This window comes from Octopus bimaculoides, chromosome 2 (assembly GCF_046866305.1).
Source record: "Octopus bimaculoides isolate indiv1 chromosome 2, ASM4686630v1, whole genome shotgun sequence".
NCBI lineage: Eukaryota > Metazoa > Mollusca > Cephalopoda > Octopoda > Octopodidae > Octopus > Octopus bimaculoides.
In genome coordinates this window covers 93,519,096-93,589,368 of record NC_142929.1, presented here as the reverse complement: position 1 = coordinate 93,589,368, position 70,273 = coordinate 93,519,096, and the positions used below count along the sequence as shown (strand labels likewise).

General features: G+C 35.1%; 2 protein-coding genes across 16 annotated transcripts in view; both read right to left on the bottom strand.

Annotated features, from left to right (window-relative positions):
- Positions 1-9,623: 9,623 nt before the first annotated feature.
- On the bottom strand, positions 9,624-49,680 carry LOC106872167 (putative inhibitor of apoptosis). Of its 9 annotated transcripts, none has more exons than XR_016240677.1 (9): positions 49,619-49,680; positions 33,460-33,575; positions 31,766-32,796; positions 28,239-28,420; positions 23,893-23,995; positions 20,565-20,766; positions 19,528-19,662; positions 18,349-18,486; positions 9,624-9,984 (listed from the first exon to the last, which is right to left on the bottom strand). XR_016240677.1 is itself a non-coding variant. In XM_014919062.3 (8 exons), exons 3-8 carry the CDS (start codon positions 32,772-32,774, stop codon positions 9,794-9,796), a joined length of 1,758 nt encoding a protein of 585 aa, XP_014774548.1. In that variant the 5' UTR covers positions 32,775-32,796; positions 33,460-33,575; positions 49,619-49,680; the 3' UTR covers positions 9,624-9,793. The 9 variants fall into 9 exon arrangements, 3 of the variants coding, with proteins under 3 accessions (XP_014774548.1, XP_014774555.1, XP_014774540.1); XR_016240675.1 differs by lacking the exons at positions 33,460-33,575; positions 49,619-49,680 and adding exons at positions 12,039-12,117; positions 47,745-48,344; XR_016240676.1 differs by lacking the exon at positions 33,460-33,575.
- Positions 49,681-57,928: 8,248 nt separating this feature from the next.
- The window catches only part of LOC106872120 (baculoviral IAP repeat-containing protein 7), an 84,042-nt gene continuing 71,697 nt past the window's right edge, over positions 57,929-70,273 (bottom strand). For all 7 annotated transcript variants that reach the window (XM_089347168.1, XM_014919010.3, XM_014919017.3 and 4 more), the window contains exons 6-7: positions 69,235-69,345; positions 57,929-59,652 (exon numbers count right to left, since the gene is read on the bottom strand). In XM_089347168.1, the coding sequence (XP_089203294.1) occupies positions 59,462-59,652; positions 69,235-69,345 (302 nt within the window). In that variant the 3' untranslated portion in view covers positions 57,929-59,461. The remainder of the gene's footprint in view (positions 59,653-69,234; positions 69,346-70,273) is intronic.

Here is a 70,273-nt window from a genome sequence, read left to right as displayed (position 1 = left end):
AACCCAATTGTGTTTATTCTAAATTAGTATGAAATCAGTTAAGTCCAGCAAAGTGTGAATTTGCTGGTGGCTTCTTGCTCAATATCAACAGGGTTAAAGCTCCCAATATTCACAACAGAGTGAATTGTTTATTATTTGTTTTCAAAGTACTACAGTTGTGCCTGATTGGCTTGATTAGATGGTGGGGTTTTGTTGGTGCAAATGCATTGTCTTTACAGTTGAACAGCCATCCTCCTATTAATTATTCAACTGTGAAGTTAAGTGTGGCTCCCCACTCTACTTCAGCAAACAAATTGCAAGAGCACATTAAACTTTTCCTGACTTACTTCTGAAGCCAGACAGAAATATAAACAAGGAAAATGTAGTAAAATACAAGATCCCTTCAAGCGATTCAATAACACCAAATATTCCACCTTTTTTAGTGATGCTGCTCAGTGTCAATGAAATTTCAAAGCAAAATATCCTTATTGCAAAGAACACTGTTTATTGTTTTTGCTGATTTGATTTCATCAGCAAAACAGGTTTCATGTTCATTTAGAAGATTGGTTGTTTCCAGAATTATTTGAAATAGTTACTCTGTTCCACACTCTATCTCACTTATGGATTAGAAAAAAAAAATTGTTTCCAATCAAAAAGGTGAAATAGGGCTGCATTTAGGAATGTGGGTTTTTTTTTTTAATCTTCTCTCTCCTAATCTTATATGACTTCAGAAGATCTGAGAAGTATCCCCTTGAACTAGAAGCAACTTGAAAAAAATTAAGCCCACCAGTTTTTGATACATTGCTACAGTTGCTCAGCAGTGAATTATCAGCTTTAAAGGCCTCCCTAAGTTAAGATTCACCAAGAACCAGGAAAGGATCAATATCAAAGGTTTGGATAAGAACATCTCTTTCTAGTATTTTTATTAGTGGCCTAACTACAACAAGAAATTTTTTCTAGAGTCTGGGTTGAACAAACATATTAATAACTTTGGCAAATCTCTTGCAGAAGTGCTAAGTGGATTCTATATTGACCATCAACATGAAGGGGTATCAGACATGCATAATCAGACTTTAAACCCAGACACTTGATGAATGTGTTGCCTTAAGTTATTTCAACACTCTTGCTTCTGTGGAATATTGAGAATCTCCTAAACAACCTGTGTGGCCGTGGTATACACATTCTGTGTAAAGTCATGGCAAAAATAAAGATGCTTAATTACTTAATACTTGCAGCTTTATTTATCATCTGTCATGAACTTAAGAACAACTGGCACACATGCTCTTGATTAGAAGGATATTTGATATTGTGACATATGATGAGCCTGCATGCTGATCCTGTAAGAACAGATACAATAGTGAGAGATCAGTCACAGCTTTGACACAAGACAATTATTGACTGAATTGATGAAAGTGTTTGAAAATCTCATTATTACAAATATCTGAGAATTCACTCTAAAGGAATAAGAAGGAAAAAGCAAAAATACAAAGGGAAATTGAAACTCCAAAGCAAACAAGGACTGAGTGAAAGCAAATATTGATCACCAAGGAAATAAAGGCAAAGTTCTTTACCACAAACAAAATAATACAGACACACGAAGGACCTTAGCAAAAATAGGAAGGTTTTTGTAGTTTGTCATTTCAGATTAGAAAACAGTAGATTACTAACAATTCTAATTGATAACAAAATCAAGTATTGTTATGAAACAAAGTATTACCACCAAAGGGCTTTCACTTGACTTGAACCAATTCACTAGTAGAGTGACCATGTTAGATGAAAGTTTCCAGTAGGAAGTCAAGAGTACAAAAAGCAGTTTCAGCAGACACAAAATAAAAGATACACAATGGAATATGGAATGAATGTCTTTTGTATGAAACACTAAAGATGACTGAAGTGATACAAAAGAATGTGGTTTGAACATCAAAGGAACAAGTGAAGGCTATTATAATTGAAGTTGTTTCTCAAATAAATGATTGTGAATACCAAGTATATAGTTAGTGAGGAAAATAATAGAACATTAACAAATTCAGACTAAAAACAGAGAAGGGGATGGAAATATATATATTCAAGGGATATACTCTAGAACAGAATTACTTTAGATGGAGAAAGAGAGATGAAGCAGTACTAGAGCAACATGTTACCTAATGGCTAGAGGAGTGCCTATGCCAGTTACAGAAGTACCTATGCCAGTTACAGATTGTTTCTGAATTCCAAGCTTTAGTCTTTTTTATTATTATTATTATGCTAGTGCATGCTAATTTAGTTAACAGGTATTTTACATTGAGGTTTGGCGAAAACAGATCTCCTCAAATCTGAAGAATCTTCCTTAGGATTCTGGCAGAATATAGGTTGGTATTTTTCTGCAGGTTGACAATGGGAGTTTCAATTCCATCTCCTTTCAGTCTTTTAGCATTTTGGATGTTGTCAAGTGCACCAATTACTACAAGAATAATTGTTGTCTTGATCATTCACTGTCTCCGCAGCCTTCTTGCTAGTTCCTGATATTTCTCAATTTTTTCACTTTCTTTGGTATCAACTCTGCTATCATAGGGAATTGCAAAACCTATGATCTTACACTGTTTGTTTATTTTGTTCTCTATTATCATTTCTGGTCTTCTTGCTTCAACAGCATGGACAGTCTTTATAAAGAAATCCCTCAAGATCTTGTAATTCTCATATTCTATCACAGCCTCTGGTTCGTGTTCATACTTTTCTGTTGTTTTGAAGCTATACACTTGGCTAACATCCCAATGCACTCTTTTACCTACAGTCATGTTTGTGTTTATACTCCTTTTGTGTTAGTATACTGCACTCATTTAAAAGGTGATTGATACTTTTGTCTCCTAATAACTATCCTTCACTTGGAAAGGTAACAGTCTAACAATAATTAAGTTGCATATCAAGCTCAACTGATCCATGACTAACAAAATTAATCCATTCTCCAGTTACTTTTGGTTGATAAAAGGCATGAAAAATGATACTTACACTACCATTATCTGTATTTTCAAAAGCATAATTTGCAATGACCTCTTGCTAGATATATAAAGATAGCAAATAGCAAAAAAATATGAAGAAATTGCAAAATCCTTTTGGTTTAGGAAAGCATAATATTGAAAACATTAAGAATATGTATGGAAATGACTAATCTAATGTTTTAATAAAAGCTAAAACACTAAAACATATGTTATACATTTACAAAAATAGAGAATAAAATTGTAATGACAAAGTATCAAGCATGAGTGGAAGTCTCCATGACAACTGATCAAAATAGAAATGATATGAAATCTTCGGAGTTGAAAGAGTTTTATTGCTAGTATTAAACTAAAATTGCTGAGAAGATAACTCTTTGTCACTCGTGTCAGTATCTCCAGAGAACTGGAAAGATATACATGCTATGAAGAACCAAGAAGTTTTAGATGTGTCTTATGCCTAATTTTTGAATCAATAGAGAAGGCGATGAAGTTGACAAAACACTTACTCAACAATGGTACAATACTAGGCAGTATTCTTTTAGATTTAGCTGCATGAATGTATTTCAACTGATCTCATTTACTTAGATTTCACCAAAGCTCAAAGCAGTGTCATCAGCTAGACATAGATATGACCACTGAGCAACTTCAAAGTGGCCTCCTTTAGCTGGTCAACAAGATAGCAGAAAGACAGCTGTAGCTGGTTAGGCATTGTTTGAGACAGGCCATATTATCTAGGAACTGACCCATGGGAGGATGAAATGTGGGTATCCTTTCAAAACAATGATGAAGACTAACACAGGAAAGTGGTGCTGATGAACTTAGAATACTGAGGATGGAATGGGATTTGTTGTGTATCATTGTGCTCAATGCAGGGGAAAGTTGTAGTTGATAGATGAAAATAATGATCACCAAAGCCTTTCATTTTGAAACACATGGAAGACTGGAAAAAAAAAATCAGTACAGAGGGACAAACAGGAAACTCTGTATTTTCAAATATGGACTCAAAAGAATCACATTAACAGCTATAGTCAGAGAAATAACAACTTTAGCTTAGTTTGAGAAAATTGAAGGAGTGACACAACATTAAATTTTACTGGTTAAACTAACATTGCAAATAACAAACAACAAAAAATACCTTGAAATGAACATAGATTTTTAACAAAAATGTTCTCACTATCCAGGTAAACAATAAGACTGAAAAGATTTTGGTCCAGATATTCTGAACTTATTTAGATAAGGACACATTGTGGCATTAGTTTATCTCAACTATTGCAATACAGGTTAGCAAATTAAAAAAAAAATTACAAAGACTGATCAAATCAGTTTTGAGTAGGGGAACAAAACTATCCCTACCCATAAAAGCAAAATATTAACTTCCTGAATGTGAGTTCCAGGATGACAAGATAGAATAATCAAAGAACAAACAATAGTGTGTATAATGCATGCCTATGAATGCTCCATCTCAATGAGGATAAAATCAAAAGAGGTCAAAAGAAGCTCATTCATAAAAAATAACAACAACAAAAAGTGAGTACATTTCTTACATTTTGCACTGATTATTAACGTATTTCATAGAAGGGTGTTAGCTGGCAAAACTGACAGAGTATCAAGCTAAATGCCTAATAATGTATACTTTTTGTTTCCCTATATTTAAGTTCAAATTCTACTGATATCAAATTCTTACCTCTTAGTGGGGTCAATAAAATAAGTACTAGTAGTATACTGGTATTGATATCACCAACTTAACTTTCTTATATGCAAAAGGTGAACTTGTACCTTATCTAAGGAAAGCATTATTATATTTTATAAAGAATATAAAGAATTCAGTGTGAAATGAAAGAAATTTTAAGAAAATATTCTCTGTGTGTGTGTATATATATATATATATATATATAAATGCATATATATATATAATACACACACACACACACATGAGGTGTCCAGTAGGAAAAGTGCAAAGTTTATTAACATGTTCTATTTTAACTGATTAATTAAAATTTTTTTTACCATGCTACAACTCAACAATTTTCAACACCATATAATTGTTATACTTGAGATGAAGCATTCCCCCTTGGTTATAAAAAAATGCAAGAGATTTTACCAAAAATTTTTTTGTAAAATAAACTAGCATAAAATTTAATCATGTGGTATTGAAGTTATGAAAGTGTAAAGAAGCAAACAAGTGGCACACTCAATTTTCAAAAAGTGGACTATTACAGTAGAATGCTATACTTTCAATAGTAGTTATTCTCCAATAAATTCTCCTAAGAAAACAGATTCTAATCAATGTCAGACTGCACAGCAGTTGGAAATATTTAAAGGAAGAGTCCAATATCATCAGTGAATTCTCCTTTAAATGCTATTGTAAAAGTGAGTTGTTATGTATAAACAGCTGCACATTAACAGACTTGAAAGCTGATGGCCAAAGATGTTTTCCATCATTTTCAGATTAAACATTATTGGAAAGAGAGCTGGTTTTTCTGAAAGCACCATTATACAAGCAGACTATAGGTTAGTCAAAACTCAAAACAGAAATGGATTTTCATGATCTCAAAGAGGCAGATACTAAACCTTCCATTATTTGCTATGGCACTATTAACACATACGACAAAACAAATTTGTTCTTCATTGAAGAACAGGCTATAATGACTCAAAAGCAATTCCATTGTACAAAAGGAAAAAGACAATTGTTAACCAATATGTTTATAAATTTAATCCCTGATGTTTCTGATTATTAACTGCGTAATGGATGGAGAAAAGGTGCACCTGCAAAATAATTCCCCAGAGTTTATCGAGCCCAATGTTTGGCCAGCTAAGAGTTTAACATCAAATATGATGGATTATTGCATCTGGAACTTTCTGCGATTTATATTGCAGACACAATGTGCAGAAATAACAGTTGTTAAGACTCTGAAAGTTCTCTAACTGTGAGTAATTCCATCTTACTTGAGGTGATTAGGAAGACAACCAGAGTCTGGATAGCAAACTTGCAGAAGTGAATGAAAAATACATTAAATAAATTTAATTTCTTGCTTGATTCTAAATACATGTTTTGGAAAAATCTGCAGTCATTTGTTGGTGTGGAGAGCATCCTATGTGTGAATGAGTGTAATAGGAACAATAGATTTTGCATTACTGAGTCTGAGAGACAAAAAGAAAATATTCCAGTTACATTTCCAGCATAAAATACAGCAAAAAGTGATGAATTCATCCATTCTAGCTGTACCAGCAACAGGAACTAGAGAAAAGTGGTTATAACAGCACTACACAAAATATTTCCAAAAATAAATATTTGTCATTTCAAGACAAACATGTTTACAAAATAGGTATGGCTTCTATTGCTACAAAGAGAATCTAGCTAGCACACCACTATCTTAAGTAAACATTTGTAGATCTATCCAAAATATGTGAAAAATATAAAAACCTTGTGCATTGCAGTGCGAGAAAACAGATGTCACATTGATAGCAGGAAGTGTGCAGAAGATCTTGCTACCAAATTGGCATCTGTACTTCTGGAATGTGAAATTGAACTTTTGATCTTTTAGAGTAGATTGTCATCATAGCTGATAGGGTAAATGATAAAGCAGTAAAGTATTCAAAGACTCTGTATTATAATGATATGGTAAATTTATGAAATGAATGATCTGTAACTGAGTAAGAGAAAACAAAATTGCTGGTAGATTTTACCAAAATAATTATTAATTATCATAACTATGTAATGTAACAGCATTGAAAAAAAAACAAACATGATAATTCATCAAGCAACATCAAGAAACAGATGACATCTCAATGACTTTTGATAACGTTGGTCACCAAACTGTAGATATCTTGCTGAAGTAAGATCCTGTATTATCAGTGATTAACAACAACCCTGTCATTGCTTATTAAGATGGAAATGGTGCAAGAAAGCTGTCATTTGTAAGGACCTGTGGTGAGTATAGCCAAAATATGTAAATTTTAAATTGAAATTTATGTTTCTGTATTTTCTTTATTGGGAATAAGTGGGATGACAGTCTCACCCTTTTTTATGAGTTAAACTATTATAGAATAGTTGTATTTTGCATTTGGTGAGAAGTGTGAATATTAAATGAGAAAGGATGACATCTGAAAAACTGATAAATGCAAAAAGTCTTTCAGAGTACTAGACTGTTTTACACAGACTCATGTCACATGATCATTTACTGAAGCTCAGTATTAAATTAATTTATTCACCTGAGTTTAGGAGAGAAAACCTATATAGATACTACATATGAATGAATAGGTTTGCTATCAAAACCTGTAAGTTAGTAGCTTAGAAACATTGCATAAGACTACACATGTCCTGAGATCAAACTACAAAAATTAAGGCAGTAATTAATTACTGATATATCAGTAGAAAGAGAAGAGAGCAACCTAGCACAGAAATGTAAAATAAGTCTAGAGAGTATTTAGTGAAAATGATGATATTAATGGTACAGCTGACTCCAACATCAAATGCTTAAAATAGATTAACAAATTGATAGCATAATCGATTCATTTGAAAAACCTAATTAGCATTTAAAATAATAGATAAGTTAAGAGATATAATTCTTGCTAATTAGAGGGCAAACAGTTAAGGTACTATAGTTATGAAACTATGAAACATATTGCATTTGTCCATTCTGATGACCAACAAAGTTGGTTGTATAATATTTATATTAGAAATATTATTTTGCCAAGTAGGATAATATACAAGCAAATAACTGAAATTAAGAATGCTAGATAAAATAGAAATCCATAGAAGAAATGGATAGAGAAAATTGAGCAAGTAAGCTGTAGCTGTAGATAGGTGTTTGGAACTGTAACCGAAAAAGGCAGATTTGACTAAATAAGGCATGAAATAGTGAATGCTAATTAAATATATGGGGTTGGAAGCAAAATATCTCTGAAACCAATCAACCCAATCAAAGCATTTGAAGAAAGAAAGATATTAAAACAGAGATGCTGATGTAAGCATGAGTTTATAAACACATTCACACATACACCTATATTAGTTGAGAATATTTTGTAGAATATTGTCTTCAACAAAAATCTGTGTAATTTATCGGAAACTTCCACAACACTACCCTAATTTCATTTTTCTAACATTTCAGAGTTATCAAGATAACTGAAGGGAAGCAGATGAGTGAAATAAAAATATTCAAAACAAAAAAAAAAATCATTCCCAATTCTGCAGAATTCTTCAGTAGACAACACAGCCTCTTGTTTAATGTGGTTTGAAAGCTTTAAAATCTGTATAGCTTTAAAACTGAGAATTTGCTTACCTATTTAAGAAGTTTGTTTTCAATAATTTAAAACTAGAAATATTTCTGTTGGTTGCACTTAATGCTTCAATTGCTGAAATAAATAGGCTCAATAGATATTTTTAATAACAGAAAGAAAAAAAAAAAAAAACTAATAAGGATGATAGTGATGATAGAATAAAAGTAATTTTCTAAATTAGATTTAGCAAATTTAGAAGGCAAGTTGAGTTAAGTGTCTTGCCTAAAGATACAACATAAATGTGTACAAAGATATGAACTCATGACTCTAAGCCAAGAATTCAATATTGTCTTGTCTGTTGTATCGCTCAATAATAATAATAATAATAATAGCTTCTGATTTAGGCACAAGGCCAACAATTTTGAAGAAAGGAGATTAATTAATATCATTGACACCAGTATTAGGCTGGTACTTTTATTTTTATCAACCCTGAATGGATGAAAGACCAAGTTGACTTTAGCAGAGGAACTTTTTCTTTTATCCTTTCGGGAGTCAATAAAATGCATGAATGGATGAATAAATAAATAAATAAATAAAATAAATTCTAACATAGGCACAAGACCACACATTTTGGAGCAGGAGAATATATTGATTTAGTCAACTCCAATAGATAACTGGTACTTATTTTATTGACCCTGGAAGGATGAAAGGCAAAGTAAACCTTGATAGGATTTGAATTTAGAACATAAGAGGTGTAGTACTAAATATTGCAAGGCATTTAATCTGTCACTCCATAGATTCTGCCATCCACCGACCTCAATAATTATGATAATAAATAATGGTAATTACAATTATATTTATGTAATTGGAAACTGTTTGGGAGTCATATTTAATTGTTCTTATCAGTGGATCTTATGGAGTTTTGGCTGAAAGCAACTAAAGATAGATGAGAACACTGTTTTCTTAGTCAAACAAAATGCTTGCAAATGTCTGAAAATATGCTAATCATAGTTAATTGTTGAGTAACTTGTGTCTCTTGTTCAATAATACCAAAATTCAGTAAGGTTTCAATTAGCAATGAGATTAAGAAATATTAAGAAAAAAAAAACAAAAAACTGACGTGGTCACATATGAAATGGCAGTTAAAGATTTGATAGCTTCTAGGTTATGTATTATACATAGACAGAGGGAGAAAGGTTGTTTAGAATATTTAAACCACACACAAAAAAAAAAAAAAAAATGTTTATCAGAAGAAAATTCAACATAAACTACTCCTTAATTCAATGCATGATGAAAATTTTCTCCCATATGAGATCAAGTTGAAAAAATAATTAAAAAAATAATCATTCAAGTTAGTGTGTACAGATTTAGAGAGCAGTAAACAAATGTTAAAACTTTCTAATACAAAATATGGTTGGTGAATTAAATATGTCATAAACTTTACAAAAAAAGTAATTGTACATAGTTTTATTGAGAATGAGTAAGCAGAAATTTCTTGAAAAGTTTTCAATAGAGGATATATTCTCTATATAATGAAGTTCTGTACTTTTTTTTTCATCAAATTAGGAGAGATTTGCATCAGAAATATGTGCAACCATCAGCAATAAATATCTAGTCATACCTCAGAAAAATGTCTTAACCATTCCATGAACCTTTTGTCGACACACAGGACAGTTACTGAGAGCAGGTGCACATGATGCACAACTGACCAAATGGCCACATGGTAAAAATACCACACTCAATTCTTCATCTAAACAGATTTTACAAAGCTTCAGTTCTTTCAGCATATTATTCTCTTTAACTAGATCAGCGTCTGATGAAGGAAAAAGAAAAAAAATGAATACATGGAAGAATGAATATACATTGTTGAAATATAAAAAAATGCAACAAATAGTCATACATTTTGAATATTAAAAACAATATCAACAGTTCATCTTTTATCTTTTATTGCTTCAGTCATTGAACTGTGGCCATGCTGAAGGGGTTTTAGTCACACAAATGAACCCCAGTACTTCTTTTCAAACCTGGTACTTATTCTATTGGTCTCTTTGCTGAAGTGCTAGGTTATGGGGGACACAAACAAGTCAAGTGGTGGTGGTGGCGGGACAAACAACACATGCACATAATGAGCTTCTTCACAGTTTCTGTCTACTTAATTCACTCAAAACTGTATGTAGACATGTTACCTATCAACCTCTAAATATTACAGCTGTGTATACAAACTTATTCTTGTGTTCTAAACAGATTGTTATTCTAATAAACAATATACCATCATCATTATTATATATACTAGCAAATCTACCCATCTACAATAAAATGGAGGCATAAAATGAGGGAGGGAAGTCATAACAGCAGTATGTATTGAGAAATGTGTAAATGGACTTGATAGATATACTTTTATTTTAGTTGTTTACACTATTTTAAGCTTATTTATACTCTTATACATTTAAAGTTCACAAATTTCCTTATTTAAATTATGAATTGTATTCCGTTCGATAATACCAATATGATTACAAAACTTCTTTGTAGATGATATTTTCCGTTTGATCGACACTAATTTTCAAATAACTGGAGTCCGTTGCTCTACTCATAGTGACATATAACTGTCCATGTGTAAACATTGGAGTGGGTAAAAGTACAGCTACATGATCTAAAGTCTGGCCCTGTGTCTTGTTTGCTGCGAATGCATGAGCGGAATCTTTGGAGTTGCAAAAAATCAAACTAAGACTTACCTCTCACTGTTCTATGCAAATAATGTCAGGATGTTCTGGTATCATGGGTTATTTTGATTGACAAAACTGAGACATAAACAACAGTGGCTTCGATTAGCCATTTCGAATCCACTAAATAATCACACACACTTTTTTTCATTTTATTTTTGCTATTAACCGTCCTCATGATCCCCTTCATATCTACGATGGGGCCATGGACTATATGATGAAAATCCAGACTTACTCATGGTCAGTGAATTTTTAATAAAAATGCAAAGGTTGTTTATCAATTCAAAAATAGATATCCACGAAATAATCATATTTTCTGATTCTTTAGTGCTAAAAACCTTCCTGGTGACTGTCTTTGTAATCCCCCAAAATATCGTAACCGTTGATCTAAACGTCTGGCTGTGAAAAGGGAACAGACATTATGTCCATTATAGTAAGATAGCAAATCTGCCCATCTACGATGGGCAATAAAGGGATAGTATCGCAAATCTAAATCCTCTAAATTCACGAACTATACGGGGGAAATCCAGAGTTAATCCTCGTCACCGGAATTTTAACATAAAAAAACCAAAAAAAAACCAAAAAGACAAAGGTGATTTATTAATGCAAAACTAATATCCACTAAATAATCATACTTTTTTAACATTTTTTCGCTAAAAACCTTCCTGATTACCTCCTTCATAATCCCCAAAAGACATCATGACCATTGGTCCAGCCGTTTGACCATGAAGAGGGAACAGACGGACAGACAGACAGATGGACATAACACCCATTATGATGTGTTTGTGTGCGTGTATGTGTATATATATATATATATATATATATGGCACAAGCAGGCTGTGCCACATGGTTCCAGATTCACTGTGTGGCACCTTGGGTTAGTGCCTTCTACTATAGCCTCGGGCCGACCAAAGCCCATCGTATATGTGTGTGTGTGTGTGTATATGTATGTATGTATATATATATATGTATATATATATGTATATATATATATATGTGTGTGTGTGTATATATATATCTATATATGTGTGTCTTTGTGTCTGTGTTTGTCACCCCACCATCGCTTGATGACCGATGTTGGGGAGTTTATGTCCCTGTAACTTAGCGGTTTGGCAAAAGTGACCAATAGAATAAGTACTAGGCTTACAAAGAATAAGTCCTGGGGTTGATTTCTTCGACTAAAAAGCTGTTTAAAGCGGTGCTCCAGCATGGCCACAGTCAAATGACTGAAACAAGTAAAAGAATAAAAGAATATATAATGTTGATATACATATAATGATGATATATTGTTTATTAAAAACAACCTTTGTGTAGTAAAATATCAAAGGCTGCCTTCGAAATCTCTCCAAAGAGTTTCTTAACCCAATATTTACAGGCTATTATTCATAGCTTTACCAGCTTTGTTCCAAAAAAAGTATTTTATGTTCTCTTGAAGCTTCTAAATCCTTATGATGTCAACGACAAATAATGTTTGATTTTATGCCAAGCTAATACAAAAACAATTTAACATTAAACTGAAGAATTGCTCAATACTTTTCTGTAGAGTACATGTTTATTATACTTTATAAAATGTTTCGGTCAACTAGTCTTCCTTGAATATTGGATGAAGGCTAGCAGACTGAAACTTTAAAGTCACTGTCATTCATCTTCTGGTAAAAGTATAATATTTAATATATATATATATATATATATATATATAGATATATATATATATATATATCATCATCATCATTTCACGTCCGCTTTCCATGGTAGCATGGGTTGGACGATTTGACTGGGGATTAGCGAACCAGATGGCTACACCAGACTCCAATCTGATCTGGCAGAGTTTCTACAGCTGGATGCTCTTCCTAACGCCAACCACTCCGAGAGTGTAGTGGGTGCTTTTTATGTGCCACCAGCACGATGGCCAGTCCGACGGTACTGGCAATGGCCACGCTCAAATGGTGTTTATTACGTGCCACCTGCACAGGAGTCAGTCCAATGTTTTGTTCACATGCCACCGGCACAAAGGCAGTAAGGCGAAGCTAGAAACGATCGTGCTCAGGTCTTCGCAAGCTGAGTTTAGTGTCCAATGAAGGAAGGTTGGCATGGGTGCCAGTCATCGAATTTGGTTCGATTTTGATTTCACTTGCCTCAACAGGTCTTCGCAAGTAGGGTTTTGCATCCAAAGAAAGAAAGGTACGCATAAGTGGGCTGGCTACACCCTTGGTAAAGGCCACGGGTTATGGTCTCACTTGTCTTGCCGGGTCTTCTCAAGCACAGCATATTTCCAAAGTCTCCGTCACTAGTCATTGCCTCGGTGAGGCCCAATGTGCGAAGGTCGTGCTTCACCACCTCATCCCAGGTCTTCCTGGGTCTACCTCTTCCACAGGTACCCTCAACTGCTAGGCTGTGGCACTTTTTTACACAGCTATCCTCATCCATTCTCGCCAAATGACCATACCAGCGCAATTGTCGCTCTTGGACACCACGACTGATGCTTCTTAGGTTCAACTTTCCTCTCAAGGTACTTACACTCTGTCAAGTAGGCACACTGACATTACACATCCATCAGAGCATACTGGCTTCATTCCTTTCGAGCTTACGCATGTCCTCAGCAGTCACTGCCCATGTTTCACTGCCATGTAGCATGGCTGTTCGTAGACATGTGTCATACAGTCTGCCTTTTACTCTAAGCTAGAGGCCCTTTATCACCAGCAGAGGTAAGAGCTCTCTGAACTTTGCCCAGGCTATTCTTATTCTAGCAGCTACACTTTCAGCGCATCCTCCCCTGCTACTGACTTGGTCACCTAGGTAACAGAAGCTATCAACTACTTCTAGTTTTCCTCCTTGGAATGTGGCAGAAGTTGTTCTCTGTACATTTTCAGTGCTTATTGCTCCTGAGCATCTGCCACATATAAAACTATTTTCCCAGTTAGCCCTTCCATTGATATTGCTGCACCTCTTATGTGTCCATAACTTACACTGGGTACAGAGTTTCTACCTATGCCTTTTCTACACATCGAGCAGGGCCATCTACCTGAAGGGGTTTGTGGTTTGTCTACCTTCCTACTTATTCGGACTTTGGTTTTAGCTAGGTTGACTCTAAGGCCCTTCGATTCTAATACTTGCTTCCACATCTGAAACTTCTCCTCAAGATATATAATACAATTAAGATTCGGCTGAATTAGGTACTTAATTGAGACACCTTGTTAGGTTGTAATAATATGCACATCCAAACAATATTAAGTGAATATCAGACTTGGTGCAGAAGTGCCATTCTTGCAGTGTATGCAGATAATGTGACTCAGCTAAGTGAAGAGATCCACTCTTCACTATTCAGACGTGAATATCAAAATACCTTCTTTATATTAAATACCTTCTTTAATATTTCCAAAGTGTAGATTCCAAGACAGGTGAATAAAATATAAATGTGTAACATAGAGGTACAGGTGTCAATTCATTATGGCCCTTTCAAGCGATTCCTTTAATTGATTAATGAGAACATTACATCATTGCAAAGAAACTGTTGTTGTTAAATGACTTCATGAATTTCGAACATAAAGGACAATTTGACTGATTAAACATAGTCACAACTCCACAGAGCCTAAATATTTACACTGGTTCTGCAGCTATTTCATTGGCATTTTATATCTTGTAAGAAGAAATAGAATTTAGAGGACAGTAGAGGTTATAGTAGGGGGAAGGAGTAATTGAAATCAGTGACCCAGTTACCTATACCTCAAAACAAAAGGGGGGAGGATTGTCTTTAATGGTCTAGATTTAAGTCTTAGGGGTGTTGTACATGTATTCTGGTCAGTGGTGATAAATTAATTAATATCATGTCAGCCTGCTTAACTATCACATGTGATGCAATAATACATCCGGCTTTATCTACAAAAGAGGGTAAAGTGTGGGATAGTAATAAGAGATTGAGTGATGGGGAAGGGATGATACGTAGAAGAAAAAATGGTTAGGGAGAGTTGATACTACTTCATTTGATTATCGTATTAAAGGGGAAGATCTAGAAAATTACTGGAATAAGTATTAGAAATATGGATGGAAATCAAATTCAGAGAATAGCAAAAATTTTCAATTACAATTTAGCACACTTATGATATTATATCAATAAATATACTATTAAATATATAGGTGAAGGATAAAAGGATCTAGTTAAACTGATTCACAAAATTTGCATATTAATGTAGTTTTCCACTCTTATTGCTATGAAGGTATGATGTTGTAGAGAACAAAAAAGGGGAAAAAGTTACAGAGGTTTAAAAATCGAAAAAACTGTATTTTTGTCAATACCAAGACAGAAATTTTCTGTGTTTAGTGTCTTTGAAATGACCTGTTTATTGTAGGTTTCTAAATAAACAGAAATACCTAACAAAATCAACATGTGTCATCTCACTGTTTCTTTTGTCTCTTCATTGATTTCTATAGTGTTTTATATATTTTTATTACTTTTCTTATCTATTATATTAATATATGTTTGCATATGTTCACTTTATGCGTATTTCAGTATCATGTATACCTGTCATGTATTTGTGAACATCATTAATATATAAGTGCATGTGGATGTATGTATTCATATATAAGTTTATATGCATTCATATGTGTGTGTGTATGTGTGAAAAGGGGGCATCTATCTTCAAAACTCCTAAGTTGAGTATTGTTTTCATGCTTGGATTGTAAACTAAGATAAGAATAACACTGGTCAACAAAGAATTTGTCTGAAGAAAAAGAATACCTGTTTCTTATATGTTTTTGCATACATAATTCAAAGATAGTATCTGTATCACCCACAATTTCTCTGTTCCACAATATCCCTCTCAATTCCTGTTACATGGGCTAAATATCAGTTAAGCTGTTGAAATGTGAAGCTAAAGGTTGAAGAAATACTCCTAATTTAAATGTTTATGAATAGAATTAACCAAGTGAAATCATAAATCCAGCTATCTGAATCAATGAGTCTCTGAAGCTTGGCAATCCTGAGTCAATGAGTCACTGATGCTCTGTCAGTGCTGTGCTTGAAGTGTAGATGTGCGGTTGTGTACTAAGTTCACATATTCCATTCACCTTCATAATGCCAAGAAACTGTGTAAACATTTCAAAGACTTTTGCTATATTTGCGGTAACTTAACATTCAAGTCACTAAGATGACGTTTCATGCTATTGATTAAAAAGTGCTATGTGCATTATTTTGATTGCAAAATGGGTGACCAGGATAAAAGCTGGGCCAGGTGAAATGGATCTTGTAGTGCGAAGAATCAATACAGAACAACATGCAGCACAGGTGTGGGTGAAGTGAAACACAACACAGCATGCGGTTGTGATGGTAACAAGCTGTTAACACCGAGCTGTCTGTTAATTGGCTAAAATTACCCAAATTTTCCAACTTTAATTCCAAATAACATCAGATTCTTTAATTTATGAGATAGAGTAATTGGTTGATCATAATCAAAATTCAGAGTTGCATTGATACACCAAAAGTGAAAGCAATCTGAACAAAATTAAAAGGGGCTGATTTTGTGAATCAGTTTAACTAGATCCGGATAAAATTGTACATGTTGATTTTTATATGCCTTACAGTATACTTTAATCTGATATTATTATATTCATTATTTGATTATGTACCTAAATTTTTAAATCTTGTATCTGAAGGTACTCCTTTATATATTGTAAATATCTCCAATTTATTTACACTATACCTTGGATCTTATTTTTTTATATCCTATCTTTATCCTTCCCTAATGATGTGGAATATTTCTAATATCAGTTTACTTTATATTACAAGTACCTTTTTATATTATAAGGAACTCAGTTATAAATTGTATATATATATTCTTTTTACTAGTATATTTTATACACAATATTTACGTAAAGTTTTATTATTTCTCTTATATCTTAAGGTATCTCATTATTATAATTTTATCCTTCCCCTATATATTTAATAGTATATTTATTGATATATCATAAGTGTGCTAAATTGTAATTGAAAAGTTTTGCTATTCTCTGAATTTGATTTCCATCCATATTTCTAATACTTATTCCAGCAGTTTTCTAGATCTTCCCCTTTAATACTATAATCAAATGAAGTAGTATCAACTCTCCCTAACCTTTTTTCTTCTACTTATCATCCCTTCCCCATCAATCCCTTATTACTATCCCACACCTTACCCTCTTTTGTAGATAAAGCCGGATGTATTATTGCATCACATGTGATAGTTAAGCAGGCTGACATGATATTAATTAATTTATCACCACTGACCAGAATACATGTTCAACACCCCTAAGACTTAAATCTAGACCATTAAAAACAATCCTCCCTCCTTTTGTTTTGAAGTATAGGTAACTGGGTCACTGATTTCAATTACTCCTTCCCCCTACTATAACCTCTACTATCCTCTAAATTCTATTTATTCTTACAAGATATAAAATATTTGGTAAAGTCATTCTGCCAACAAAATAGCAGCAGAACCAGTGTAAATATTTAGGCTCTGTGGAGTTGTGACTATGTTTAATCAGTCAAATTTTTTATGTTTGAAGTTCATGCAGTCATCTAACAAAAACAGTTTCTTTGCAATGATGTAATGTTTTCATTAATCAATTAATGGAGTCGCTTGAAAGGGCCAAAATAAATTGACACCTATACCTCTCTATTACTCATTTTTATATATATATGTATATTATATATATATATATATATATATATATATATACATACATACACACACATATATCTGTGAGATTAAGACTTTTGCTTTCCAACCACCTTCTTGGCATCACAGTATGTGCAAATGTCTTCTACTATAGCCACTGAAGTCTTGTGAATCGATTTGGTAGACAGAAACTTAAAGAAGCTGGTCATTTTTATATATATACATATGTGTATGTATGTGTGTCTCCTTGTCTTGGAAGCAGAAAGGGCAGCTAGGCATAAAAAAATGATAATGATAATGAATTCCATTCGATCCATTCAAACATAGAGAAGTGGACATTAGAATGATGTGTCAGCTGTGACTCATTTTGTTTATTCTAGCTTTTTGATGGTATAATTATACCAACATTAAATGATATATATCAATGTAAATCTGCTAACAATTGCTGACCGAATAGAAAAAATACCCATATCTATGTTGAATAGGCAAATATGGATTAAATCTAATATAGATAGAACAACTTAGAAACCATACTCCAATCTAGCTTCCTGGCTTTTGGAAAAAATTGTAGAGGTTTATTTTAAACTAAATATGATTTGGTGTTGACAGTCACAAAGTTTTAAAAGTAGATGTTTCCTTTCTTTGTGAGCAATAACAATCTAGTGTCAATGTGAGACAACAAAAGAAGGATTACTTAGTAACAGCTACTTCACTGTCAGCACTTTGATAGATAGAAGAAGGATCACTTCTTATTTACTAGCAATCATTTCAAAGTGTGGAGAAATAGTAGAGTTATCATTTATTACTTACTAGCAGACATTTCAGTGTCATTTTTTATTGTTGTTTGGACAGGCTCCTCTTCATCACTTACATCCTCAATATCATCATCAAAATCAGGACATTTATGGATCGCTTCAAGTAACTGCGATGCTTTTGAAAAAGAAGAACCTTAAAAAGAAAGACAAAACAAAAAACCATGAGCTTAGTGAAATATTTGATTAATTATTAACTAGCATTCAATTAAATACATATTTACCCATTGCTTTAACAATTATACTCCTCCTTTGTAAAGCTTCCATCAGTATTTTGAATTTAAAAATGCATAGACTGATGCTCTTTTTTTTTTTTTTTAAACAACTGAAGTTTTGTTGTGGAAACTGTGAGCTGATGATTTCATCACTAGGATATTTATCAGAGCTTATCAACCTCATTTCATGGCCCCTTCATGTTTTTAATTCAAATCAGAAAGAACAGGATGTAATCCAAATCATGAAAAGCATCTGAAGACGAAGCTCTCTGTTTCCGACAAATATATTACACTTCCAGCAATTTTGATAGTTGCTACACCTTTCAACAGTTTCAAAACATTGTAGCTTCTTCAGATTCTCACCATACATTTACTTACTGATCTACCAAAATATATTCTTATAAATATTACTTTGAAAACTTGCATTTGTATTTTAGTAGATAAATTCATTCAGCCAATGACCCTTTATATGTAAGAATTCAATGTCAATGTTTTAAACTATTAAATCATTACTTGTCCCCACAACATTTTTTAACCTTATGCCTCTCATATATTTACAGAGAAGTTGGTGAATAGTCATATGTGTTCTGCCTTGAATGACTTTAAAGAACTCCAGATTATTCAGAAATTGATGCAGTTTGATGGTTAACAATATTGACATTGAATTCTTGCACAAGTGACTGAATGAATTTTCCACTAAAAGGCAAATGTAAGTTTTTTCATAGAAACATATGATTTAAGAATCTCAGTAAAGCTAAGTGCAGAAGCAGATAAAAGGAGAAGTTAACCAAAGTTATCAGACTGGATCTTAAAAATTTATACTTTGTAGATGGGATAGATATGAACAAAAACTATCCTATTCTATGGACTTGTCCACAATAAATTCAAGAAACATGTCAAAACAGCAATGATTACAATAAGGATAAATTATATATTGGAATAGTTCAGCTTAGTATGCTTACCTGTTTCTTTGATTTTATTCTTTACTACTCTTTTGACTACATTTCGTTTATAACCCATAGATAAAACGGCCAGAACTGGAGGTGTATCCAAACATGAGTATTTATATTTAAGATTTCGAGATTTGGGAAGAATACCTACAATTTAAAAAGAAATGATTAAAATTTTATCAGAAAATTATTCTAAATTTCATTTTGTAAAATTTACAGTGACTTTTAAGTGTTTGGTTTTTTAAATCTTCCTGTTGTTGAACATAAATGGCTATACTTGGTTTATTATATTATACTTATTTATTGTGCTTTTAATTATTAATTTTTTTATATGTGACTGGATTTTCATCGATGAGTTCATGAACCTTGGTTCTTTTCCCTAAAACTATATATATATATATATCTGTGTGTGTAGGAAAAAAGTTGTTTTCATTGAACATAAGAGTTTCCAGATGTTGCCATTTGTTTGGTCTTGTGTTTTTTTCACCACTCTCTTGACATGAACTTGTCAAGATTCTCTCATTAATGGTCTAATGATGACCATAGCTCAATTTGTACTTTAATTGGGAAGGTTACAGACAATTGTCTACTTCTGCATCCACTTAATATTCTTATGTCCCTTAATCTTAGGTTGAGTATAATTCTTTCATGAATTTGTTGTGAGTTCTTAATTTGTAACTGAGCTGTTTCTCTACCAGGTTTCACATATGTGAACCATTGTTGGTAGAATTCATCTGTTGTAGAACCACAGTGCTACTGGAGTTGAAGGGGGTGCTAGCTTAGTTGAAGGACTGCCATCCCAGTGTGATTCATCACTTGATCTCCTCTTTCTTGTAGATTGGTCTACACCATAGCTTCCCAAAGAGGACGATTTCAACCTACAGGTGGGTGATGGGCTAATTTCTAGAAAATGGTGGGCGATTTGAGATTCTGGTGGGCGATATGAACATTTTGTGGGTGATAATGAATTTTAAAAAATTAAGTCTGCATTTACTTATATCTAGGTATGCCTAGAATAAGGATGCACTTACATCGATTTGACTACTTACATGAAATGTCCCTTTGTATTAAAAAAGTGGACTTGTTTATTGAATATTTTTGTCGCATTTATTGAGATGGTTGTTATGTGTGCTAAAAATAGCAGCCAAATAGGCCTAAGCCTTAAATCACACTCTACCACAATTTTTTTTTTGCATAATTGCATGAAGTCCCATGTATAGAATTCAAATTCATAAAAATTTCCTGAAAACTCTGAAAAATAAAAAAGTTATGAGGGGTTACAGGTCATGCATAATTCTGTGGTTTCATATCAAAACACAAGTTTTGATATGAAATGTGCAGTTACACACAAAATGACAGCTTTGAAATTGTGTTTCTTGACTGGGTGAAAATGATCAAACTTTAAACCTCTATAACTTTTTAAAAACATTTTTCTGGAAGTTGAATAACTCCAGCAATTTAGCTTGGAAAGCTATATTAATGTACCAAATTTTTAAAAATTTTGATAAACTTTAATTTTTGAAATGCTGGTATTCAAATAAACTAGATCTGTATTTGCTCCAGTAGAGATGTGTATTGGCTTCCTCTTCTCTTTGGGAATACCATACTACCTTTCTGATGCTGCCTGTAGAAATTCGTTTTCACATTTTCACTTTACTGATGCCTCCAGTCAAGAAAATTAGTTGACAGTACAATAGTGATTATTTATTGTTTAGATTTATTCCCTCCTCAGAACTGTGCTTTCTTTGCCATCAAACATTGACCAATGAAGCAATGAAACCTTCACACTTGAAGTATCACTTTGGTGCAAAGCATTCTGACAAGAAGGACAAGCCGTTATCATACATTTTGCATCTGAGCTCCTCTTTCAAAAAGCAAATACAAACATTCAACATTGCATTGATGGTGCTAAGTCTGGGAAGTCTCACACAATTGGAGAAACATTACTTCACCCAGTTATTGAAGAGGTTTTGTCAACCGTTATGCACGAAAAACCTGATATTATGAAGATCCCATTTAGTAATAACACAATTTCTCGACACATCGATAAAATGGCCAACGATGTCAAACATCAGCTCATTAATATTCTCCAGCGTTCTGAATTTTCTACACAAGTGGATGAGTCAACTGTTGTGGACAATCAATGTTTGATGATGGTATATGTTCGGTATTTCAGCGAAGAGAAATTGCTGCTTGATTCAAAAGGTGCAACTATTTTTCACACTCTCAAGTCTTTCCTTTTTAAACATAATATCCCACTCAGTAATATTCCTGTCTGTGCATCTGATGGAGCCTCTTTGGTGATAGGAAGACGCAGAGGATTTTCATCTCTCCTAAAGCGTGGAATTTCCCACCAGATACAAACTGTTCATTGCTTGGCACAGCAGCATCATTTAGTAGCAAAAAATATGAATAGTAGATTGAATGATGCATTACAGTTAGTTATCAAGATTGTAAACAAATTGAAGTCAAGTCCCTTGTCTGATTGAATTTTCCATCAACTCTGTCTGAGAAATGATGAGGACCATACTAAATTCTTATACCAAAGGCTGTCAAAAAGGAAACTGCGTCTTACACTTTGTTGAACTGTTTCATAAAATCATATCTTTCTTTGAAGATACTCCACTATCTGCTTCATTGATGGCTGCAAGGTATGATATCTTTTTCCTTTGTGATATATTCACAAAATTAAATGATTTGAATAAGTTATTACAACGAAACAGAAAAATTCTCGTTGATTGTAAACCATTTATCACTACCTTCATTTCGAAATTGGTGTTGTATAAGACTAAAATTTCAAAACATCAATTCCATCAATTTCCACAACTTGATTCTTTGAAAGATAAATTGGTTAATGAATAGTTAATATCGCAACTATTTACAATCATTGCATAACATGGAGTGATTTCAAGATGTTATTGCACTGAATATTCCAAATTGGTATAGCAATCCGTTTGAGGTTGATGCAGTTGATTGTGAGGATGACATTCATGAGGAATTGATAGAATTACAAAATGACAGTGACAGTGGTACCATCAGAGTATATTGAATTCCTACCCCAATCTGTGGAAGCATCTGAAATTACTCTTGCTTGCCTTCCCAACCTCATACTTGGTTGAATCTGGTCTTAACCACATTGGAAATTTACTTTCCCATAAAAGAATTGGACTGGATGTGACACAACGAGGAGACATGTGGCTAAAGTTGACAAGTTTGAAGCCGAATGTATCTGCACTAGCTGCATCGCACCAGACACATGGTTCTCATTAAAAAGTTTTATTTTTTTCCTTTATAATACAATCATTATCTATTTTTGCATCGGTAGTTCTGATTCATTTGGGGAAAATGAGAATCAGTGTAAAAGAAAGTGCAAGTTTCCAGAAGTTAATCTGTCTGAAAAATATAGAGTTAACGTTAGAATTTTATTTACAATAATGGCAAAACTAAACCCACAATAAGGGATTTGTAAACAACCACATATTTAGCCCAAACGGCACTAACAGGGCAACGAGCCTACGATAAAGTGTGTCAAATGATATGGGGGGGGGGGGGTTCTAGGAGGTTTTGTGTTGTGGGGGTTGTGTCAGAGTTTTTTTTACACAGGTGGGCGATGGAGCATTTTTTGGCTGATAGGTGGGCGATATTGCAATTTGGTGTGAAAAGTTTGGGAAACACTGGTCTACATAGATATATTGATCTACGTAAATATAGTGATTGACTTGTTAGATGATCTCATTTTTAACCTTTGCCTTGAGTTGTTCATTTAGTTATCAGATGGCATCACTATAACAAATTCAACTTCTTTCTTGAGTTGGAAAAGTTTGTTATTGTGTGATTTTATTAACAAACTGAAGTAGTTGTAAATATCCTTAGTCCCATGCTGTGCTGTGCTGCTCATCACTTCCATCTACTTTTGCCGTTTGTGCCACTGTGTCTTCTTTGCATAGTTACTGTAGCAAGGTAGATTTTTTCATAAAAACTGAGCAAAATGGCAGAAAGGATAAGATGTTGGATTTCTGATTGAAAGAGATTTTGATGGGTTCTAGCAGAAGGGACTTTATTTTCCCATTTCTGTAGAAAGAGTGATCAGAGCGTGTGTGTATGTGTGTGTGAGAGAGAGAGAGATTGTGAGAGAGCCATGCATATCATTAGAGTTATTGCTGATTACCTTCTACTATTAAAACTCAGCTTCATAACACATGGCAATATGAGCTATCAGCAAAATTCAAGGCTTATCTGTTGCTATAAATTTCACGAGACTCCTTATTTAGTTAGGTAAGAAATATTCTATAAGTGTCAATGACAATAAGGGAACAACATGCTTTTAGTCATAAATAAATAAGACATTTACAAATTCAGACATGTATCTTTTCTTACCTGAAGTTGGAGTATTTGGGAAAGTTGTAACATCTTCAATAGTACTTGATCCTTCAGTAGGTTCTGCAGAGCCATCTAGAACTGAACTAGCATTATCTAACACCTTTAAAACAAAAACAAAAAAAGTTATAATTTCAGTAATATTATAATGGTATACACAGATACAGACATACATGTTTCTCTGTTATCATGTATTTTATCCCTGCTGTACCATATAACAACTGCCAAAGTAGAAGAAATGATGGTCTGTTTCAAAGCACAAATATTAAACACTATGAAGCTGAAGTTCTTGCAATAATTTAGCATTTGAAAATTATTTCACCAAGTTATTTATCTTGTAATAATTTTTTATTGATCAAATCTTTCTAAGTTACAGTTGCTGAGATTTCTATAAACTACCTGTCATTGAGAAAATATTGTTGAACTGAACAAAATAACACATAACTAATTTTAAAGTTTTAATTACATTATATATGTATTTTTAAAGTGTTACAGGTAACAATATAAGTTTTACAGAATCTGATGCCCACCTTCTACCAATCTGGGCCCAGCTGCCTCGAGTCCACCAAGAAAAATTCCCTTGAAAGGGTCTAGCTGTCATTACTGCAGTGCAGTATATTCCCATCTCACTTCAAGCTGCATCCAAATACCACTGTAAGCTACTCCTTACACAAAAAATACTTAATGAGAACAATTTTATGTTCAGCTACCTAAAGTTGTCATTGAGGGCTCCCCTCACCTCGCATTGCAAACAACCTCTCTTGTACCAGTGATAGCACACTAAAAATGTACTTCATTTGTGCTGTAAACAAGTTGTCAACAAGAAAGGCATCCAGTCTCTAGAAAAAAATAATCAAGAAACTGAGAAAACACAGACTTTGCAAGGTCCAGCAAAGATAGCTCATCTGTGAAAGCAGTTGCTTGAATAAAAGCTGATACAGGGTGATGGACAACCTCTCTAATGCTAGTGGCACAATCAGATGCATTCTCAATATTATAAATTGATAGGTGAGAGAAAGACTCTCCACTCACCAACGATAGAAAGCTACCATTTAGATTGATATGCACATTTGGTCAGCAGAAACAAACAACAACAATGATGTACAAAGGATACATTAGATCCAGAATAGACTATGCCAGTTCTGTTTGAATCCCTGATCTCTTCCAAACAAACCACAATAGATTACCAAATCACAAAACAACACACTATGCATCATCATAGGTTATACAGATTATCTGCACAACAACATAAAAGTACTAAAAATGAAAGACCATATGAACATAAAATAGCCATAGTTTGTAAGTGCAGCAAACTTCAATTCTTACAGTCCCTGTTACAAGAGGGGTAAAAATCATTTCCAGACAGCTAAACACACAACAGCATCCTAAACACTATATCTCTCACTCAGTCAGAAAAATTTTAAAAATAAATACAGAAATAGCCTTGCTAGACCCAGAAACTGCTGGGATGTACACTATCAACAAATAGTGCAGAGAACCAGAATCTGGGGGTGTATAGAAGTAGACTGTATAGTGGAAAGAGCATGATATGTCCAGACTGTGAAACCATTTATCATCAAATATCATCATCATCATCATCATCATCGTTTAACGTCCGCTTTCCATGCTAGCATGGGTTGGACGATTTGACTGAGGACTGGTGAAACCGGATGGCAACACCAGGCTCCAGTCTGATTTGGCAGAGTTTCTACAGCTGGATGCCCTTCCTAACGCCAACCACTCAGAGAGTGTAGTGGGTGCTTTTACGTGTCACCCGCACGAAAACGGCCACGCTCGAAATGGTGTCTTTTATGTGCCACCCGCACAAGCCAGTCCAGGGGCACTGGCAACGATCTCGCTCGAAAATCCTACAGGAGCCAGTCAGGCGGTACTGGCAACGGCCACGCTCAAAATGGTGCATCTCATGTGCCACCCGCACAAGAACCAGTCCAGGGGCACTGGCAACGATCTTACTTGGCTTGCCGGGTCTTCTCACGCACAGCCCATTTCCAAAGGTCTCGGTCCGTATCAGTGTAAATTATGCTTCTCAGTGAGGCATAAGCATAATACATTAGGTCTTTAGCTGATATTATTGTAAAATGATCTGATGAAAGAGGTGTCTAATCATATGATTAACAAGAGAAACAAACACTGGTTGCTGCATATATCTGAAGTACTGACGGATGACCTCAGGATGCTGAACCTTTCAGACAAGATGACAAAGGACCAAGATACCCAACACCTTGCTGTACTCAAGAAAATCTGTACTCCACAGCAGAAGTGGTGAAGTGAATTGGCCTGAAGGAGTCCTGTGCTGGTGCCATGTAAAAAGTACCTGTGCTAGTGCCAAGTAAAAGCACCCAACATACTCTGTAAGGTGGTTGGTGTGAGGAAGGGATTCCAGGCATAGAAACCATGCTAAATCAGACTGGAGTCTGGTGCAGCTCTCCAGCATGCCAGCTCTGGTCAAACTGTCCAACCCATGTCAGTATGAAAAATGGATGTATGATGATGATAATATATCCTGCCCAAGGAGACAATATATCTTGCCTCAATACACAACATAGTAATGGCTGCAGTAACATTTGAATTCAGGTAATTGTAGTTCAATAATTCAGTATTTAAACTTCAAACTGGCATGGTATCAAACCAAAACAAGGAAATCATCAATGTAGTTTACAAAGAGTGCACGAAATCCACCCCACTTGGGGTTCAATCTACTCTCTGTAAAAATTACCCAGGTCCTCTAACAAACTTTGGAACATAGCATATTTTACATGATCAGTGATTCAGCACACATCTTTTCAACAGAAAATTTAAAAAAAAACATTTCTAAAACTAGCCTACAAATCATCATCATCGTTTAACGTCCGCTTTCCATGCTAGCATGGGTTGGACGATTTGACTGAGGACTGGTGAACCAGATGGCTACACCAGGCTCCAATCTGATTTGGCAGAGTTTCTACAGCTGGATGCCCTTCCTAACGCCAACCACTCTGAGAGTGTAGTGGGTGCTTTTATGCGCCACCAGCATGAAGGCCAGTCAGGCGGTACTGGCAACGGCCATGCTCAAAATGGTGTATTTTACGTTCCACCTGCACAGGAGCCAGTCCAGTGGCACTGGCAACGATCTCGCTCGAATGACTTTTCACGTGCCAGGAACGCGAAGCTGTGGCATAAGTGCCAGGAAGGCGACGCTGGTAACGATCACGCTCGAACGGTGGTGCCATCACAATTTCGCTTTCGCTTGCCCCAACAGGTCTTCGCAAGCAGAGTTTAGTGTCCAATCTTAATAATCAAACATTGAACCAAGATAATACTGTCACACCTACATAATTGCAGTAATTACACAAGCAGTAAAATATGCATTATATTGATAGCTACACTTTGCATCACTCATAGGAGCAGGTTGGATAAGGTAGGTATTAGATTTCCAAATTGCCTCAGCATTACAAATAGCTGAATGACACATGATAAGATGCACAGTATGGTTGAAGAACAGACAGAAGTTCAGCATATCTAGTGTGGTAAATCTGTTGGTTTACCCTGAACATTTCATCAAATATGATAAGGAACATCTCATGCAAAGTGTTCAGTTCTACACAACAATACCAATAGTTAGAGTAGAAATCTCTATTTGATCACTTACAAAGTGACTGAAATGTGGTATAAGTGTAAATATTAAAAATGATTTTATCACTAAAGAGGAAGTTAATAATATCTGAAAAATTATAAACTTATTAACATATTTTAGACATTTAGAATATAGGTGCTTCACAGATTTTCTTCTGATTTAGTCCCCTAATGCTAGTGTAATGTACAAAATGTTCCTTTAACTCTTGAAATACATGTGTGAATGAACAAGTGTAGCAATATACTTTAAACAGTAGAAATAGTCTAGCTATCAATAAAAGTTTTTTTTTTGTTGGCACTCCGTCGCTTACGACGTCGAGGGTTCCAGTTGATCCGATCAACGGAACAGCCTGCTCGTGAAATTAACGTGCAAGTGGCTGAGCACTCCACAGACACGTGTACCCTTAATGTAGTTCTTGGGGATATTCAGCTTGACAAGGCTGACCCTTTGAATTACAGGCACAAAGAAACAGGAAGTAAGAGTGAGAGAAAGTTGTGGTGGAAGAGTACAGCAGGGTTCGCCACCATCCCCTGCCGGAGCCTTGTGGAGCTTTAGGTGTTTTCGCTCAATAAACACTCACAATGCCCAGTCTGGGAATCGAAACCGCGATCCTATGACCGTGAGTCCGCTGCCCTAACCACTGGGCCATTGCGCCTCCACTTCAATAAAAGTTATATATCAGAAAAATGAATAGTGATGTTATTTTTTTTACCTGGTTATATGAAGATGCTTTGTTTTTCATACTTGCAGATGCAATGTACTTAGAATCTTTCATCTGTTGTACAAAAGTACATCTTGGAAACCATCGAGCATGTTCATGCCATGGTTGATCATCATCATCCCAATTACATAAACCGCCATCACAGCTAAAACAAATTACTGTATCAGACTTTCCTGTAGACCAATAGAAAATGAAAGTGAATAACTAAGACAAATTAAATTGAAAGCTTTTATTAGTTATTAAGTCAACTCTAGTGGGACTAGAACTCAGAATCTAAGGAGGTGTATCTAAATGCTGCAAGATATGATGGGTAGTATTATGCTGAATCTACCATCTACTGTTCTTGAACTGTTTCTAATTTAGGCACAAGGCCAGCAATTTTTGAGGGGATAGGTTTAGGTGATATCATCAACCCCAGTACTTAACACCACTTTATTGGCTCCACATGACTGAAAGGTAAGGTTGACCTCAGCAGGATTTGAACTCAGAACTAAAAAGAGCAAAAAAAAAGATATGGTATTTAGTTTGACACATTAACGATGGAGTCCACCAATCCATCATCTTTCTTGAAGATGATATTAATAAAGAGAATGAAGTGAAGTTAGTATGCACTTAGATTCGTATTAACAATTGTTATAATTTTGCATGTTGGGTTTGAATGAACAAATCTAAACTTCTTCATTATCTCCTTTAAGAAGATATAATCTCATGAAAAGTTGTGAACAATAACTGCTTCAAAGACTATTTACATGACAAATAGATGTGTTTCTTTTACTTTCACTAAAATTTATGATGATTAAAATTTCAACTATAATAGATTATTGAATATTTATATATTCATTTAACTATTTTCATATCAACCTGTCTGAAAGTGCCTCTGAATCTATGATACAAACTTCTTGTTTTGAAGTGATTAAAATTTGAACCTTTTATCAAAATTTCACTCTAATTTATGTTCTAAACACCAGATTAGTAATGACAGAGTTATTTTAGAAAATTTTTCATTATTTTCAAAATTAAATGAAATAAAGGCTGTGTATTTTAACAGAAATGTGATAACAAAAGGGTTAATAAAAAAAAAAAAAATTCAACACTCATTTATTAATGTCAGCCTGAGAAAAACACTTTGAAGCAGATTTATGACTGACTGACTTTTGCCAAAAACCAACAATTCAACTACAAAATGCAACTATATTTTAAGTAGGTGTGGACTTAGGTAGAAACTGGCATCAATTGAGCCAGTAGATACAATTTTACTATCAATTTTTAACCCTTTAGCATTTAATCCAGCCATATTGTACTTTAATCCAGATATTCTACTTGTTTTATGTTCTAACTGACCAGACCGAATCTCTCACACCTCCCCTACAATGTCATTCAAAAAATATATAAAAACACACTATTGACCTCTTGAAGCTGCAAGATAATAGGAGAGTATTGTAGTTCGCTTGAAGCATTGCGTATTCTATGTAAAGAATAAAAAGTTTAGAATGGTACAACAATGCATTATGAAACAAAAAATGAACTATATACCTGTTGTAATTTGCTTATCTATAATCTGATATATATATATATAGTCCGTTATCGGACTATAGATAACCAAATTACAACAGGTATATAGTCCATTTTTTGTTTTATAGTGCATTGTTGTACCATTCTAAACTTTTTATTCTCTGCAAGATAATGTATGATTAATTCACAACAGTGTGAATAAATAAGAAATACATCTGACAAAGGGTTAAACAAAAAGGTTAAGTGGTTAAACACTGGTGTTGGTGGTACAAAAAAAGGACCCAATACACACTGTAAAGCAGTTAGCATAAGGGCATCAAACCATACAAATATACCAAGGCAGACTCTAGAGCATGATACAGTCCTTAGAGTTATCAGATTCTGTCAAATCATCTAATCCATGGAACATAGACATTAAATGATGTCCAAACTTAGGTGGCAATTCAATTACATTTCACATTTTTACTTTGCAGATAATGAACCGACTGAGCTTATTCAATGTCAAATAACAGCAACCTCTCTTTATCAAAGCATTTTTGGTTTAAGGAGAGGTTTCCAGTTTTATAAATACCAAGTTAAAAAAAGAAAAATATGAGCCAACATGGGAGCAACTATGTAATCATTTGAAATATGAAATATGTGGTAAGATTTTTGCTTCTCAACCACATGGTTCTAAGTTCAGTCTCACTATGTGGCACCTTCGACAAGTGTCTTCTACTGCAGTCCTGGTCTTATAAGTGGATTTGGTAGACAAACACTGAAAGAAGCCTGTTATGTGTGTGTATGTATATTTGTATATGTAAGTGCATTACTGTTTCCTTGCCTTGAGATCGTGTGACAGTTGTGAATGAATGTACTATCATGCAAACAGTGTCCTTTGTTTCCAAAGAGTTTATAAAAAGAAACTGTTTTTTTTTTTACCAGAAGCTATGAATTAAAAGAATATTAAAGTAATAAACTATAAAAATACTACAAAAGAAAATCAGGAACCTCTTTGTTTTTCCATACAAAAACTTAAAGCGCACATAAGTTGAAACTAAAAGACTTAACACCCAAAGCAACTGAACAAACGATCATTTTAAATGAGAAAAGCTCAATTACATACATAACACTTCCTTATCAAGATTAAAGCATTATTTTTTAATATATAATCAAAGTGAGTGTAACAAGAAAGATTACATTAAATAAAATTATTTTGTGAAGTACTGAAAAGTTTATCCACACAAAATGTATTAAAGAAACATTGTAGAATAATGGTAAAATCAAAAATCCAAATTCAAAATTTACTAACACCTTGTTCTTAAAAATAGAATTGTTTCCACCAGCTCTTCCTGCATAGAAGCCCTTATATCTGTTTTTAAATTAATGTCTGAGTATAAAATTGGAAATACTAGTCCATTATATTACATTTTACATTTATTCAGATGTAGAGTTGCAGTTTAATGACTCCAACTTCAGCAACCCAAATAATTGTTGCAGATCTAATTCCACTATCCTGATAGCAATCAAATGTCTCTCAACTTATGCTCTGCTGTTTTTCAAAATTGGAAAGACATGTAAAGCATCGTATCAGAGATAAAAATGTTTGAAAAGAATACCTGTGATTATTGGTCTGTTCAAGCAGGATTGATTTGGCACTATACAACAACATCATCAGAATAGATAAAAACTCAAAAGATGAAGATAATATGATTACACTATACATATTGTTCAGATCAATTTTTGCTATTTATTTTATCATTGTAAATAGAGGGTAAGTTTTAATATTCAGAGACATTCTAAATACAAAAGAAATAATCTGATTATAATCTCAAACCTTTCTAGTCATTACATCGTGTCCTTGAGGAAAGAGGCATATGTTCTTTGCTTGCCTAAATTTATCCAGCTTTCTCCAAAAAACATGTAAAAATCTCAATTGTGAAACCATGCTAGCATGGAAACTGGAAATAATAGAGTAAAAGAAACAGATCATAGACTCAAACATGATATTTTTTATGTATACTTACCATTATGAAAAAAACCAGCTTCTGCTAAAACTTCTGGTTTTTGTTTTTTATCCTTTGGCCACGAAGAAAATGTTTTAAGGCGTTCACTTAACAAAGCAAGATTCGGATGTATCGGGCGGTCAAATAGAATGTTACTCCGAGCTTGTATAGGTACATTACCTACCAATTTCTCACACAAGAAAGGACAGTTCGGTGAAACTGACCTGTGTTTTTCTTTAATATTATCATTGGCTTTCCAATTATTGATTTCACATTTGCAAAATATACAACAGACATTATCTGCAGGCCCCTTGTGGTAGAAACCATTAGCTGCCAAATCTTTAGCTTTTAATGGGTAAGATGTCGTCCACTTGACAAAACTTTTTATCCGATTCAGTTCGTATTTCAAATCCATTTTCATAAAAGATTCTAAATTTGGACATTTCGGACTAAAACGTGTATGTTCTTTATGGACATCATCATTTTCTTTCCAGTTGCGCAGTTGGACAGAGCAGTATGCACATTTAACAGCATCTCCATAACCTAGGTAATAAAATCCATTCTTGGCAAGATCTGTGGGTGTTACTGGCACGCTTTTGTTCCAATTTTTAAAGGTATCCAGTCTTTTTTGCATATCAAGCATTTCATTTTTATTTGAATTAATAACTTTTTCAGTACTAGTTGTTACTACAGTCTCAGTTTCTCGTTCAGTGTTTTGAACATTAAAAGCTGCAGCATTTTCACCATCTGTTTCATCATATAAATAGACTGGAAAACTGTCAACTTTGTATCTACATGAATGGTCATGTTTGAAACTGGAATCTGAAAATTTAACTACAGTTTTACAGAAATAGCACATAATTTTTTCTGCTGTAGTATCATAATAATAACCATTTCCAGAGAGTTGTACAGATGTTAGCTTTGGATGAATATTTTCAAAAAACGTCAATAATCTTTCAATTTCATAGCGTAAGTCCCCTGGAGGTGTACTAAGATTTTTTAAAAATTTTCTTTCAGTAATTGTGGTCATTGCTCGTATCCAGTGACTGAAACTAAAAAATACAAAAATATCATATGAATTTGATGAATAACCATCTGGCTATCAAAAAGAGATAAACAAAAAGCTGTATACTTAACATTTTAAAAGTTTTATCAAGATGGGAGCATTAAAGCTTATGTGATTGAATACTTTTACTTTATTTTTCTATTCTGTCTTCTTGTTTAGTTTAACCTCCATTGAATCATGTTCATACAAGTTGGTTAACATATAAATTATTTTCATAAACCCTTACCTTGCATAAACTTTGCTTACCACAATTGGGAGGTGCTTATGCCCAACATCTTTGGTATAGTACATGTCTATACTCCTCACACATTAATTGTGACATTAAATGATTCAATATTTTCTTTCTTGCTATTTTTGGTGAAAGTCTAACTCAAAGTAATTTACCACTCGAAAAGCAGCTTTGAATTAATGTTACATGGTAGAGAAGAAAATAATTTATTTCCTAGGGATGCTTCTTTAAGAAGGCGAAGAGTATATATGTGTGAAAGGGTTGTGTACTAAGTACTCAGAGCATGCTAGAAATAGATTCACTTAAATGCCCAGCTAGTTCACTAATAGTGGATAACTTCTGTTACTTAGGTGAGGTGGATGTTCTGAAAGTATAGTTGCTGCTAAGAACTGGTAGGAAAAAAATTTAGGGAGCTATTACCTGCACTGGCAACAAAGCCTTTTCCCTCAGTGTGAAAGGCAGATTGTATATGTGCTTGAATTACAATGCTTCATGGTAGTGAGACATGGGCTTTGACTGTGGAGATCCAGTGAAAGCTAGAAAGAAATGAGGCAAGCATGCTCTGATGAATGTGTAATATCAGTGTGCATGAATGTCAGAGAAAAGCCCATGTTGGTATGGTATGTAATGCATGTGGAAGATGATTGCTGACCAAGAAAGTATTGTGAGCTCCAAATGGAAACCACAGAAAACATGCAATGAAGATGGTGTATCTCATGGAGGAGAGGATAAAAGGATGCAGTGATTAGCAACACAGTGCTGCATAAAACCTGACTATCTTTAGCAAAATGTGCATTGATATGATAACATTGATAGAGGCTGAGATCTCTATAACTGTACATGTGCATATATGTGTGTGTCTGTATATATACACACACACACATATGCACATATACAGGGGTTAGACAAAATAATGGCAACACCTAGCATCATAATTTTGAAATATCTATAAAACTATCAAAAGCTTGTTTATTTTTATATTTTTTTTATTTATTATTAGTATTGCTTAATATGTTTTGCTAAAATTGCTGTTTCTTTTTAGATATCATCAGAAAAAAGTAATTAAAATTCATTAAAATAACAGATCTATCGGACATTCAAAGAGGTCAAATTGTTGGTACTCATATGGCAGGTGCTAGCATAATCAGACAGCCAAAATGTTTGGTGTATCAAAAAGTACTGTCTCGAAAGTAATGACAGATTTTGAGAAAGAGGGAAAAACCTCCTTGTCGAAACAAAACTCTGGAAAAAACCCAAAATTTTCAGATAGCGAATTGTTAGAAAGGATCACAAAAGTACAGCTCCCAAAATTACTGCAGAGCTTAATGACTACCTTGAGAACCCGGTTTCCACAAAAACTGTTCACCTGGAGCTGCACAAAGCCAGATTTCACAGGAGGGCTGCAATCAGAAAACCACTACTTTCAAAAACAAACGTTGCAAAGCATTTAGAGTGGAGTAAAAACCTACAGATTTGATCCCTAGAGCAGTGGAAGAATGTTATTTTCTCGGATGAGTCATATCTATGATGGGGGGGGGGGGGGGGCTATATCTTGGAAATCTGCCGGTCCAATGGTTTCCCTTCATGGCAGAATTAATAGTCAAGACTATTTAAGCATTTTATCTGATCAAATTCATCCTATGGTTGCGGAACTGTTTCCAGAGGGAAACACAATCTTTCAAGATGATAATGCACCAATTCACACAGCTAAAGTTGTTACTGAATGGCACGAGGAACATTCTAGTGAAGTTGAACATCATATCTGGCCACCACAGTCCCTAGATCTCAATATTATTGAATATTTATGGTGCATTTTAGAAAAACAAGTAAGGAGTTAATATCCTCCACCATCATCAATACAGGAATTGGAGACTGTTTTAGCTGAAGAATGGACAAAAATTCCTTTGGAAACAATTAAAACTTTGTACGAGTCCATAACTCGTAGAATTTAAGCTATAATTACTGCCAAGGGTGGTCCTACCTCACATTAAAATAAATTTGCTTGAAATTTTAAGGTGTTTCCATTATTTTGTTCGACCCATGTATATACATATGCACAAGTACAGATATAGATATTCCAACCTCTATCCCTATCATCATATCAATGCACATTTTGCTCTCTCTCTCTCTCTCTCTCTATATATATATATATATGTATTTATTAAAAAACTAAATTCACCATTAGTAACAATGAATTATCAGAGAACATAATCATCAGCATTTCTATTTTTTCCTCTATCTCTCACTCTTCCCTCTGGTTGAGTGACCATGTATCTCCTCTAAAGCAACACATCTGTTTCCATCCTCATTCTTGACACTCTCTCTGACCAGGTAACTATGTATTCCTCTACAGCAAGACACCTGTTTCTGTCTCTCTGTCACACTTGAACCTTTCATCTGGCACAAGATTACCTCCTCCAATGCCCTCTCTCCTCTCAAAGGATTTTTATCTTGCAAGTTACTTGGTGACCCTGCCAGTGCTGGTGCCATGTAAAAAGCATCCAGTTCACACTGTAAAGTGGTTGGAGTTTGGAAGGGCATCCAGTTGTAAAAACCATGCCAAAACTGACCTCGCCTGTGCTTGTGCCATGTAAAAAGCACTAAATCCACTCTGCAGGGTAGTTGGTGTTAGGAAGGGCATCCAGTCATAAAAATCCATGCCAAAACAGACATTGAAGCATGATGCAGTCTTCTGCCCAGCCAACTCCTGTCAAACCATCCAACCCATGCCAGTGTGAAAGGCAAACTTTAAATGATGATAATGATATATATAATTTGTGTGTGAGTATTTACGTATCATCATTATAGCTGTAATGTCAAACGAAATTTGTTGTAGATTTTCTATGGCTGAATGCTCTTCTTGTTGCAAATCCTCATCTATTTCCAAGGTAATATTTTCCCATGGCCAAACATGGTCACACGGAAGAATGGAAATGAAAGACACCACTTGTATGACAGTGACAATCATTTTACAACTATCATGCAAGGAAACACGAATACACACAAACACGTGACAGGCTTCTTTCAATTTCCATCTGCCAAATCCATTCAAAGGCTTTGGTTGGCCTGGGGTTTTAGTAGAAGACACTTGCCCAAAATGCCATGTAGTTGGACTGAATTCAAAACCATTTGGTTGAAAGGCAAACTTCTCAACCATATAGCCATGCCTGTGCCTACATGTATGAGGTGTATGTGTGTACGTATATATACATAATGTACTGTTCTGTTATTGGTGAGATCAATGAAAAAAAAAGTTCTCCATTCAGTGAGAGATAAATATAATTTAATATACAAGTGTATATTTGAAACCAAAAAAAGATTGCTTGGAAAATATATGGCATGCTATGCAAGCTTGTCAGATCATCATGTTTTTACAGCATGAAACTAATAGTAACTTCAATTTAAATCTTGTGTATGTGTGTGTGTGTGTGTGTGTGTGTGTATATATATATATACTTTATTTAAAAGCAGCAGAAATATAACAAAAGACTGTTACTTGGACTCTGAGTAACAGTCTTTTGTTATATTTCTGCTGCTTTTAAATAAAGCATATTACTCTACCTCTGGTATTTGAGTGCTCTTTTTTCCACCTTGTTACACATTTTATGTGCTTACTCCGGTATATATATTAGTGTGATATTGGAGAGAAAGAAATGTGCTTGCATGGATGGTGGTTCACTTGCAGTTAGAGACTCTGCAAAGAAAGCGGCTTGGAATGCCATGATGAAAGGCTACTAAATGTAGAGAACTCATGGGAGAAGAAGAGTCAGCCTAATGTTGATCCAGCAGAGGGACCAGCAATCTGAATAGACAGTAGCATTGTAGACAAACCATGAAAAATATGAAGATAAGGAAAGCCCCTGGCCCATCAGTAATCACTGCTGAGATGCTTAAAATATCTAGTGGTGTGGGTTATGGTCTAGACACTTGCATAGTTAATCAGGTGGTACAAGAAGGAATCATACCCAATGACTGGTGTAGCAGCACCATAGTCAACTGCTACAAAGGTAAAGATGATGCCTTAGACAGAAATAATTACAAAGGTATCAAATTGTTAGATCAGGTCACAGAGAAGGTCATAGCCCAACTAATTAATAAGAGAGTTAGTCTAGATGAGATGCAGTTTGGTTTTGTGCCAGAGAGAACCACTACTGATGCTATATTTCTGGTAAGACAGCTGCAGGAGAAATACCTAGCCAAAGATAAATTTTTGTACTTGGCTTTTGTTGACATGGAGAAAGCCTTTGACAAGGTCCCCTGATCCCTTATCTGGTGGTCAATGCAGAAACTAGGGATAGCTGAGTGGTTGGTGAGAGCTGTACAAGCCATGTACAGAGATGCTGTCAGTAAGGCGAGGGTTGGCAATGAGTATAGTGATGAATTCAGGGTACAAGAAGGGATTCACCAAGGATCAGTCCTCAGTCCCTTCTTGTTCATCATAGTCCTCCAGGCAATAACAGAGGAATTTAAGACGGGCTGCCACTGGGAGCACCTCTATGCTGATGACCTTGTTCTTATAGCTGAATCACTACCAGAACTAGAGAAGAAATTTCAGGTGTGGAAGCAAGGTCTGGAATTGAAGGGGCCTTAGAGTTAACCTAGCAAAAATCAGAGTCTTACTAAGTAGGAAAGCAGACAAACCACAAATCCCTTTGGGTAGATGGCCTGCTTAATCTGTAGGAAAGATGTGGGTAGAAACTCCATTAGATGCACCCAGTGCAAGCTATGGAAACATAAGAGGTGCAGCAATATCAGAGGAAGATTAACTGGGAAAATAGTTTTTGTGTGTGGAAAGTGAACAGGTACAATAAACACTGAAAATATACAGAAAATAGACTCCATCAACTGCCAGTGGGGTAAGCTAAAGGTAGTCGTTAGCTTTTATTATTTAGGCAACCAAGTTTAGAGAGCTCCTACCTCTGTTGGTAACAAAGGGCCTTTCCCTCAGAGTAAAAGGCAGACTGTATGATGACTGTACAAACAGCTATGCTACATGGCAGTAAAGCATGAGTTGTGACTGCTGAGGATATGTGTAGGCTTGAAAGAAATGAAGCTAGCATGCTTAGCTGGATGTGCAATGTCAGTGTGCATGTACAACAGAGTGTAAGTGTCTTGTGTGAAAAGTTGGGCATAAGAGGCATCAGGTGTGGTGTGCAAGAGTGACTGCACTGGTATGGTCATGTGATGTGTATGGATAAGGACTGCTGTATAAAGAAGTGCTGATATCTAACTGTGGAGGGAACCTGTGGTAGAGGTAGACCCAGGAAGACATTGGATGAGGTGGTGAAACATGATCTTTGAACGTTAGGTCTCTTGGAGGCAATGACTAGTGGCTGAGACCTTTGGCAGCATGCCACGCTTGAGAAGACCCATCAAGTCAAGTGAAATCATAGTTGTGGCCAATGCTGGTGTCTCATGGAGGCAATGTGGCCAATACTGGTGTCACGTAACAGGTGCCTGTGCCGGTGGTAGGTAAAAAGCACCATTCGAGCACTGGGTTTCATGGAGGCAATGTAACTGATGCTGGTGTCACATAACTAGCACCCATAACACTTTTGGAGTGGTTGGCATTAGGAAGAGCATCCAGCCATAGAAACCATGCCAAATCAGACTGGAGTCTGGTGCCGCCCCTCAGTTTACCAGCCCTAGTCAAACCATCCAACCCATGCTAATGATATATGTATATATCAGTGTATTTGAGGGCATGTATATGTGAGTGGGTATGTAAACAGTTGTATTCTGCAAAACCTGTATTTGTTTCCAGCCTTTGCACCCTGATCCATCTCACTCTGCATTCATTTTAATCATCTCAACCCCTTGACACTCATTACCCTCCATCTCTTATCTCCCAATCAGCTATGAATGGTTGCCTCACATGCCACCCCATCATTCTACGTCACCCATCTTTGACTAGACCAATGTGTAAGCAACTGTATTAGTCCATCATCACTCTACCAGTGTACATCTTTCTTCCTCCAGCCAACTCCCTGCTCACTTTAATCATTACCTTATCATTCATATCCCTTGTCTCACCACTTGCTTCCCATCATTCTTTCCCTGCCTCTTCTCTATTCTCTCCCGAAGCTTCTCTAGCACCTCAACATCCTCTATAGTCTAAATCCCAAGCCTCACTGCATCCTCAACACCCTGTGGTTTTCTTTTTCATGTTCCTTTTTCCCCATACTTGACCTTATGTGGGACAGCCCTAGATCCCTTTTATACAATCCACTTCATTAACCATACCAGTGTTGCTCCTCTAACTACTGACACCAATTCTTTCCCTTCCATACAGCCTCCCCCAACAGCAACTACTTTCTTACTCTCTCTACTACTGTCATTACTCACATGACTATAAATAGGCTCCTCTCATAACATTTCATCTTTCTCATCATCCCACTTCCTCTCTCCTATTTGTCTACAGATATAGAGGCCTCTTTAAACCCTTTAGTCAAAGAAGTTGGAAGACAACTTCACTAGTGCTGGTGCCACAAAAAAGTATCCACACACTGTAAAGTGGTTGGCATTAGGAAGAGCATCTAGCCACAGAAACCATGCTGAAACCACACTGGAACACTATATGGTCCTCCAACTTATTGGATCCCATGGAACTATCTAACCTATGTCAGCATGGACAGTGTGTTAAAAGACGATGATGAATTGGATATAATGGATGAGATAAATCTGAACTGAAATAGTCAAAGATTTGGGTCTCTCAGGTATAAGAGAGAAATGAATGGAAAAATTTATAAACCAACAATGAAAAAAGTGACTTCTGAAATGAAATAATTTGAATTAGATGCTACTGAAATTTAAAATGATAGTAAAAAAATAAAAAAAAAATTCTGAAGTTATAAAGTAAACATTGTAATGCATATACATTTGTATGTTATATTCTTTGTTAATGGGAATAAAATGAAGTAGACAGCTTTCAGGTATATAATGCAAAAAGCAAAGGTAGAGCTTTCATAGATTTATTTAAAAGACCTAACAACCATTTCAGCCCAAGGTCATGTCAAATGTGACAAGACTTTCAGTTGAACAGCTGTAGTGTGTACATTTAAATAAATAGGACTTGTCATACTTAGTAAGTCCTTTGGTTGAAATGTGTTTTTAAAATATACAAATTCTGAGTAACGAAACCAAACAGTTGCTGAATGATTGGAGTGGATATAAGCTGCTTGGATGGTGAGGGAGAAAGTGTGTTACAGTGTGGGCTCAATAGCCCAGACATAACTTGGTCACATCAAAGCTGCTTGTCATTGTGGAAAGAATACCAATGGAAGATGCTGAAAATCATAAACTCTAGTTGACAGAGGATGAAGGGCACACCCCACAGTGCAAAATGTAATTTAACTGATCAAGTGCCATATTACTTGTTGAAAATCACACCACATACATATTTAGTTTTATGTCCATTTTCCCATGAGTTAGAACTTGCTGATGAAAATTTTCTAGTAGGGTGCTCTTCCTAGCACCAGCCTATGACTGTTTTTCAAGCTAAGTAATTTTTTCACTCCACTGGTCCTTGTTCCTAGAAAGTTAAAACTACATTTGTTTACTGGTGAATGTAAAAGGAGACAGTTCTTTAATTCATGTAGTGTTAATGAGGCACGTGAAAAGATATTCACATACAACAATGAGATTCTTCTTAGTTTCAGCCTACCATTTCCATTCACAAGGCACTGGTTGACTTGTGCCTATAGTACAAGACACTTGTTGAGGTTGCCATACTGCAGGACTAAACAAGGAACCCTGTGGTTGTGAAGCCAACTTCATTAGAGTACTGCTTGTACCTATATGTTCATGTATTTGCTTCCTAAGACTCCTGATGTGAAATTGTGTGTTAAAACAGATGTTATATTTTTATAAGCTTAAAGCTTACAAGCAATTACCATGTATTGACTAAAGAAAATAGTCTAGTGTTGGGGCAGATAAGCCCTTGATGGAAAAAAGTGGGTTGTTGTGACAATTGTGCTACCATTACACCAATATACCCACTCACCTCTTCCTGTCAGATTTAAGAACTATAATTTCCTAAGTGTTGTTTTTATAAACAAATCTGCATTTTCTGCAATGATTTGATAAGTGGAGCTGAGTTTTACAATTCTGCAAATAATAAAACTTTTATAAGCTTAAAGCTTATAAGCAATCACTATTGTATTTGGGAATGGTCTGGCAAAAAAAAAAAAAAAGACCAACCCCAAGTATTATATAAATCGTTGTTGGCACTCCATCGCTTACGACGTCGAGGGTTCCAGTTGATCCGATCAACGGAACAGCCTGCTCGTGAAATTAACGTGCAAATGGCTAAGCACTCCACAGACACGTGTACCCTTAACATAGTTCTCGGAGATATTCAGCATGACACAGTGTGACAAGGCTGACCCTTTGAATTACAGGCACAACAGAAACAGGAAGTAAGAGTGAGAGAAAGTTGTGGTGAAAGAGTACAGCAGGGTTTGCAACCATCCCCTGCCGGAGCCTCGTGGAGCTTTAGGTGTTTTCACTCAATCAACATTCACAATGCCCGGTCTGGGAATCGAAACCGCGATCCTATGACCACGAGTCCGCTGCCCTAACCACTAGGCCATTGCGCCTCCACATTTTATATATATATATATATATATATATATATATATATAGAGAGAGAGAGAGAGAGAGAGATAGAGAGAGAAAGAGGAGAAATTAAATACACAGGACATAGAAAACAAGGGCACCAGTATATATCCTCTCAATAGCTGACTTAAGTTCTTGAGTTTCAGGTACATTAACAAAAATCACTTGTGTTACCGTGTACTTTTTTTGACGTCACATGTTTGTTATAAGTGAGTTTTACCATCATTCAAGCGGTGTCCTCCGCTTCCTATCTTCTAAGGCATGTCTGTCCATGGAGAAGTATTGCTTTGCTTGGAAACAGGTGAAGGTTAGTGACAGGAAGGGCTTACAATCATAGAAAATCAACTTCAACAAATTCCATCTGACTGATGCAGGCATGGAAAAATGGACATTAATGATACATATAAATACAACTCTATAAAAATACAATTGAATGCATCTATGATGATGTATGTGTATATATATATATATATATATATATATATAAAACAGTATTTAAGTTTATTTGTGTATGTAGTTTACAACTCTAATAAACTTTTTATTCTATAGATGAAGGTAGTAAACTCCAGAAACCCATGGGAAGTTGATACTATCAAATTCTTTGAAAGCTCATTAGAATTGACTAGTTTCTGCTCCTTGAGTGACCTAATTAGAAGTAGATGAGTGTGTTTGGAAGCATAGTATCTACAATAAGAAAGGATTGGAAATTATTCAGTGAGTTCTTACTTCTGCTGGCAATGAAGGGCTTCTAAGGGTGAAAGGTAGACTGTGAGATGCATGCATTCAAAGTACAATGATATAGGGGGGAGAGACATGGACCTTGAAAGAAGAGAATCTGGAGAGACTTGAAAGAAATGAAGCAAGTATATGCCAGCATAGAAAGCAGATGTAAACATATATATTCTTTTATTCATTCATATAACATCCATTCTTCCATGCAATTATGGGTTTGGATGAAGGTTTGAGACAGAATTTTATGACTGGATGCTCTTCCTATTGTCAACCTTTACTTGTTTTTCAAGAGACATCTTTTATACCACATGGCCATGAAAGTATGTACTGACCAGTCATGAAGTCAACATCATTACTGCTTTGTTCAAGCAGTGTTGAGCATGAAATATGTAAACACACACACACACATGTGTATGTATAAGCTGGGTGGTTAAGAAGTTTGCTTCCCAGCCACTAGGTTTCAGATTCAGACCTACTGCAAGGAATCCAGGACAAGTGTCTTCTATTACAGCTCTGGGCAGACCAAAGCTTTGTCAAAAGATTTGGCAGGTGGAAACTGAAAGAAGCAATGTGATTTCTGTCTAAACATGCAAGTATGGAAAAGTAGGTATTAAAATAATTCTCTCTCGTATGTATGTACACACACACATATATATATATATATATATATATATATATATATATGGCATATTAGTAGAAACTCACAAACAAAAATATATGCATAGTTCATTTGCAGCATATCCATCCACACACACAATGAAATAATTTCACAATGTACAATTTTAAAATCAAGTCATGTTTACTTCTTGTAACCAAGAGAACATTTTAAAACTCTGGCTCTTCGTTGAAAATAAATCATTTAGCAGATTAATATCTGCTTCCTTGGAGAATTCCATTCAGATGAACTGCTTGGACTTCATATTTTGTGAATAACATTGTTGGTTACAACAGGCCAATTCACCCGTTCACTGCACTTACAATGGCAATGTCAAGGGATTGTCTTGGGTAGATAAAATACCACAAAGGACTTTATTTGAAAGCATTTATCAGTTTGCTTACTAAGCTTACATTTTTTGCAGATATACATAGTTACATAATGGACTTTTGTACAGTTTTTGTGAAATTTTACTAACAAGACACTGGTCAACTGAAGTTATGGTAGAAGACAATTTTCCAAAGTGCTACGCAGTGGTTGTGAAGCAAACTTCTTAACTACAAGGCTATGTCTGGACTAGTGAATTTTTATATAGCTTTAGTCATGAGAAAGAGACAGTAATCATAATCTTTGTAAATATTTAGAGATTGGCAGATGCTGCAGCTTGAACATCTCTAAGTCAATGATTACAATGAAAACATAGACAGAAAGGAAATTCCAGAAACTTGATGTTCTTGAATGGAATGGAAATGGGGGTCAATTTGTGGGAGGAGAAACAGGTATCAAATTGGTTTGGAAAAGGTGGTATGCAGAGAGATAGTTCTAAGAAACAGAGGACATTGTGTATGGTAGTTGTTGAGAGAAGAGACAGAAATTGGAGCGTCCATGTTAACTAGCTAAATGAGCTTTTGCATGAAGGTGTGCAGCAGTATTGTTTTCCCTGAGGTGGAAGCAGCATTACATGGTTGGCTTCATTTGAACTTCGTAAAAAGTCAGCAGTTTATTGAAGTTCAAATGTTTTCTAGTTCTGACAGGGAAGGCTAGTCAATAAGATACCGTCTTTGTTATGCTATGGATACGAAATCACCATTGTAAAAAAAAATATCTGTGATTGTGAGGTCTAACATTTATAGTAATTTTGAGGACTTTAGCTGTTTGTTGTCTATGACAAGCTAAAGAGTTTTGATGTGAATTTATTGTCTTTGTTGTTGGAGGAAACAAGATTGTTGTCTTCTTTGGAGAACGTTTTCAAGTTTCTATTCATGGAAACAGTGCAGATTTGACATGGGGTGTTTAGGTTGCATGTGGATGATCCTGTGTATAGTGTCATCAGTCTTGGAGTGAATATTGTTAGAAGTGAAGCAAGCATGTCATTAATGTAGAGGAGGAAGAATGTGGGGAGACATAACTAAGCCTTGAGGAACACCAGAGGTGATGGAATATGGGCAAAACTGCATAACTGAACAGGAAGCTTTTGACCCAAGAAACAGAAGTCAGATGGAGCCCAAGGATGAACAGTTTAGTCAGATGTTTTTCATATTAGACATGGCTAAATGCTTTAATAAAGTGAATAGTATGCAGGACCACAGCAAACCTGGTTCCACTGAAGCTGTACTGATTGAGGAGGTAGAGAGACTCAAGGTGTTAATGACCGTTTTGGTTACTTTTGAAATATTAGAGGTGAGAAAGAAGTCACCTGTGATAATTAGCATGTTTCCAAAAATTAGTATTGAGAGAGAGAGAGAGAGAGAGAGAGAGAGAGGGAGAGAAAGAGAGAGAGAGAGAGAGAGAGAGAGAGAGAGAGAGAGAGAGAGAGAGAAAGAGAGAAAGAGAGAGAGAGAGATGTAAAAATTTGTCAAAGACAGAGCTGGCTTAGGCTGTACTGCTTTCAAGGGAAATGGAAGGGACATTGTCAAAGTCAGTGACTGTTGGTTTTAGGTGACTAGAGCTATCCTGACATTTGTTGGAAGTGTATATGCAATGATGAAACTGGTGGAGAAGAAAAAGATAGTCTTGTGTGCAGTATGGCTTTGCATGTAAATCAGACAGCAAACATGGAAGTTTCTGCTACAGGAATACTCCTTCAGGAGCCATCATAGCTGAGTGTGGTGAGCAGGATTCTACGAGGTAGAGATCCTTTTGGACAGTAACCAATAAGTCAAGCTGTAATTTGGGGGGATGAAGCTTGTATCTTGAGTAATGCATGAAGTATGGGTGATAGTATTGAGTGAGCTGCAATAGTGTTAAAAACCACTTTTTATAGAGATGAGTGAAATTTTTCATGCATTATAGTCAGGACTCTTATGTTAACTGTATCAACAGACTATTTTCTTAAAATTAATTAGCTGAATATTTTGAATTGTAGTATCAACTATTTGGATAAAAAGTCTTTCCCAGAAACATATGAATGCTGACTTCTAGTATTGGTTTCTTAAATAAAAAGAAGTTTCAGAGTTTTAGGAAAAAGGAATTTTTCAAGGATATTAGCATTACGAAAACTGGTAATTTTTATTTACACTTCCAAGGAGTTAATGGGTCAGTATCAACATGCCCACAATTATAACCAAATTTTCATGGTTAAACAGATTTTGTACCTGCATGACAAGGATTTAGGCCCTACAGATTAATAATTCCAAATGTTCAATCATCGACCGGTATACAATGTCTTCTCAAGCAGAATTGACTATAGGGACCCAACAACACTCTATCAAATTGGTTTCAGCTTTAGCTTTTACTGCATGTAACAGATGGCTCTTCACCAAAAATTAAATCAGTGGAATGTAAATAGTATGCTGAACTAAACTTATCATTCATCATGATATTATCACTCATTAATTTCAAAAACGATCATATTTAAAGACATGCTTGGAAAAGACTATGGAGTTTTAAAATTCACATTGTTGCCTATAGTAGTATTATAGAGAACTTCAAAAGAGTAGCAAGAATGGCAAGAAACAGTCAAATCTCCATTAAATATCATCCTTTCATCTTGAAAAAGGAGGCATACAGTTAGATGTAGTTTCTGATATGCAATGCCTCAGAAAAGAATAGGGTTGCCAAGGCTGGACTGCTTCTGATCATAAATTGGCCTCTGCCCAGCCACGATTAGTTCACGAATTAAACAACATTTACAAACTCTCGACTTTTGCTTGTAGTACCTTCAGTTCAGTCTAAGTTTAAAAGACATATATAAGCTTTTATTAAAACTATGGCTTTAAACCCATTGTGTAGCAAATCAATATTACTGCACCATCATAGCTAACTTCAACTTAATGTTATCAGTTAAATCAACACTTTTAAAATAGATGTACAAGTCACTGAATAATTGCAACTGTTATAAGCAACCAGACAACTATTCATTCAGATTATTTCGCATAACTTTTTAGCTGTTATAACAGGCACATTTAATTTTGCTTCATAACTGGAAAAACAACCTTTAGCTCTGTTTGGATTTATATTAATAGTTTTATTTTTACCTTGGTAGGTGATGGAAAAGGCATCTGTCATAATCATCATTAACAAATTATGAATATATTATATACACTTTCACTAGGTAAAAAGGTTTTTGAAACAGTCTTACTATTTTTAACATCGTTTTTTTTTTGTGGCATTTAATTTTCAGACAATTTTAATTAATGAATTACTACCATTCCTTGAAACAACCAATTAAAAAAAAAGGAAAACTCTTTAAAATATCTTTCAAGCAACATTACTTTCCAAATTTGTTTTCTTTTGGTTTTCAAGAAATTAATCACTGGATTAGAAGTATAACAGTGATTTGTAATGATATATCAACAATTTGGTATAATTGAATTTCTTAAAAAACATATATGAAAAGAAAATATATTATTCATAAATCAAATATCTTAATACTTCAGAATATTGGTTTATGTTTAAAGACTAAATTCTTCACATAATTTTAATTAACTAAAATGTTTTTCCCCTCCCACATTAACAATGAGAAAGCTCCTACTTCACAAACAGAAATAGCAGCTAAATCTACCTCAAATCACACTTTCAATATTATAAGAATTCATTTCATAAAGTAGTCCTAGATACACTGTCTGACAGAAAAAAAAAAGTTCACAGATGCAATCCTTTGATCACAGGAATGAATGATCAGGGCTCATCTGTGGGGCACCAAGCAACAAAAACCACTTTAAACAATTCAAAACGAATATTAACCACATTCATAACAATCAATTACTCTTAATCTCATTTTAGAGAGACTAAAAACATTATGGACGTGGTTTTCTCTCCCACTAAATCAGATACACATACATTTAGTTATTTCAGATTGTGAAATAATTCCTTTTTGAAATGGTGGATCTTAAAGCAGATAAAACTATAAATAATAGCGTGTAGATATACGGGGTACCAAAAACACTTTGAATCAAAACGAAAGTGATGGTCTTAAGGCAAAAAGTTGGGACGTTTTTATTACAAAAACAAAAAAATCGAACAGTAACAGGCGTAGGCATAGGTGTGTAGTTAAGAAGTTCTTTGCAACCATGTAGTTCTGGATTTGATCCCACTGTGCAGCACCTTGGTTAAGTGCCTTCCTATTGTAGCCTTAAGTTGACCAACGCCTTCCTACCAGAATTTGACAAATAGAAGCTCATTGTGTATGCATGCTAATCCCTTTATGTACCATAACTATAACTTAATTTCCAGACACCCATGAAATCATTTTAATACTCACCGTGACGATATGCCCATAATGTGAGAGCAATGACTTGGATTAAAATGTTTGCAATGACAATGTCTTCTGATGAAATCTTTTGATATACCTTAATAAGCATCCACCTGTGAGTTGCGGTCTTCAGTAAGCTTTGAATCTTCGCCACAACCAACAGTCAAATGAGATGAAAGCCTTAATTTTGTAGATAAGTAATTGCGTCTCGTGTATTTATTGTTAATCGTTTTCTCTTCTATTAATATTCAATGTTTTGCTCACGTCAGATACGAAAAGTGAGTAAAATATATAGTGGATCCAAATTTATAGAGTATCAAACAGAAACCAAAACTGTTTTCGCTTCCTTTACGTTAGGTAAATTCAGATGCAGGGGAAAAACCGTATCGTTAACGGGAGAAAATCATGACACAAAAATCCGGAAAGTTTACCAGGAACTGATAGAAACAAACGGACAATTGAAATAATTTCTCCAGGATCGGTATCACTAGCATAGCTAGTGTGCCGCCCCCGGCCCCCACAAAAAATACATATTGCCGACACAGACCCAAAAGTGGTGCCGCCTCCATAAAAGTGCACCCGGGGCGGACCACCCACTCCAGCTACGTTAATGGTCGGTAAATTCAACAAAACTATTGGAGGCGGTGCCACAGCTGGCCGCAGTCCAATGAATAAAACCAGTAAAAGAGTAAAAACAAGTAATTTATTCTTGTAATAATTTTTATTCGTGTTTTAAGGCAAAAACCTATTTATCGATAATTCGATAGAGATCATCATCATCATCATTATAATACACTGCTAATAACGTTTTTACAAATACTTCTTTAAAATTTAGAACGACTTATAAAATCAACTTCCTTCCCTTTAAAATTTGATAACTTCCCTTTAAAATTCGGTTTAGGCTTCAATGATCATATATACATATATACATATATATATATATATATATATATATGTCTATATATCTTCAATGGTATGAATAGGTGATTAATAGATCGTGTGGTTTAACTCGGTACTTCTGAAGAAGGCTATGTTTCTTCTTAGTCATTCCATTAGTCTCATTGTCCAACATGAGGCTAAATTCAGTAGGAATTTTTTTTGGAAAACTTAGCTGTACACCACCGTATGGATACTGTGCAACATTCTTCATTAAATTTAGTGCTACAATCTTGAAAAATAAAATAAAAAATAAAAATAAATCAAAATAAAAGCATTGTAAATTTCAAAATTGCTTCATTCAAACAAATAACAAAATATTAAATAACAAACACATAGAATTTGTCATATTTTCATCTGCGTGTGAATGTGTATTTATCTATGTGTGCCCTCACGGTTTCCAAGGAGCTTTCTTTTGTTTATATCGAAATATGAACTTTATAAAGTCGATCATTGAGGTATATTTACGCAAGTATAACGGAATTGATGTTGTTTAGAATTATGCACTAAATTTATATTTTTGTTCGGTGCTTATGAAATTTATTTAGGTCAGTTAGTATTGCCACAATGAATGCTGACATCTATTGGGAAGTGACGCCATTTTATAGAAATAGCAAGTTTCCATCTTACACAATGTTCAACTGCACTGGGCAGCGAAAACATTCTTTTTTAAGCGCAATAACTACCCACAGAAATATATTTCTATTCTGTTAAACCAATACACTGACAAGTATACACAAAGTATGAGTAAGTCATGTTGAGTTGTAAACTTGTTTAAATTGTAATTCAAGTAAATAAACAGTGAATAATGATTACGCATACACGATATATTTTTATCCGGAATATCAAAATGGTACTTTCTAATGAAATATATGCCCCACAACACGACATTAAATAAATATATATGCACAGAAAAATCATAATAGCTATTATTATTTTTCACAAACCTTTAAAATCAGATCTATAGCATCCTATGTTGGAGTAACTTCACATCAGTAAGAGCTTAGTTAAGAGTTATCTCCCTTACGAAGAAAAAAGTTGCATGTGCGCACGCATCATAAATATTACGTAATTGTCGTAAAATATTTTCTCTCGCACCTCATGTCCGCATGGAGATGAGAACATGCTGCCAAAACATAGGCTGGGATGGAGAACGACCTGCAAGAAATACATTTATACAGATTTTTCACTCCGCAAATCAGAACATAATACCCGTTATATTTAGAAACCGTTAACTTGAGGGAAGAAGTTCTTGTTTCATAAAAGAGAAAATGAAACTTGCATCGTTTAATATTTAGTGTAGTCGAAAGTCAGAGCTGACTAATCCTTTTTTCAGTAAAAATTGGTTCAAGTGTTCTTTGTTATGATGTTGGACAAAAATTAAGAGATATCTCTTCATTTGAAATGAAGAAATAGTGTTAATTACTTTTAAAGAACACAATTTGTAGAATTCTAGCCTAAATGTATCTATCAGGTTAGTTACAAATTCAGATATGTAAATACCTAAGAAAATATAAAATAAAGAATTTTAAATGAGTTGAAGTACATGAAACTAAAGTCCTTTAGTTTGCCATAATAGTTTCTTCATATTTAATTCATGGAGCATTCTCTGTACAACTTACAAAGAATTTTGATTTATTCAAATTAGGCCAAGCAGCTAAATTGGCAGTGTATATTCTAACAATGTGGATTAATTAATTAATTGTGCACTAGACAGTGTTTCAAAATTAAGGCATACATTTTAATAAATATACAATTTTAAATCTTGCTGTGGGTTCTATTTTGAGAGGTTGTCAAAGGTGATATTATGAGAGGCTACTGAATGAAGAGAATGAAGGGGACAAAAAGAATTTCTCCAGTATAGACTCAACATTGGGGCCAGGTGTTCAAGCTGATAATGGTATGATGGAGCATTAAGGATACAAAGGCTAGGAAGGCACCTAGTTCATCAGGAATTACTGCTACTGTTGGGATGCTTAAAATGTCTGATAAAGTAAGGTTTGAGCCAGTCACCTGCATAATTAATCAAATAGTACAGGAAGGTATCAAATGAAATAACTGGCATAACATCATCATCATCAGCTATAAGAGCAAAAGAGATGTACCAGAGGCAGCGCTGGATTAACCATTAAGCAAAATAAGTATGTGCTTAGGGCATCAAGGGAAGGAGGGGGCACCACAGAAATGGTAAATGGTTTACGGCACAAAAGTAATCACATTAAACTTGCTAAAATAATATTCGGGATGCTTTTATCTCTACTAAGTATAGATGCAGATGTGTTATCTAAGATTCAAAAAAGTAGGAGGAAGCTTTTCAAATATAAATAAAATGGAAGTATACAAAAATAAACATTATTTTCCCTCTTACTGTTTTGTTTCATTTTGAAAAATGAAAATTTATTTTATGGTTTATTGTTTATATTTTGAATTACATAATCTTTTATGGGGGTACCAAAATCTTTTAAGTGCTTAGGCCTTGATAGGTCTTAATCCAGCCCTGACCAGAGGGAGGAAATTACAGGTGTATTAAATTATTTGACCAGGTTATGAAATTTACAGAAAGGGACTTAGCCCAATTAATTAGGATAAGGATTAGCTTATATGAGATGTAGTTTGGTTTTGTGCCAGGAAGAGGTACTATAGATGCCACCTTACAACTGGGACAATAGCAAGAAGAGTACTTAGCCAAAAGCAAGCCTAGCAGTTTGTTGACCAAGAGAAAACCTTTGACAAGGTGCCTCACTCTGAAATCTGATGAATACTGAGGACACTAGGAATATATGGCTTGATCAGGGCTTAACTCTCAGTTCCCTTCTATTTTTCAGTTTCCAAGTTTAAGATTGGCTCTCCATGAGAACTCCTATGTGCTGATAACCTAGTTCTTAGTGGAATTAGAGAAGAAATTCCAAACAGGGAACCAAGACCTAGAATTGAGAGGCCTCAAAGTAAATTTAGCAAAGACTAACATATCAATAAGTAAAAAAGAAGATGGAATCCCTGCTATCATCAGGAAATAACCTTGGTTGAGATGTAGTAAAGGAGAAGGTAGGAATTTCATTCAGTGTACCTTGTGCAAAATATGGGTGTACAAGAGGTGATGTCGGGAATCACAAGCAAGCTCATGAAGGAGGTAGACTTTTTATATAACAAACTAGTATACCTGTGTCATCAAAAATGCTGACAGTTTTATCAGTGATTGAAAATCACTCATCAGCACAATGGTAAATTGATAAATATGTCAGCAATCTAATAAATAAATGAACATATGCAGAATTGAAGCATTTGAAGAATGAGATATGGTTGTACTGTCTTCATTGAAAATATTGTCCACATAATGTATGTGTGTGCATTTATATATATATAAAAAACAACTTTCAGGAACAATAGTAGGTTGTGAATTTTTCCTGTATTGAAATACGATAAGCTGAAAGATGTTAATTTTATAGTTCATGGTTAGCAACAGGAGTTGTACATGAGAATAAACATTCAAAATTTAGGGAATGGAGTAGATAAAATCCAGGATACGTTTGTTTCATGGCTAGTGGAACCTTGGAAGTAGTGTATTATCCAAACGAGGGGTAGACTGCAAGCTACTCTTCAGGCCAAGGATATCTTGATTATATGAAGTTTACATTGTCCTTAGGAGATCTTGTGTTAACTCATTGGGGATTTGATCAAAATGCATCTGGAACAACAGTAAGAAGAGTACTTAGCCAAGAGCAGGCCTAGCAGTTTGTTAACTCAGAGAAGACCTTTGACAAGGTAAATCACTCTGAAATCTGGTGAATGCTGAAGATGTTAAGAATAAATGGCATTTTAATTGAATCCATAATGAGTTAACACAGGATCTCTTAATGACAATGTAAACTTCATATAATCAAGTTATATTTCGCCTGAAGAGTAGCTTGTGATCTACCCTTCCTTTAGATAATTTACTACTTCCAAGGTTCTGCTAGCTATGAAACATATGTATCCTAGATTTTATCCATTCCTTAAGTTTTGAATATATATCATCATCATCGTTTAACGTCCGCTTTCCATGCTGGCATGGGTTGGACGGTTTGACTGAGGACTGGCTAGCCAGATGGCTGCACCAGGTTCCAATCTGATCTGGCAGAGTTTCTACAGCTGGATGCCCTTCCTAATGCCAACCACTCTGAGAGTGTAGTGGGTGCTTTTACGTGCTACCAGCATAAGGGTCAGTCAGGCAGTACTGGCAACGGCCATGCTCAAAATGGGGTTTTTACGTGCCACCTGCACAGGAGCCAGTTCACCGGCACTGCCAATGACCTCACTCGAATGTTGTTTTTCATGTGCCACTGGTACAAGTGCCAGTAAGGCAACGCTGGTAATGATCATGCTTGAATGGTGCATTTTATGTGCCACCAGCATGGTAGCCTGTCAGCAGCCCTGGCAACGATCATGCTCGGATGGTGCTCTTAGCGTTCCACTGGCATGGATGCCAATCCTGCAATGCTGTCATTGAATTTGATTTTGATTTCACTTACCTCAACAGGTCTTCGCAAGCAGAGTTTAGAGTCCAATGAAGGAAAGGTATCCTTAAGTGGGCTGGTTACACCACTGGCATAGGCCACAAGTTATGATCTCACTTGGCTTGCTGGGTCTTCTCAGGCACACACACACACACACATTATATATATATATACATACGTATATACACACATATACATACATGAGATATACATAGACACACACACACGTATATATATATATATATATATATATATATATATATATATATATACACATATATACATATACATACATATATAGGTAGTTAGGGTATTATATATATATATATATATATATATATATATATATATATATATATATATATATATATATATATATATATATACCTACCTACATATATATACCTATATATATATAATAATATAAATATATAGATATATGTATATATCCATACATATATGTACATACCTACATCTATATGTATACATACATGCATATATGGGTACAGGACATAAAAAAAAAACATTGAACACAATGAGAAACGAAAAATGAAAACAGAAAACAAACTTTTTTTGAACAACGAAAAAAAACAGAGAAACAAGACATGCAACATAAAGAGTATATCCCTTTGTCAGTTGTCCCTGTCCATCTATTCCGCGATACTCTTTATGTTGCATGTCTCGTATCTCTGTTTTTTTCGTTGTTGTTTATTTTGATTAAAATGCCAGCGTCCTTCAGAGCAAAATATTTGAAGGCTGTTTGCATGCTTTACTACCTCTGACTGTTTGTCACTAACTCCTACTCTGTTTGTTGTTTTACTCTTCTTTCCCCCAAGCATGACCAACAGGACACATCGTGATTTATTATATGTAAGACACACAGTGGTAATAAGCACTGAGAACACATTGGAAATGGTTGAGAGGACAGGCCCCTGTGGTAGTCCCAAGCAAGAAATAGCTAATTCTGGCAGTGTTGTTCTCGGACACTACTTTGATGACCTGGCAGGTAGTTTGTTAGCCATCATTTTGAGTTGTTTTTTTGTGTTGTGTAAGTATATAGCAGGAAAATAAACTTGATGGCAGTAGAATAATGTGTATGGGAAGTTTATGTAGTTGAGGGTGTCCTGTTGCCTTTGTGTTAAGTTCAAATGAAGTATATTGGTTGGCTGTATTGATCTGAATTGGGTTGTAATTAAGAGAGGGAGATTCCAGGCTTACTAGTGTCTTTCTAGAATTATTGTGTATAGTAGAGTGATAGGTCCATATGATGAAATTTCATATAAGTTTTTGTTGAACTTTAGAATTGCCATGAATTTGAAGAGCTTTCAGATTCTGGTAATATGACAGTATTGGTGGTAGTTCTAATTATTGGTAAGTGTATTAATTCCTTTAACCCTTGTGCAGTTTAGATGCCTGTTTGTAATTTTATCTAGCTTTGAAGCTTTTGAATTTTTAGATTGATTTATTATTTTTCCACTTTGTTTATCTGATGGAAGGAAGGGGCCAAAATCATGCATTGGTGTATATTTTTGGCTTTGTGTCTCTGTTTACTTTGTGAGATTTTTGGTAGCTGATTTTCAAGATATGTTTGATAAAGGTGTTGCTATGTGTTGAGGCTGTTATTGTAAGTTGGCTTAGGTGTACTTGTCACTGCTGTTGTTGATGCTGTCAATTGTATATAACATTTTAGTGTTTATATATTGACTTATTGTTGATTCAAATGTTTCACAGTTTTGCAAACCTCCATTCCAGCACTCCACCTGCCACAACTGCAGCCAAATTTCTCCAGTTGTCTTAGAAATGGATAAATATAATGGGTAACACTTATTCTCATAGTTGCCTTGCAGAACTTGGCAGCAAACCCATTCAGTGTATATTGGAAATCACCTTCTGACGAACCAATACCCATGTTAAAAAGTTTGCAACTTAGTACTATTTACCAAAACACAAATATCTAGACATTCATGTGGAGACTCCAAGGCAACCAGAAGTTGGTTGTTAATCTAAAACTCTGCAAAACCCTTCACAGCATGTCCCATAGCACATTACTTCACATTGAGAGGTCACAGCTCTAGTAGTATGGATATGTGATTAAAATGTCACAAGATAGGATTGCAAGATAGATTCTTCAAGTCTAGCCAACTGGCAGGAGACCTAGCGGTAGATCAAGAATGAGATGGTTGGATAATATTCAGAGATGCAGTTGGTCATGCTTGGGAATCCAGCTGGAAAGTGTGATGATGATTATTTCAGGTACAGCCTTATGGAGTAGGGATCTGGGGACTCTATCTCCATGACCCACCCAGGAATAGGGGGCAGAGAAAATGGATGGATGAATATAATGGGTAAAACAAGCTTGATTATATTTCTGAAAAAAATATCAGATGTTCTTATCAATTATCTCCATTAGTTATCAACGCAATAAAAAGGGAGAATAGAAACAATGACTCTGCATAAAACAAACACTGAAACTTCTAAAAATTGTTTTTCAAAATACTTATACTTACACAAATGTAATGAAGTAACACTAATGACAAAAACTCCCGATAAATGCATATTTCAGAAACAACTTGATACCTTGCAGTATGAGTTTAATTTGTTCCATGACAGAGCTCGTCTTATGATTTACTCGTTTTACAAATCAATTTTCCCCATTGAAATTGACTAAAATATAATTAATCCATTCCAGCCCATCAAAACTACTCAAAAATAATTTTTTATGGGTTTTAAAACAGAAAAGGTGTAGTCACAAGTAAAATGGCAATTGTAAAAAAGAGAATGCAAAAGAAATACGTAAACTGGTTTTATTAACTGAATTACTTTAAAGATGGGATGATTTGTGTGCTCGTACTGTGATTTCTGCTTGTACTTCAAGACAAAAATTCGCACAAGCCTCAGCTCATACAGCAAATTACTCATACAATGGTGCACTTATACTGTGAGGTTCTACTGCACCTTTATTATCAGTGACTTGCATAATGAATTTAAATTTGTCGCATTTGAAGGTTGGCTGAAAAGTTCATTGGCTGACCAAGACACTCTCATGGAATATGACCAATATAGTCCCCCTTGCAATTCACATACATCCTCCATCAGTGTTGCAGTGCTTGTACCCCACTGGTGAAGAAGCTGTCATCCTGTTGGTCAAAAAAGTCATCAACAGTAGATATAATGTTGTTATCCCTGCAATACTAGTTTCCAGCCAAGTGTTTTTTCATGTTGGAGAACAGACAATAGTCAGATGAGGCCAAATCAGGAAAACTGGGAGGGTAATCAATCAGTTCAAAACCACAGCCATGCACAGAAGCTATTGAAAGCAAGGACTTTGTGCAGGAGCACTGTCCCAGTAAAACAAAACCCCCTTCGTCAGTTTTACTGGGTGTTTGGTCTTGATAACCATTCATAACTGTCTCAGCAAGTTGGCATAGTATTCTCCACTGATGGCATAACCTTTTTTGAAGATAATCAATAAATACAATGCCTTTTGCATTAAAAAACCTGAGGTCTTACCTTTCTTGCAGATGAAATGACTTTGGCCTTCTTTGGTGCAGGAGAAGAAGGGTGTCAGAAAATGTGGCACCCACCAGACAGAAACCTTCATCATGCCAAGTTCATTGTGCTGAATATTCTCAAAACTCTCATGGGATATGCTAATAGCATTAGCGATTCGATTTATAGTCAATCACCTGTCAGCTATCAGCATGTGGTGAACACAATCAATGTTTTCCGCATTTTTGGCAGTTGCAGGACGTCTGGACCTTGGGTCATTTTCAATATTCAGCTACCCACTTTTGCACTGTTGTTAAAACTGGAGCGTCATCCCCTAATGTAGCAAGCATGTCAGCATGAATGTTGTTGGGGGCTAAACTCTTTTCTGTATGTACTTCATAACATGACAATGCCAAATTTTGTCCACTTTCAAGAGAAGTCACTACTAGTTATTTTTGAAGTCTTTTTTGAACAGTCAGATGTCACATACCCTATCAACTCTGGCATGTCTCAAGATTCAGTTTTATCCCAACTCTCTTACTTTTATACATTAATGATCTACTTACTATCACATCTAACAACACCCACTATTATGTAAATGACACCGCCCTTCATTCTTATCTAATATTTCTCAACCATGGATCAGCCGCATGTAACCCTGAAGCTACTGCTACTACTATTGTTCAGTTTTCACCATACCATCCCAAGTCTTTCTTGGTCCTTCTCTTTGGCAAGCTCCATCCTCATTAAGTGACCAGCACTTCTTTATACTTGTACAGCTGTCCTCATCTATACATATCATTACAGTATTCTTTCTTACACTGATTTACTTCCTCTTATATCCAGCTTTTCTTTCAGCTCATGTATAGTTCAACATTCATATGCACTAACATTACACATCCAATGAAGCATGCTCACTTCATTTCTTTCTAGTTTCCACAGACATTATTAATTAAAAACCACATTTCCCTACTATGCAACATCACACTTTGCACATGCACATCATACAATTTACATTTCATTCAGTGACAGACTTTTTTTGTTGTTAGCAAGGGTAGTAGCTCCTGAACTTTTTTCCAACCTATTATCATTCTAGTTATTATGCTTTCAGAACAGTCCCCACTCCACTACTAACTAGGTCACTTCAATACCAGAAACACATTAACAACTTCGAGGTAGCTACCTGGATTGCTACTATGCAGTTGTTGTACATGACTAATTGTTGCCAGTGTTGTTGCTGTTGTTATGATAAAGAACACAGAAAACTGTAAGAGATTTTTGATAGAAAAATATTTTTATCATAAACAAAAAGGAGTTGTTGCTGTGGACACTAACATTGATAAAAGTTTATTGCTCTTGGAATAGATATCATAATAGTTGCTGTCATGATGTTAAGTGAAAATACTGTTGCCATCTGCCTATTGTTTTGTGTTTTTGCCATCTGCCTGTTGTTTAGCTGGCCAGCTACTTGTTCTGCTTAATGTCTACCAATTGCCATTTGTCAATAATGGGCATTTTCTCCTCCAGTGAAAATGCCCATTCACAGTGAATTGAAAAAAATGATGAGAATAGTGCAGGAATTGCAGGTGTGAAAGATATAAAGGAGTTTGAATTAGAAAAGCTAGCAGCTGATGTTTTTTGTGCTCATCTTCAGTTATATTGGTAATGGGTAAGTCATCAATATATGCATAGACACAAGGTAAACCTCAGACTACAGTATCAATGAAATGCTGGCAAGTGGAAGAAACATTGTATAAACCAAATGGCATTTCGTGAAATTTGAAAATTGTGAAGAGAGTAGTGATAGCCATTTTAAGAATATCCTCCGGTTTGATGAGTATTTGATTGGATGCACAAATGAGATCAATTTTTGAAAACACTTAAGCTCCAGTTTTTGAAAATACTCTTGAGTGGAAGAAAAGTTCTGAAAATGAAGTACAGGGAATTTATCGGGCTTTGCATGTGCATTAAGAAGGTAATAGCAACTATAGTGCTACCAGTCACCTGCAGATTATTTTTGGACAATATGAAGAGGTGAAGAACAATTGCTGCAGCATGGATGAACTATGCCCAGTTCCAGCATGTGCTCAAGCTTAGCATGATCAGGAATAAGTCAAGACACTTGCCTGAGATCAAGATCCAGAGTAATCAATCTTTCTCTGAAGGTCACAATCAGAAAATGGTTAACAACCTGGAGAAAAATTGGTTAATGTTTCTTGTTACCTGGCAGGATACTAACTTCTATCCCAGTGTCCACAAAAAATGGATACCAGCGCGGTTACTGATTTGGAAAAGGTGACTGGGTGTAGGGGGAAAGCAGGTACTGCCACTGCTACTAGCTCCTGGCTGCATCGTTTCCTGAAAGGGAAACTGGAAATGAACAGGGTTGAAAGCATTTATGAGCTTTGTGGCTGAATATATGGTGGTAACAACACATGAAAATTCACCTGAGTGGCACTTAGACCATGTGAGTGCCAGGATTCTGAACTGCACAAACAACTTGTGTTGTCACAGTGCTCTGACCAACTGATTGCTGGTTTGGCTTCTTGTCTGCTATCTTCTGTGTCCAGTCTGTTGTATAGAGATGGTCTTGGTCAGAAAAACCATGCTGAAGATAAAACCGTTGTTAGATCCAGTTTCACACAAAATCTTGAAAGGACAGATTTTTCTTGATGACATTGTAGTAAATTGCGAATATTCTTGAACTGTTTTTCTGAATGAAATACAGTGATCCGCATGCAGTTGCTAAACAGTCTTGCTCCACTGCCATCACGTTCAATGTTTTTGTTACCATTGTCAAAAATTGACTCAGAAAATTACCTTAACCAAATGTAAAATACTTTTCCGACATACAGGGCAAACTGTAAGAATAGATCCACATGTTGTACAACAGACAAAATGACCGCATGGTAAAAATACCACACTCAGTTTTTCATCTAAACAAATTTTACAAAGCTGTCCTTCTTTCAACATATTATTCTCTGCTATTAGATCGGCATCTATAGATGAAAAAAAGAAAATAAATAAAAACATTTTTGGTTTAAATATGAAAAAAAAAAAAGGAATGTAGAGATATAGAAAGAAAACTGAATCTGTAAACGAATGAATATATATTGGTCTGGGATAATGGAATATTACAAACAGAGTAATAATTCTTTCTAATTTTGGCACAAGGTCAGCAATTTTAAAGGGAGGGTTAAGTCAATTGCACTAATCCTAGTGCTCAACTGGTACCTATCTTGTGAAACATGAAAGAAAGAAAGGCAGAAATAAACCACAGCAGTATTTAAACTCAGAATACAAAGAGTCAGAAGAAATGCTGCTAAGCATTTTATCCAATACAATTCTGCCTGCTTGCCACCTTCTCACATTATTATAATTTTTGTAGAATCTGATTGTCTGTAACATAACTTTTGGTTTGATTTGCAACTCTCATCTCTCTTTTTCTGTGCGTTTGCGTGTGTGAACGAATGATTGAATGAAAATGATGAATCTCATTTCTTTAAATTCCTCTCAAGAAAACAAGAATAAATATTCATTTTCCTCGATTAAATTTTAACAAGTTACATTCTTTATAATATTACAAAAGTGGTTAGTTATATGTTAGCCTCAGAAAAGTTGGAGATCCATCAGACAAAAGATTTTTGCTGGTCAAAGTTAATTTACTATACCAAAAGGATCTCACAAGCATCTCATGGATGAAAACATTAAATTTCCTAAAGATACTGAAAACACAATGTTTCATTGTCAAAATTTCTTGTCTGTTATTTGTTGCATTCAATTTTTTAGCTTTAGATACTCCTGCACTGCTCAATGCATTGGATGGCAGGCTTCCTTCACTGGGTTGAGTTGGCTGCACATCCATTCAATGTATAAGGAAAATAACTCAAGGTAGAAAATGGTAAAATAATTTTATCATAAAAAACATTTTAGTACTAATTTCAACCATCAAGACTTTTTCAACTCTAAGTATGGAAAACAATTAAATTTTGGAAAAATTAAATGAGGAGTTTTTTAAAAGAATATTTGCATAGTATTCAAATACAAGGGGCATTTTCCTTATTTCTGCCTGTCTCTGTCTCTCTTTTTTACTCTTGTGGGTTTGAGAACTTATTTTCCTTATATATATATATATATATATATATATATATATCATATGATGAAGGCAATTTTTTGCCAATAAGTTAAAATTTTTAGAGCCAAAGATAGAAAGTCTAGAATCAAAGATAAAAAAACTGTTTTTTAGTAATTAATCACTTTTTAAAGTTAATGAAGTTAAAAATCATGGAATAAAGCTCTTTCATGTAACTTGCTTCTCCCACCTTCTGCACAACTGTGCTCTGAAAATAAAGGCTTTCTATCCTGCAGTTGACAGTCTGATTGCCATTGTTAAGGTTGCTACTGTGAAAAACAAACACTGTCAAGTGCAATTCAAAACAATCAGATATCCACCTCAGCTGACTGTGACCAGGTGTGGTAACTGGTTAGATACCCGTAATTACTATGCCGAAACCCTTGCAGAAGTTATAAAAATTGTAGAGAGTTTTGAGGACAAAAGTATTTTGGTGCGGAGATCAAAAGAAACTGTGCAAAATCCTGAGATCAGGACTAACCTCACAAACAACCTGCAGTTGAAAGAGTTGATTTTGAAAGCTGAGTGAACAGCCTTTGCCATCTACTATGCTTATAAAAGCCTCAAAAAGTGAAATTCAGCACAGATCCATGTTGCACCATCAATTACATTGATTTTAGATTCAATAAAAAACCAAATTAATTCAATAATTTAACTAATGAACCCCAAAGTTTCACCCACAGTATATGGAGATCTGATACAAGTGACATCAGTGTAAACCAGTATCAATGGTGGTTCCAGAAATTCCATCCTAGAAGATGAGCCTCATCCTGTAAGATCTGTAGAGCTTGATGAGGATGTCCTGCAAATCCTATTGGAACAAAAGCCTGTCATAACTGTTGAAGAACTAGCAGAGAAGCCAGAATTTGGTCATTCAACCATTCATTGACACCTGTGTGCCATAGGAAAACTCAGCAAATTGGGTCAATGGGTTCCTAACAAACTTTCCAGTCTAATCACACAGAGAGAGTGAATGTGTGCTCTTCTTTGCTTTCACGTCTCACAAATGAACCTTTTTTGTACTGAATAGTGACTGGGTGATGAGAAATGGGTTCTCTATAAAAATGTCAAGTGTCAAAGACAGTGGGTAAGGAAAGGAGAAACACCAACACCCCAGGCCAAAGAAGGTTTTCACCCACGTAAGGTATTGTTACCTGTTTAGTGGGATATGAGAGGTTTAGTCCACTTTGAACTTTTAACCCTTTTGTTACTGTATTTATTTTGAGATGCTCTGTGTTTCTTTCAATTATTTTAAATATAACAAAGAATTAAGTAAAATAACTTAGTTATCATTAAGCTAGTGTTAGGAGCATAAATTGTGACTAATGTTTGGTGGAAGATTTTAATTCAAAACTTATGAAAACAAGACATCTGTACTACAGAGCCAGAGCCAGAGCGAGTTTCAGCTGGGTTGGTAACAGAAGGGTTAAACCCAAACCAAACGATAACAAAGGAGATCTACTGTGAGCAGCTTGAGTGGCTTAAGTCAGCACTAGAAGAAAAAGGATCATCTTTGGTTTCAAGACGAAAGATGTTCTTCCACCAGGATAATGCTCAGCCACATACAGTGAGGATGACATTCCAAACGTTGGAGCAGTTTGAATGGGAAACAATGCCTCACCCACCATGTTCACTGGACATTGCCTCATCTGATTATCATTTATTCTGTAGTCTTCAAAATCATTTGGACAGAAAAAATATGAATTCTGTAGACAAAGTCAGAACAGTACTGGAGAGGTATTTTTTGTCACAGACAAGTGAATTTTGGAAGAGGGTCCTTGCAAGTCTACCAGATAGATGGAAGAGCATTGTAGAAAATGAAGGAGAGTATATTTTTGATTAAAAAAGAACTTTTGTTTATCTTAATTTTCAAAAATAAAAGAAGTATAAAAAAAGTACATTATTTATGGATGATCCAATATAAAGCATTATATAATATTATACTTTAATAAATTTCCAGAATAGCTATTTTTAACTGTTTTGATAATAATCCCATAACATAAAGTAATTAAAACTAGTGTATTTATGGATTTATTAATAATAATAATAAGGTTAAAATGAGGTTAAAGTCTGTCAATAAAATTTAAAAATAAGGCCAAAAATTAATGAAAATAAGGTTAAAATCAAACAATTTTCAAAGTTAAAAAGATTGCACTAATTATGATACATCATTTTAAACTGAATTGCATACACTATTACAGTGATGATCTAATACTTTACTATTAGATGTACAAAGTCTTTAATAAATTTATCAGTTAAACCATTCATTTTGAAAGGATCTGTCATTGATAGCAGAAAACAGTAGATCTGCAAGAGTTGACAATATCCCAGTAACAAAATGTGGAGAAGATCAGGCTAAGGATCGGCATAGTGAAGATGAAAACGATGAAGGTAGGCAATACTATGCACCAAGAAGTAGCTATTAAAGTCAACCAACACAAGATAAATTTCTTTATTAGCCACACACGATAGAAGTGTTGCAAGCAGGACAAGTGATATGGAACTGGACATAGTCTGTAGGACTGGAAAGGTGGCAGCAGTGTTCTAGCATATGCATTCCATCTGGACAGTCTAAAACATCAGCACTGATGTGAAATTTCATCTGTATAACTCCATAGTTCAGCTTACTGCAATCTATGCTAGTGAAACTTGGAAGAGCACAATAAAGATGGATAGAAAACTAAATGTATTCCACTAAAGGTGCTTCAGAAAAATCCCGAGGGTCATCTAGTGGGACTATGTCACAATGTTGTACATAGAAATAAAAACAGTTATAAACTAATGTTTTTTGATCTATTAAGAGTTTCGGCGATCTTTTGGTATGAGTCCTAAATATTGGCTTTTTCCGTAAAAAGTGTCTTCGGCGATCTTTACCAAAGATCAGCCTTTTCCGTAAAAAGTGTTGGAGAGAAACAGGGAAACGACGTCATAACAGCGAAAGACATACAGAGAGCGCGATTAATTTTGAGGGGTTTAGAGTTAGGGTTAGGGTTAGGTTTACAGTTAGGGTTTGGGTTTTAGGGTTTGCGTTAGGGAATTCCGTCCCTAACCGTAACCCTAAACACTAACCCTAACCCTGACACTAAAACCCTCACCCTAACACCGTAGTGAAGATCGTGAGGGTGTTACGGAAAAGGCTGATCTTTGGTAAAGATCGCCGAAGACACTTTTTATGGAAAAGGCCGATATTTAGGACTCGTACCGAAAGATCGCCAGAGTTTCTTTTATTTCTCTATTGTTCTAGCTTCTTTTACTTAATTCTTTGTTGGAAATAAACCTATATTTCAACGATACAAAGTATTACTTATATCAGGCATGAAACAATAAGTCATGCACTAGTAAATTAATAATAACTAGTAATACCCCATGGAAATTCCATGGTTATTTTGAAAATTATATGATGGAATCGTATAATTTTCTGAACTGTTAGAACCTTGAGATGATATAAAAGTCCATGTAAGTAGTATTAAAGGTGCAATCTCAAGAAACATCTGAAAGATTTTATATTCTTACATGTTCTACTTTGTGAATTGTCTGTTATTTTTCACTTTATGTTCAGAAGTAAACAGTATTAACTACGGAGCAAAATCAAAGATATTATCTATAATATTATTCTGCTTCACTATGTTGGTAAAGTTTTAACAATATGATTATTTGAGAAAAAACCTTATGATTCTTTGTTTTGTTAGTTTTACCTTGTCAGTTGTTGGCCATATTTTATAAGCTTTGACTGAGCAGCCAATAATTACTTCACTAAAGTGCATGCATTAAAAAACAGGTGGTATGAAAATTAAAAAACAAAACAAGAAAAATAACACTTTGTGCTGTTCCCTTTAGTAAACACATTCTCTTTCATTTTCCCTCTTTCCAAAGAGGGCAATCACATTAACTAATATTAATATTTAAATACATATTTATATGTTAAAACAATAAAAATGTGTCTAACTGCATCAAAACTATCATTGCATCCTTTGTTGTCAGTGTCATAATAAGTGTAAAGCCCGGTATAGATTATGAGGTTATTGTATGTGGTGCTCAATTGTACTATAACTCATTAGAAAATGGTAAAAGAGGAGATATCATCATCATCATTATTTCACATCTGCTTTCAAAGCTAGATCCCAGTAATCTAATTAAAGAAAGACATCGGTGATAATCAAAAATACATGCATAGTATACAGAATAAAACATGTAAACAGAATATTGCACAGTAAAAGGGTCATAAAGAGGAAAGGGTGTATAAGCACATCAGGAGTAGCATTGGTGAATTATGGAAGCATGGAATGTTTGAAGAATCTCCTAATATAATAATGCGCATAATGTTTATTTATATATATATATATATATACTGAACCCAACTACTTGCAGACGGTGTATCCCGTTGAAGAAACATTACCACTACTACACGTTTAGGAATGGGAACAGAAGGCATTCTACCGGATTAAGTAGCTACATATGGGAACTAAAGGATAGGGGCATCAATTTTAGCCTGCACTGGGAAATATTAGCATCCGCACCTGCATATAATAACAAAAATAGGAAATGCCTATTATGCATAAATGAAATCTTTTTCCTAATTAGGACCAAAATCCCGATTATTAATAGTTTGAAGGAAAGAAACGTTTCATGCCTTCACAGAATTGGATGTACTTTCTCTAAATTCAAGTAGAACCCAGGTCTAGATACCGCGCATGCTTTTAATAATACATATTTAAGTTAACCACTATTCTTATGCTAGGTTATGGCATATGTAACTCTGTTATCTACATACATAGATCTAATATAGGAAAATACCTAGTACTAGGACACCGCTTTTCGCTAGCGATAACTAATTATGCCCTGCTGACATTGGGAGGGCTAACACGTGATACTTAGGTGAACATATATGTGGGTACATAGATGTGCATGTGTATGTATGTATGTATATATATATATATATATATGTATGTGTATGTATATGTATATTTGTGTATGAGTGAGTGTGTGTGTGTATATATGTGTGTGTGTATATGTGTGTGTGGGTGTGTATATATATATATAGCTACAGAAATTAGGAGGTAAACCTAGCTTGATATTAACATATAGGCAGGAAGACATACACTAGAAAATGGGTAGCACTGCAGGCACGGCCCCTTTATCAAAACTAATAGAAGTGGCTATGCGTATAGGTATATGTATATGTGTGTGCACATGTAGATGCACCTACATGTTGTTGTCGTTGGTATTGTTCTTGTTGCCGTTGGTCTTCTATTACTAGGGATACTCCTCCTGTATGTATGCACATGCATATCTATTTGCTTGTGAGTGCACGCGTGGATGTGTGTACGTGCATGTGCGTATGTGGATGTGGATATCTATATGGATGTATGTACATGTGTATGTATATATATGTATATATATATATGTGTGTATATATGTGTATGGGTATATGTGTGGGTATATGTATATGTGGGTGTGTATGCATGTATAAGTATGTGTGCGTGTGTGTACATCTAGTTGTGTGTGTGTGTGTGTGTGTATTTATGTATGTGTATATGTATAGGTGAGTATGTAGGTAGGTATGTAGTTGTGTACATACGGATGTAATGATAGTTGGCCACACAGTTGTGTATATATGAATAAGTATGGGTATATGTGAGGGGACATAATGTGTATAAGGATGTATATCTGGATATGTATAGATGAGAATGTATTTATCCTCATTGTTACTGTTGTGGCTATGGAATTAAGAGATGTGTGGCTGCGCGCATACATATGTATATACATACACGCACGCATGAGAGTGAGTACGGGGGGGGATTTACAAAGCACACGTGTGTGGGGGGGGGGGGCGCAGGCAGGCTAGCATCTTGACCGGCCACTGGCTATCCAACCGTAGCTAAGCGTAGGCAGTTTAAAACAATAGTTGCCCAATTAGAAGGAGGAAGTTAACGGTAGTAATCAACCCTCCCCCACTAGCAGCAGAATGGTGGAGCCGTTGGAAGAGGCAACAGGATATCTTACACCGCTAAGTTTGAAAGTTTGGCATATTATTGTTGTTGTTGTTGTTGTTGTTGTCACCGTCATCGTCACCTTCACTGTTATTGCTACTAGAACATTAATTGCTACTAGAACATTAATAACTTGTATAAAATGAACTTCTACATAGAACCTTCCAATATATACAGAAATGACACACACACACTCAACAAAACCTCCTTTCTAAAAAACACTTCCAGCTTTCTAGATACGGCTAATAGAGCTGATGCCACAAACAACGTATGTGGTGGAATGTTTGCTTATAAAAACTTGTATATGCACACATGAGAGTAAGGGGACATCCGAGTAAGGCTGTGCACACGAACCAACACATATAGATGTGCATTGGAGTGCCTATAGCGATCTATCTATGTTTGTAGGCTTTTTGGGTGCCTTGTATTTCTAAGGGTTTTTTGACATATATCTTTTTTATATGTTTGCATGTCCCACATGCTATACCTTCATTTATGTATTCTTTTTTACTACTATTATTATTTTTTCTTGCTGTACCCTTATTTGTATTTTTTATTTTTATTTATATTTTGATTTCAATTGTATTTTAATTTTTATTTCTATCTTATTTTTGCTGTTGTTTTTCTTCTGGTCTCTACCACACCTCTGTTTTTACCTCTTGCTCTACATCTGTATGTAACCCTTTGTGAATCTCTGAAGAGGCCTAGAGGTTCGGGCATGTAACCCTATTTCAAAATGTCATCCGATAATCACTCCGGAAAGGAATATTCGGATAGAATGGGGCCTGCCAAAACTAGGCCGTAACAGCTGTAAGATTAAACTTCTGTTCATCCTCTAATTCCTTATGTACTTTGTACTTCTATATGTAAACCATGTTGGCAAAATAACATAGTCTGCCATAGACACCTGTGCTTTGGTTCTTTCTTTCTTTTTCTTTTCTTCCTCTCTTTTGTCACTTTTGCTATGAATTAAATTAATGAATTCAACGGGATACACCGTCTGCAAGTAGTTGGGTTCAGCATATTATCCTCCATTTTCTAATTGTTACACAAATTTTGGGTAAAACCTCCACTTTTACCCGCTCCCATTGATTGCACCTAGTATAGCACTAGCGTAGCAATAATTGGGTACCCTCCCAGCAGTATACTGGATAGATACTATCCCTTAGTGGGTTGTACCCCCAACCCCTAACTCTCTCACGTTATATATATAAATATATATATATATATATATATATATATATATATATATATGTTTTAATATTGTGTAAAAAGAAACAAACATAAAAAGAAAATTTATACATAAACTTGATCGGTTCACGTTTTAGCCATTGCCGGCAAGTGTTTAATTTGTTCACTGAACATCACTGTAAATACCCCCTTGTTTTTCAAAAATCCCCCCTAGATCATAAAAGAAGGCGGGGAAATCTGCCCGATTTTTCAAATCCTGGCAGCAACACTGTAGCTGGAAGTAGGATAATAATCTAATTCTATAATTTATCACATTCAAGAATATAAACATGTCTTTAAGCACAACACACATGGAGTCAAAAAGAAACACTACCTTTCACCAGCACACCAGGGTTGGCACTGCATGAACAACAGTACTCTCTCTTCCTAGAGTGCAGCTTCTTATCTCAGACATGTGAGCATGCACACAACAGCCAAACATCACGTCATAGGAACTGTGAAGCACACAGCTCTATACAAGGATTTTGTATTTTTGCCATAAACTCGGGGATGGCTACTGACATTAAGCTTAAAGATTATATAATGTACAAGTATAAAGAAAGAGCTAAAGAAAAAAAATACTCATTATATTGAATGTTATTGATAATAGTGAGTGAAAATAGGGGCTGCTGCAGTTCTGCAGTGCCTATACATGAGCCACCACTGGTCAAGGCTCTCTCAATTCACATTCTATTAACTTGAAAAAGGTGGAAGATTGAATAATGTAATCTTGAAAATAAGATGAGATGGTCAGAACTTGAATCCATTTAAACCTAGAGCTGCTTGATCAGGATTGACATTGGGTTAACACCAACTTTGTCAGTAGTGACTCCTTGTTTATTCTAGCTTTTTGCTGTTATATTTACATCAACATTAAGCATATATGTCAGTGTATATCTGCTAACAATTATTGACCACTGAATAGAAAAAATATCCATATAATCTGAGATATGGATATTATTCTCAACATTGAACAGGCAAAAATAGATAAAATCTAATATAAATGGAACAGCTTGAAAATTGTTATGATGTTGACAGTCAAAGTAGAAAGATCAGATGTTGCCTTGAGAGTAACAGCAGCCTAATGTTAATGTGAGGTAACAGAGGGAAGAGCAGTTAGTAGCCACTACTTCATTGTTAGCACCATAAGAGATGGAAGGAAGACCATTTAGTATTTACTTATAATTTCAATGTGGAAAGAATTAGAGGAATGATCAGATATTACTTACTTGAATCTCTTATTCCTGCTTGTGCATCCTGTTCTTCATCATCTACATCATTTAAATCAGAAGAGTTTTCTATCACTTCAAGTAGCTCTGATGCACTTGAAAAGGAAAAACCTTAAAAAAAGCACAAAAAAAAAAAAAAAAAAAAACTTGTGTGTCAGACTTTATGTGGAGCAACGAAGAATGTCATTCGCACAATGACTGAGAGAGTGGAATGGGAGGTGGCCAAGATTGGACTCTGCATAAGTGAAAACAAGACAAAGATCATGAGGATTGGATATGTCGATGGGAACCACAATGGCGTCCCCTTGATGACTGGACATCACCAAATCGAAGAAATTGATGAGTTCACCTATTTGGGCAGCATCATGGCCAATGATGGAGACGCTGAACGCGACATTGCCTGCCAGATTGGGAAGGCCTTGGCTGTCTTTCAAAGACTCAAACTCATCAGGGCAGGCAGGGCCATCTCCATCAAGATCAAAGTGTGCCTCTTCAACAGCATCGTTATACCATCGGCAATATATGCGGCGGAAACATGGAAGACATCGGCAAAGATCACGCGAAAGCTCAATGTATTTCAGCTATGATACCTCCGGCAGATACATGGATCACATCACTAATGATGAGATACATCACCGAACTGATACCCATCCACTCCATGACATTGTCACTGAGTGCCACTTGTGATTCACAGGCCATGTCCTCCGATTACCATCATTGTAGCATGCTAAAACTGCCATTCTGTGGAAGCCACCGCACGGCAAGAGAAAACAAGGGCAACCAAAAGCGACTTGGCACCGCACCTTCATTGATGACCTTAAAGCCATTGACATTTCATGGGATGAAGCTGAAATCAATGTAAGGTATGTATATCATGTCATTTGTAAGCACTACTGGAACCATATAATTCAGTATAACCTGTTGCCTTGATGGGATGTATGTGACCAAACTGACAATCACACCAATCACATGTCTTCAGGGTGTGCTGTGTAATATTTGGACAGCCTAAAGCAGTGTTTCTGAACCTATTTACCCTTGC

Bases quoted from the DNA above. Each gene is read 5' to 3' on its own strand.
- LOC106872167 (XM_014919054.3), bottom strand. The intron at 28,421-31,765 runs GTAAGTATACAT...ATTGGTCTACAG, and splicing joins AGCTGGTTTTTTTCATAATG to GAAAGTCTGATACAGTAATT. The intron at 18,487-19,527 runs GTAAGCATACTA...TTTCTTTTTAAG, and splicing joins GAATAAAATCAAAGAAACAG to GTTCTTCTTTTTCAAAAGCA.